This window comes from Pseudorasbora parva, chromosome 13 (assembly GCF_024679245.1).
Source record: "Pseudorasbora parva isolate DD20220531a chromosome 13, ASM2467924v1, whole genome shotgun sequence".
NCBI classification, from domain to species: Eukaryota; Metazoa; Chordata; class Actinopteri; order Cypriniformes; family Gobionidae; genus Pseudorasbora; species Pseudorasbora parva.
This window is the reverse complement of record NC_090184.1, coordinates 13,978,014-14,050,102: the sequence shown is the minus strand read 5'-3', so window position 1 is coordinate 14,050,102 and position 72,089 is coordinate 13,978,014. Positions and strand designations below refer to the sequence as shown.

The following is a 72,089-nucleotide window of genomic DNA, read 5'->3' as shown; positions in this document are numbered from 1 at the left end:
TCCCATAGAAACGGAACAAGAAAGATATTATGATCATGACTCAAGAGCAGACGGTATTCACAAGCTCTTCGTTCTGACAAGTATGATACATTCTTCCACAAAGTCCACAGGCCACAAAGTCACAAAAATCTTGGTGAAGAAGAAAAAGAAAATTATTAGTTAATGGGCTACTATGGTGGTCCTTTGCTTGACAAGCCATAGCATAATGAAAGACTGTCACGACAGCAAAGTTTAGTTGTTTATATCAATACCAGTATAACATGTCATGCTTCGATACAACAAAATCAAATATTCCTTAGTGCTACAGAACATACTAAAATGGGTCAAATTAAAATATTGAAATTAAGTTAAATTTAAATCAAATCAAGTTAATAATTCAATTACATTAAAAGTGAAATTAAATGTTAAAATGAATCCAAATCAAGTTGCACTTAAAAGTGAACTCAAATGATAAATTAAAGCCAAATTAAGTTACACTTAAAGATGAATACTAAGGGTTCAAGGTTCAATAAAACTTCTTAAATAAACAACTTTGCTCACCACAATAGATGCAATCTCAATCCTGAGTGCAGGTTTCTCCTTCAAGCTTTGTAGACACTAAGAACAGGATTGCATAGATTCATACATTGCCATGAATTCAGATCATCTAAACGGTCTCAATAGCAATGATAGGCAGTGGTTAAAATGCAGTGACTCTTTTTGTAGAGGAAGTGGTAAGAGACCAAGTTTTTGGTAAAGTGTGGCTGGAATAGAGCATACGTTTTAGGCTTCAATTACAGCACAGAAAACACAGGGTAGATTTCGTCCTGAAGAGAGAAACTGGTGGTGCAGACAGACATACGCCATCATTACGACTACTATATTATCCTGTTCACTTACTTTAAATAAGAACATAGACGGCCTTTTAACTGCTACAAAACAGGCACAGCACACAGGAAATGTGGTAAGAGACACAGACAACCAGCAACAAGATACCACATTGTGTGCACAAACAACTGAAGGTACTAGAAATGCGAAACACAACCGCTCTCCATCATGCCAGGCGTGATATGAGTGCAGAGAGTGACAAACGGCTGGGTTGCCCTATAGGTGTATATATTATGCCTATAACTGCAGACTCATTAAAGATGCAGTCACTTCACAGTTAAGTGGAAATGCAAGCTCATGCAAAGAAGTGTCTCGCCTTCAGAAGTTCAAGTTTGACTTGTGAATTCATACAGAATCAATGAGAAACTAAATTGACCTTGTTTGACCTGTTTATTTAAAAAAAAAATGAGGATTTTATTTCTGATTTATTACAAAACTACGGAAGCCCTGAACGGCCATGGATAATATTTTTTTTTCTGTCTTGTTATGTCGTGATCACAAGTTAATTATCTTGTGATCTCAAGATAACAAAAGTTGTTTTCTCGTGATCACGAGTTCATATTTTCTAAGTTACACAACTGCGCCATGAGGTGGCAGTATAGAACCAATTAACTGATGGGGTGCGGTATAGCCTATCCACCTTGTGTTGTACTGGTCCAGATTGAACGCGTTGAACGCCTTTCGTGATCACTATAATTTGTGCAGTACTGTGTGCATTAGGCAATTAATATAACTGAATGGTCTAATGTGATTAGTTTGCTATAATAGCGTTTGGTGCGTTACTAAACTTACTGTTAAACTCATTTTAATTTCACTATTCTATTTGCACCTTTTTGTGCATTAAAATGCCATTTTAATCAGCAGCCTAAATAACCGTTAGTTTGCCACATTGTGTCACTCAATGTATCGCCTAAATGTGATGTATAGCCCATGTAAAGATGCATTGCAGCCTAATTTAATTCAGTGATACTGTGCAATTAAAACGATTGTATTTTGTACGAGACTGTATTAACTGGATTAAACGTTTGTTTGTATTTAGAAATATGGAGTAGGCTACTGCACCGCTTTTGGAATAAAGGCTAGAAGGAAGGATACTAATAACAAACAAATTATGTAATGTTATTTCAAACGAATGAGGAAAATAAAATGGGCTGAATCGAAACTAAACGATTTTTAGAATAGAACAGAATAATCTGCCATCCTTCTGAAGGCCCCCCCCCCCCTTCTCTTTTGATCATTTAAACATGTTAATTACACAAATAAAATGTTTATTAAGTGAAGCAAAGATTTTGCTGAAAGATCCAGCGCACGGTTTATTATCCATTGATCAGATGCCCGTGAAAGTTGTGTTCGTTGCTACAGCAACAGTAGACTCTGGGTGCAGTGCAGTATTTCAGAATGAAACTCGTGATCACGAGAAAACAACTTTTGTTATCTCGAGATCACGAGAAAATTATGTCGTTATCACAAGAAAACAACTTTTGTTATCTTGAGATCACAAGATAATTAACTTGTGATCACGGCATAAGACAGGAAAAAAAATATTATCCATGGCCGTTCAGGGCTTCCGTACAAAACAGCCCTAGAGGGTAACATCATATCCTGCACTGAAAACTAACATTTAAAATTAGTTTTTTTGACTAGTAGTCAAATTAAGTTATGCGTATTTAGAACTGACATTTTAAGTAATCTGAATTGTTTAATTGTTATGAGTTTTATGAACTCGTTTCTTTTCATTTAGACAAACTTAAATTTAACTGAAACGGGGTTGGGATTTCTATTTCCCAGCATACTTTGCCATGACACTCAAAAGTGACAGTAAATGTGTGTGTGTGTGTGTGTGTGTGTGTGTGTGTGTGTGTGTGTGTGTGTGTGTGTGTGTGTGTAAGATTAATGTTAAGTGGGAGATATATTAGCGTTTCATGTTTTATGCTCATTTAGGAGAGTTTCTGTTATGTTGTTTTTTTCTAGGCTTACCATAATAGTGAGCATGAACTTAGTTTGAGAACAGATAAATGTTAAATGTTTTATATTGCTGTACTCATTCAGCAAGTGCTATGCTATGCTAATGCCATCAAAGCAGTGTGTCAATCAATCAATCAATCAACTTTATTTATATAGCGCTTTTACAATCACGATTGTGTCAAAGCAGCTTCACAGTGTCAAACAGGATAATATTGCGACAAAATTAGATTTGGCTGTACAGTCGTACTGGAGAAAACAGTGATGTTATCAGCTTATTTTAATTTATCATATAGCGACAATGTTGGCAGATCAGTATTATAGTTTATAGAATTAAATAAGACCTAATTCATTAAACATGAATGAACAATAAAAGAAATGTAGACATCAGTACACACTTTTTCAAGTTCAAGTCTACCAACATTACATTAATCTAACTCTCCTGACTGCTTTGTCTGACAAAAATAGCAGATTCGGGCGATGTGATTGGTCAGATCGCATGTCCATCAAACTTGCAGCAAAGGGTGAATTAGCAAGGTAGCACTTATTGAATTAGCTAGCCAAGTTTACACAATTCAAAATATTTAAGTTGAGATTACATTTTTAAAGGCAAGGTTTAAAGACACATTTGTGCCTGCAAGAGCACCTCCTTGTGAGATAATCTTCTCTGCACATAAAAGAAAAGATATGAAATTGAGTCTCTTTGAGCAACAACAGATCATATCAGAATGTGCCATTTCCTTTACATTTGAACACATGGTGCAAAGTCTTGCTAAACCAAAGAGAGAACATACATTTTGCATATGCTAAAAAAACATCTAACTATATATAAAAAACACTGTTTTCGAAGAAAAGAAAAAGCTCTGTTTGCTGGCCACTATGAGACAACCATGAGAATATGGAACTGCGTGGAATTGTTGTTTTGTATGGGATGCTATTTTGTGGTCCAGTGGACTATCAAAACCATAAGTGGTACTGCACTACTCGCCTTGGTGGTCTCTGTAGACGGCTGATTTATTGTACAGCTGACAGGGTTTTAGTGCAGAGACTGAGTGCAATTATAAGACATGTTTGTGGATGTTATGTCTTCCACAGTCTATTAGCACTGGGTATATCTGCATAGAATGCATCATTCTCAAAGAAAGAGGCTCACTGGTTGGAATTGAGCCCAATTCCTGGAGATGTCTGTCTAGTTCTGACTCACCCAAAATATAGGCCTGGTTTTACAGACGGGGCTTAGATTAATCCAGGATTAGGCTTTAGTTGAATTAGGACATTTAAGTAGCTTTTATAAACATGCCTTAGAGAAAAAAAAACATTACTGGTGTGCATCTTGGCACAATTCAATGGCAATGACATTTTAAGATATGTCAGAGCACGTTTCTTTAAGTTAAAAGAGCACAAAAGTTTTCAAGTCTTGCCAATTTTAGCATTCAAGCGCAAGCCACAAAAGAGTGCGCTGTGAGAGAAGTTGTGCACGCAAACTGCTCATCCAAAGCGCATCTCAGACAACATATGAATAAATCAATTCTAATTGATTGTATTGTATTGTAAGCAAATTAATAAATAAATTAATGAATAAATAAATAATGCAAATGAATAAACAGATAAATAAATGTGATAATAGGAAAATAAATAACAGAATAAATGACTTGATAAAATAAATGATTCATTTTTAATCAAATTCAATTTTGTATTATCTTTCCCTTCATTTATTATTTTCTGCTTTTATAAAAAAAATGTTTAAACAAAAATATATATTTACTTTAATTTATATTTATTTTTACATTTATGCATTCATTTATTTTTTTACATTTATTTATTCCCACATGTAAACATTTTTACATTTATTTATTTATTCATTCATTTATTTTTACTTTTCCATGTGCAACATGGAAATGAGGAGGGTGGTCCTTGTGTAGCTTCAGCACATCATTGGTGGAGACTGATGGTGGACCATCAGATGTGCACAGATTTTGAATATGCTAGGAAATAGTTTAGAGTGTCTATCAATTATAACATTTCAGTCTGTACTTCCACATTCATATCGGAATATAACCCTCCTATAACATCAATAAGCACATCTCATCTAATTTTAACAACAGTCATTTGATTCGTTGTTTTCGACCTCATTCACGCAACTCTCTAACGTTATTTGTGAAACGTTCGCCACGCTATATACACATGCAAGAGCTGTTACAACAACCTTTCAAGATCAAAATTTGGGCGAGTCAGATGGCACTACAATAAGTACCATTGAAACTTATCTCTCAATGGGTCAAACTACTGGAAACATTAATAAGCTTAGCTTAGCTCAGCTGTTCTGACGATTCTGTGCATGGGTCTCCACCAATGATGCGCTGAAGCTACACAAAGACCTCATTTCCATGTTGCAGACGGAAAAGTTGAAATAAATGAATCAATAAATAAATACATGTAATAATAAATACATGTTGGAATAAATATGTGTAAAAATAAATGAATGCATAAAATATAAAAAAAACATAAAAATACATATTAAAATTAATTAAATAAATAAAAGTAAAAATTTGTAATAAAAAAATGAAATCATAAATAATAATAAAATACAATAAATTAAACGGTTAGTTCACCCAAAAATGAAATTTATGTCATTAATTACTTGCGTATGCTAGTGTCCACTATACTGTCCATGTCCAGAAAGGGAATAAAAACATCATCAAAGTAGTCCATATGTGACATCAGTTGGTTAATTAGAATCTCAATCCTCAAATAAAGATTCAAACGGTAATGATTCAGCTGATTGATTCATGATTCAGATCGCCAATGTCACGTGATTTCAGCAGCTTTACATGCGATCCGAATCATGAATCAATAAGCTGATTCATAACTGTTTTAATCTTAAACTGTGTTCTGAAGATGAACGGAGGTCTCACAGGTGTGGAACAACATTAGGGTGAGTCATTAATGACAAATTTCATTTTTGGGTGGACTAACCCTTTAAGGGAAAGATAATACAACATTTAATTTGATTAAAAATGATTTATTTATTTTTGTTTATTTTATTTAAAAGTCGTTTATTCTGTTATTTATTTTCCTATTATCACATTTATTTATTTATCTGTTTCTTCATAAGTGTATATTTATTCATTCATTCATTTATTTATTTTTCATTTCTGCAGGTTTGGTCCTCCATACACGTGCAACATTTCAGCTGTAAATAAATGATAAATGTTAGATAGATGTTCATTACCTGTCTAACGATGAATGTTTATGCTGAAATAAAATAATGGTTTCTATTTTTAAAGCATCTGTTGGTATGTTTAGCGAGTTCAAAGTGCTCAAAGTGATTTGGGGGGGGGGTGAACTGCTGTTTCATGCATACTGAGCTTTTTACACTGTTAAAGACAGTGAGACAGTGTTAAAGACATAGCATAGATTCCCATCCTAAACATGGACAAAGTTTCAAAAAATAAGTTGGACGTTTGATGAAGTATTTCTGTGTCAAAAATACTCCTTCCGGTTTCTCACAAGTTTCGGAGAGTTTTTTTCGAGTATGGGTCGGCTTGACGTCAACAGGACGGAATGTCCTTGTATGGGCCGTACGGGCTCTTCTCCCGGAAGGGTGCTAGCCAGTAAACGCAGGTCGTAGAAGCAAACATACCGAGATGATCGTGCTAAATTTCAGCCACTGTCAGAAAATGATCGCAAGTCTGTGACAACGGCCATCTTTGAACCTGTCAATACGACACAGGACCACCGCTTAGAAGCCACGACCACAGTAACCGCTACAATCTTTCGTCTGGGACAGCCCAGGGATGACCGAGAAGAATTGCACAGGTGGAGACAAAAGAGAGGTACAAAAGCACTTCCAATGGGTTTGGTCATTGCATTGACATGTGAATACAGAAACATGCCTGGCTTTTCCCCCATTCATTCAAAAGTACTGCTCAGTCATCATTCACATTCAACGCCCAGCTGCAAAACTGCTTTCTGCTCACTTTAAACCTGCAGAGAGCTGTGTTATAGCAACAATACATGAGCAGCTGGTAGAAACTGGTGCAAAAATGTTTTAATATATAAAACTTCTGATAAGTCAGACATCTATAATCATTTCTGAGGCTGACCAATGCATGTTTGGACTTTGTTGATGCCTTCACGTGTTACGCTGTAACCCTTCACATTATTCTGCATAACTGAATCCAAAATATTCCACACTGTCCTGGGGTAAAACCTCAACCAGCATACAAGAAAATCCACAGCATGCATACCCTCAAAATAGTGCAAACAACTGTGTACATACACTAGTTTCTCATCACAGTCTATTAAAGAAATGAGGTCTCAAAACCAAATGAGCTGCCTGACAATCATCATAGGCAAATCAAATGAAATGTTCCCACTAAATGCAGTGCGTAATGACATACAGAATCTCTTAAAGGGATAGTTCACCCAAAAATGAAAATTAGCCCATGATTTTACTCACCCCCTCAATCCATCCTTGTATATGGCATCAGAATTATATAAAAACATGTCCTGGCTCTTACAAGCTTTATAATGGCAGTGAATGGCCTTTTTTTTTTCTAAAAACACATCGCTTAGCTTCATAAGGCCTTTATTAACCCCCTGGAACCATATGGATTACTTTTATGATGGATGGATGCACTTTTATGGACTTCAAAACAGCAATAGCCATTGACTGCCATTATAAAACTTGCATTAGCCAGGACTTTTCTCTGATTGTATGTCTAAAAGAAGAATGTCATATACTGTACACCTAGGATGACTTGAGTAAATCATGGGCTAATTTTCATTTTTGGGTGAACTATCTCTTTAATGTACATCATGCCAAATACTTTTTCTGGTCTCTCTTCACTACCGTTTAAATTCTGTGTCTATTATAACATGACATGCTTTTAAGCTTTAGATGGAACAACATCTGGTTATATTCTAAACTCAACTCCTCCTCAGTCATGTTTAAAGTGCAAGAGTGTCCCGAGGTTTTTCACAATCCATTAGGACCTCCACCTCCATCAACATGTTTAAAACCCACAGTGTCTCATTTGTTCTCTTTGGTCTTTGTGAGTGCATAATGTGCAGAGATTGCACCGTTTGAAACCTTTACTATTTTTTTTTTTTAATCTATTTCTTAAATTTGTCTATGAATCTCCTTAAAGTACAGTAGTCTGTTCTACTTTTGAAGTTTAAAAAGATATATATCTGCTTTAAAAAATAAACCGTAAAGTATCCCACTGGAACCTGAGTGATGCTTTAAGTGATGGAGAACTACATGCTCATACTCCTCTGAATGAAGCTGTAGTGTTACAGCTGGTGTATAGATTTACATGGCACATATAAGACGCATTTCATCACTTAAACAAGCTGAAACGCTCATTTTGTCGACAACGTCGGAGTACAATAGTCCGGCTTTTCAGTGAAAGCTCCGGATGCAGTAACGTTAGAGCAGTTGGGTCGCGGCAGTAACAGTGAAAGACGAGGATGCTATGTTTCTCACCTGAAGTAGCCTACGCAAACAATTTTATAAATATGTACACAACCTACACACAGCATATTTCTGATAAACTTATAATATAGGGTGAAAAAACAAGCGCTTACCTGGTAAAGAGTTGGCGCGCGGTGAGGAGTGTAATCACAACGTTGAGTTTGACACCTGTGCGGATGACGTCAAAACCACGCACGCGTCCTGTGTGAGCGCGGAGAATCGCAGCCCTTCTTCTGCAAAGTCACTCTGTCAGTTTCCTAATGCAGATCTGATTGAGACACTTTCAGCGCGTCAGTTTTAGGTTGTGCGCTCCATGTGACCAAATTCCCACACCGCCCAGTTTTTTTCAAACTTTTCCCAAGAATGTTTCCGCTGTAGTGTTGATGGAGCATCATGCGCGCGGTCCTCGCTCTCATGCCACGTGTTGCTGTCAAAATAAAGGCTGGGGTGGGCACGCGGGTGGCACGCGGGGCGTGTCGAGTAGGTGGGGTGAAACAGAAATATGATTTTGAAAAGCCATTATTATAAGACTCCGTTCTATTGCGCCACCTGCTGGTGAAGATAAATAAAGGGGACATATTCTTTATTCTCTGAAATGCAATGAACTGATAGCTTAAACACATTTAGATTGAAGATTCTAAAGTCTCTTTATACCACCGCTTCGAACTTTTTGGTCAATACCAAAATCTTTAGATCTGCATATATAATTAAATTACTTTATACACACTGGTCAGGCATAACATTATGACCACTGACAGGTGAAGTGAATTACACTGATCATCTCTTTATTATGTCACCTGTTAGTGGGTGGGATATATTAGGCAGCAAGTGAAAAATTTGTCCTCATAATTTATGTGCTAGAAGCAGGAAAAATGGGCACGCCTAAGGAATTGTGCAAGTTTGACCAGGGCTCTTGTGGGGTGTTCCCTTTCTGCAGTGGTCGGTATCTTTCAAAACTGGTCCAAGGAAGGAACAGTGGTGAACCGGCGACAGGGTCATGGGTGGCCAAGGCTCATTGATGCACGTATGGTCCGATTTAACAGACGACCTAATGTAGATCAGATTGTTCAAGAAGTTAATGCTGGTTCTGATAGAAAGGTGTCAAAATACACAGTGCATCGCAGTTTGTTGCGTGCAGAGCTGCATTACCGCAGACCAGCCAAGGTACGACAATGACCCCTGTGCACCGCCGAAAGCACCAACAGTGGGCACGTGAGCATCAGAACTGGACCACAGAACAATGGAAAAAGGTGGCCTGGTCTAATGAAATATATATTCTTTTACATCATGTGGATGGCAGAGTGTGTGTCCGTCACTTACCTGTGGAACACATGGCGATGCAATATGGGAAGACAAGCAGGTGGAGGCAGGGTGATGCTTTGGGCAAACCTTGGGTCCTGCCATCCATGGATGTCACTTTGACATGTACCACCTACCTAAGTATTGTTGCAGACCCCCAGATTCCCCAGATCTCAATCCAATCGAGCATCTGTGGGATATGCTGAACAAACAAGTCCAAACCATGGAGGCCCCACCTCGCAACTTACAGGACTTAAAGGATCTGCTGCTAACATCTTGGTGCCTGATACCACAGCACACCTTCAGGGGTCGAGTGGAGTCCATGCCTCGGTGGGTCAGCAGCAAAAGTGGGACCAACACAATATTAGGATTAGTGTATGTACTATGTTATTCATTTAGTTACAACAATTTGCTAATTAATTATATATATACAAAACAAAGTTAACACTAATTAAATTGCTGTAGGCCTACACATTTTATATATATATATATATATATATATATATATATATATATATATATATATATATATATATATATATATATATATATATATATATATATATATATATATATATATATATATATATATGGTCTAGAATGACTTGGTTATGGCATTATAAAAAAGGGCTGAGTATTAAGCTTTTATCAGTGCAACATCAAAAATCTATCACAATCTATTATAAAAACATGCTGTTTTAAAAAAGATGTATTATAATTATTATTCTGTTTTGTAACATGAACATGCTTTATTTTTTCATTCGGCATCCCTAAATCAATCAATACAATCTCAAAACATGATAAGGTTCTGCATATGGCTTTGGAAAATGACAGACGGGCCTTTCGCTGAAAGACAGACGTCTGCCGTGATGTTCTCAGTACTAATTATTTCATTTGTTCTGTAGGTGTGTTGACTAATGAAAGACAGCTTATGAATAACAACAGAAGCATTTACTGTTTAGAGCAGGTGCTGGAAGGTATTCAGATTGGACAATGAAAAAAATGAATTAGGCCCTTAATGAAAGGAACAAGAAACCAATGTTTTTTTTTTTTTTTCATTTTATTTGATCGTTTTATCAAAAAATCTGTGAGTACCTTACATACTGCAATACATTGTGTGTCAATAAAAATATATTATCTTTTTTCCCATTATTTCGATAACTGTACGATAATTCAACAAACTGTACAACAAAATGCAATCAGCTACTTCAGTTCCCAGAAAATTTAAAACAGACAAAATGAGTTAATGATGGAATTCAAAGGAATAGAATGAACACCGGCATCTTCAACAACCATTTTTACAGCTAACATAAACCCACAGTAAAAAAAACATCCTCCAGCTCCTGTCATAAAACCTGTGCACATGTCCTTTGACATGATAAACACAAGCCGACTTAATGTTAAAGTGTCAGTTTCAACTTGTAAAATCACGAGAGCTCATGATTGACATATACAGTTTCCTTAGTTTTTGCTTTAAGCATGAATCAAACTAAATGGGTAAGAATTATGCCAAAAACAAGAAAAACATCACCATATATAAAAACTCAATACAAGATAATCTTTGAAGTTTTATCTTATACAATTTTGCTCCTCAAGTACAGTGAATTAGCCTACTCTTGATTTTAATGTTTAGATATTTTTACTGGAAACGAGAAGTTTTTGCACTGTGAATGAGTATACCTGCAAATCATGGTGTTCATCTGAGCAAGATTAAAGGCCTGTTCACACCAAGAACGATAATAAAAAATATATTAGTGTCCACCCCAGCGGATATTGTCTTTCTGTATATATGAATTACAATCTGCTGGTTTTGTCACCTACCCCTTTAAATGCTCTGGCTCTTTAAAGCAGGATGGATTCTGATTGGCTGTCGATGTTTTATCGTTCATCAGCTAAAAAATAAAAAAATCCAAAAGTAATTCCAAAGCCATCGTTTCACTGTGCCGTTACCGTTGAAGTTGTGATGTTAGAACTAACTAAATCTTTATCGTTAGGGTCATTCACACTAAGCACGATAACTATAAAGATAACGATACAAATATGGTTCTAAAATTTGTATTTTAAGGAATTCTCAATATTAAGGAATAGCAGAGTTCATAACGATAACAGCACAGAGAAACAACATAGTTCTAGCCTGGATGCCAGCAGAATTCAGCCCCGCCCACAAAATTTGAGTTCGGAATTTCAGTCTGGATATGATCCATTGTGGAGTAACTATGCCCGAACAGGAGCTGTTAGGACCAATTAAGTTGTCAGGGCGGGCTTTATACGATGATGAACAGATGATCAACAGTAACGACGCCAAAGAGCACTTGGGTTGAATTCATTCTAATCCATTCTAACTTGTTCGTATATGCATTCACCTTTACTGTTTCTCTCAAAAATGATGATCGTGTTGTCTAGTACTACGTGTATCCTTAAATTATTTTTACAACACCGGCAAAGATCCTTTACACTCATATTCTTCTACTTCTTCCAGCGTGGGTGCAGTTGAGTTCTATTGACAACTTTGCGTCGCTGCATTGCTCTGATTGGTTGTAGGTCTTTCCTGGTTCGGTTGAAACACACCCCATAATCACAGCCCAATGGAGCAGTATCAGACTCTTATTCTGACTAGAATTGAGTATGACCACGTCAGGCTAATATAGCTCAGAATCATTTTCAGAGCAATTTTATCCAGGGCTGCGTTCAGTCCTGACAAAACGTCGCAGAAACACCATGTTCTGTTGACACAAGAGTTGCAACTATTGCATCTGAGAAGGCCTTTATTTGAGCCTAATGAAATCGGTATGAATATGCTAAAAAAAAACTATTACGACAAACATGTCTTCTATTATCTTCAACTGTTGCGTATATCGAGCTGCAGTGGACTAGCCTAGAAATCTAGACGCACCCTAGCGGCAGCAAATCTAATTTGCAGCGAGTGTCATCTAGCAACTCTCCATAGACTTGAAAGCTGTAAAAAACAAACTCTGGTCAGGCCAATCACATCGTGTATAGAGTCGGTGGGCGGGCTTAACAATGACGGCAGAGTTGCGTGCTACTTGTAAACAAAGAAGCTGGAGTCTTTTGAATCGGCTTTGCCCGAAACTCTGGAAGACTTGGAGCTTTTCTCTGAGAAAGGAACAAAGAACGACACTGACGTCATTCTTAAGTGAAGATGTGTTCTGTGTTTTGCCGACCGGATACGGTGAAAATGTAATAATTAACAAGCTCCGCTTCACATTGCTCTGATTGGTGGTAGTGCTATCCAATTGCGTGCAGAGGGAGTTTGAAAGACAACTGTTATCCCGCCCCTTGGATTGAGCCCTGTCAATGGAGAGTTCCCAGACCCAATATCTTGAAGTGGGTCTGGCTTGTCAGGCTAGCAGCAAACACATTTGTAAACAACTTTACTTGGACCCATTGTGCGAGCTGTCTCTTTAATACAACGTATTAAAAACGTATCTCAAACCACGTTGCACACCGTTTACAGGAAACACGTCGACGTTCAACCCGGAAACCATAGCAAAACGTTGCACACCAGGTTGAGCTTGAACGTGCCCATCTGATGAACGATAAAATCATTGACAGCCTATTAGAATCCATCCAGCTGTAACGAGCCTGATTATTTAAAATGACAGACAAGCACGCGCTTAAAATAAAGAGAAGGATATAGTCAGCTGGTGTGGACCATAGACTTTAAAAAATTATGGATGTAGTGTCCGTGACTTCAACCGTAGGTTTCTGAAGAGCATTTTTGAAGCCTAAAGTCGGCCATTGCAAACTTGGCAGCCCGTCACCTCGCGTCACTCCCGGATAACTGAAAATGGGCAAAGAAGCGGGAAGTGGGTGGAGCTGAGATGACTAACAGACAGCAGACAAACGGCTAGTAGTGACAGCAGTGGCAATCCACCTGTCACTCAAGTGGCCACGCCCTTAATTATGCAGAACTTTAAGGCTAAATATAATTTAAACTAATTAATTATAAAAAAATTCACCCCCCTCAGTTGTCATGAAGGGCAAAATTAGCGGTATAGACCAAAACCACAATTTGTACCAGGCTACAAACATGTTTTTTTTCTGATGTAAAGTTGGGCATTTAAACATGGGGCTCACTATTTTCAATTGAATATGGTTTTAGATAGGCCTATGGATTTAAATAGTTTATAGAAGTCAGAAACCATGTTTATTCTAGTTTGGATGAAACCACCAATGGTTTTTCAATGGTTCTCCAGACTTTCCATGTCCAAAAGCTTAAGATAATGTTGCATGCTGGGTTTGTTACACAATAAATGCGAGCCTAATACAGACAGTTCAAACATTTGGAGGCCATTGCATTAAGCGATTACAAACACTTGAAAATGATTGTAAAGATTGCGTTTGTGTTTAAAATATGATGTGGCGGTCAGCTAAGCCAGCAAGTAAATGACACCTGTGATGATCTGTGTGTTTTTTAACCATGTCTTAGATCCAGATCCTCAGGAAATGTAGTGTTCTTAGGCAATGTTGCTACAAATCTGAAATCAAAATGGAGGTTAAACTTTAAAAAGACATTAAAATTGAGAAAGATAATGCCAATAGTGTTGTAGTGGAAGAATATCAATACATTTTATGATCTTCAAACCATAATTCAGAGTGGATTCATCACAAATACACACGTGTGAGTGATCATACTGTGACAAACCCATCTGTGTCCAACATCTGTAAGAGTTCATATGGGAACACGGGTGCCGTAGTAATAAGGTGAGGAGTGCACATGCTTGGTGGAGGATGAAGGAAGAGTTTTTAAGTATATACAGTATGTGTGTGTAAAGCAGGGCAGTTGTTTTGTATATATAGTGTACAGAGACAGTACAGACAGAATGTATGTTGCATTGATTAGTGGTTGAGCCTGTAGTGTCAGTGAAAAAGAATCTGCCAGGAAGAATGGGTGGAAGCTCTTAAACTGGTGCCACATAGTTGCCAGGGAATGTTCCAAAAGCGTGGGTCCTTTCAGACGTACCTGACAGGGAGAGAACATAAATGTCATTTAAGCAAGAAAAGACATGACACAAATTATCTACTGCTTTGCTAACACACACACACACACACACACACACACACACACACACACACACACACACACACACACACACAAAAGGCTGTTCATTATGACCTCCACTGCCCTTAAAGGGATAGTTCACCCCCAAAATTTGTCATTCATTATTCACCCTCATGTTGTTCCAAACCCATAATACTTATGTTCATCTTCGGAAAACAAATGAAGACATTTTGGTGAAATCTGAGAGCTTTCTGTACTCTCCATTGACAGCTACCACTTTGACGCTTCAAAAAGTTAATAAAAAGATTGTAAAAGCTAATCCACATGAATTTAGCAGTTTAGACTAAACCTGATTGCATTATATGGTAAACAGATTGAATTTAGGCTTTTATTATATAAAGATTCATCAACTTGCACATCAGTTGTGATAAACGGAAGCTCATGTTTGCTTGACATGTGAGAACCAATGAGAACCCATTCTTGGTTATTCAGCACGTTTGAGCTTCATCAAGAACCAATGAGGTTCATTCTCGTGTTAAGTAGCACGTTTGAGCTTCAGCAAGAACCAATGAGGTTCATTCTCGTGTTAAGTAGCACGTTTGAGCTTCAGCAAGAACCAATGAGGTTCATTCTCGTGTTAAGTAGCACGTTTGAGCTTCAGCAAGAACCAATGAGGTTCATTCTCGTGTTAAGTAGCACGTTTGAGCTTCATCAAGAACCAATGAGGTTCATTCTCATGTTACGCAGCAGATTTGAGCTTCAGCAAGAACCAATAGGTTTCAATGGCATAAGCGAGTCAGTGACTTTCAAAACTTTACATAATCATACTGGCCTCAAACATTTAATGCTTTTGGACTGTACATTCTGAGAAATTGTACACATAGTTGAGCATTTCTGACATTTCTGTTATTTTATTTTATTATTTGAACATGTTTTTTTCCACAACAGTATTTCTATTCTTCATAATAATATTCTATATATTACTGTTTAATATTCTATATCGCCTATATCAGATTTAGATGCACCTACAATTCTGTACTACTACATAAACAAATATCAATGCAAAAATTATAATCTACGCAAAATTATAACTAATATATAATTATCGAATATAACTGATCTATAATATGATCCATAATTGATATAATACAAATGTATTATGCATCCTTAGAAACTCTGATTAGTCTCTTTCCCTGTAAAACAGTGGGCCGTTCTTGGCCAGAATAAGCTGTAAAGTGGAGCAGACTTTATGCTAATAGTGTATGTACAGTTTTCTTAAAGGACGATTACCTACAAACCAGCCGTCATCACACTTCTCTATGACCTGAACGATGTCTCCTTCTCTCAACTCCAGCTCGTCTTTATTCTGGGGTTTATAGTTGTAAACCGCTTTATATCTGAATGTAAAGACAAAGAGTGAATGAAAAAGAATAGCAAAAGGTAAAATCAGTACAAAATGGCTGGATATACCCTGAATAGTTATGTACGGTATAACAGTTCACCCAAAAATGAGCATCCTGTCCTGTTATACTCAGCTTCATGTTGTCTTAAACCTTATGACTTTCTTTCACAGCATGATGAGTAAAGAAAGACGAGATTTTCAGTGATTAGTAGTAGTAGTGACTAATGTACTCACAATTTTCGTGAATAACCCATGTTCACAGGAGACTGTGATTTGGAGGGAATCTTAACCTGTGCGTTGGGCTGTGGAGATTGTGTTCTGGTCCCATCCTAAAAATGATTGTTAAAATTGAGTTTAGTTTAGTTTTGCTTTGTTTTTGTTTTTTCAAATTGCTTAATTATTCATGCCCATTCACTGCCACATTCGTCCTTGAATATGTGTCTATATTGTAACTATACTATTGTAACTTTTTTTCACTTTTAGTCTTTGGTTGACTTGATTGTGTGCATAATATAATTTAATGAAATTAAATTATATTATGGGGGGGGGGGTCATTATTTTTATTACTATATTTACCTCTAATACACATAAGCAAATTCTTCCAATTATTTTAATGGAATACAAAATAACTGTCCATTACATGCAAAAACTTGTTAAAACAGCTCAAAACGTTTCACATTGGGTGTCTCTGTCAACCTCTTCATTATGTAATAAAACATGATATTTCCTGACTCTTGCCACTAGATGGCCTTATAACTATTTGAAAGGGTTGTTCTGCATTGTAAATGTGTTCAAATCAAACCACTTTTATATCTGTGCATTGTGACTGATATATTTTTATTTTAAAATACATTAATTTTAATGGGAATTCCTAGGTGTGTGTGTGTGTGTGTGTGTGTGTGTGTATATGTATATGTTTATGCATGTGGCTGTGTGTTTTGCACTGAGGATGTTCTATAGTCTCATGCCTTCGTTTGTGTGTGTGTTTATTCTGGATTGTGCCAGATTGTTTATATGTTTTGACGAATTTAAAAAAATTCCTATTACCCCCCACTTCCCATTCATTCCTATAGGGGTCAAATTGACCCACGGGGGGAACGATTAAACTCCTAAAACTCCTCGAATCCATGAAAATGGTGTATTCCAAGTTCAGGTGTGACAAATCTCCTAAGGTCTTGGGCCAATATGATAAACACACAATGAACACACCCTTTTTTTATTAAAAGAAAATGAATTTCGGGTCAAAATTACCAGAAGAGGGACAATACAAAAGCTTTTCCCCTTGTCGAAAGCAAAAATTCTATGAAATGCACGTCATATTTTGTGAGAAAATTTGACATTCTAGAGGAAAGTGGGAACTGTTTTGGAATCAGCAAGGGTTCCTTACAGTGAAATCGGCAATTTGTGCTGCCATGTTTCTACAGTGGCCCTAAAAGGACAAACTGCTCTATAGAGCGCTAGCTACTCTCTGCTCTCTAAAACGACGTCATCTTCGTCCTGTGTCGGCCACCGTAGATTCTCTATTTGCTTCGAAAGGGAGGGGTGAGCGGTAGGCAGTTGCAATCCGCAACCTCTCCGCTAGACGTCGCTGAAATTGACACACTGCACTTTTAATCAATGATTCATCTGTACTTGCGTGAGATGTCTGCTGTTAAAGGGATACTTCACCGCTTTTTTATATAACACTATGTTATACCCTTAACTAAGATGAGTTGGCACACACCTCTCTTGTCTGAGTGCATGCACTTAATCGCTCTGACGCGCGGTGACTTTCTGATAGCATTTAGCCTAGCCCACTAAGCCCAGTTCATTACCACTTTAGGTACCAAACAGAGATCAAGTTAGAAGCGACCAAACACCTCCACGTTTTCCCTATTTAAATACAGTTACACGAATAGTTGAACGATCAAGTATGGTGACAAAATAAAACGTGGCGCTTTTCTAAGCGGATTAAAAAGGAGAACTATAATGTATGGCGGAATAGCACTTCTGAGAGTTCTTCGACTCGGCGCAGTAAAAAGTCTCAGCTGAAACATCCTCCCTCACATTGTTATTTTGGGGTCGGGGAAATGAAGGGAGGGGTGTGTTCGTTTGGGTGATGATTTAAAATATCAACAGTGTTTCTCAGAAATTGAGTCCAATAACAAACTTGTAGCCAATCAGGTAAGGGCCGTGTCTACTATTGTTTTGTTTTCTTAACAATTAAGATGCTGCATGTGTTTATCCAGTCTAATCGAAGTGTTTGTCTCCCCCCCGACTTTCCCAACAAAAATCCTGCCCTGGAATGTTTTGAAAACTCAAATGAGTTTTATGCATGTTTTTTCACGTGCATTTGATACGCACTTTATGGCGTATTATTATATGTATAAAAACCACCCACCCCACCACCCCCAACCTACCCAAGAGCGTGTCATATACACGCCATTAAGTGCGTATCATATGCATGTGAAAAACTGCATAGCATACACACTAAAAAATGCTGGGTTAAAAACAACCCAAGTTGGGTTGAAAATGCACTAACCCAACAATTGGGTTGATTTTACCCAACGGTTGAGTTGTTTTAACCCAGCGGTTGGGTTAAATGTTGCTTAAGACAACCCAATGGCTGGGTTAAAACAACTCAGCCATTGGGTTAAAACAACCCAATTGTTGGGTTAGTGCATTTTCAACCCAACTTGGGTTGTTTTTAACCCAGCATTTTTTAGAGTGTATGCACACCAAAACTCATTTTGATTGCACACTCGTACTATTGATACGCATCACCATGTGATCGTGTTGGACATTACTGAGCTATATACATTTAAAAAAGATAGACTACACTGTAAAAAAAATATTTAAAAAATAAGTTACTTAGTTGCCTTAATATTTTGAGTTGATACAATGAAGGGCATTTGTTTATTAAATAGAAACTCACATTATTATTGTACCTGAACCACATAAAAAATGTGATAAGTCATGAAAATAGCACAATTTGGCATGTTTCACTGCGTCAACACAAATAAATCACACAGAATTACCCAATATGCTTACAAAATCTTTTAATAATATGTGAATAAAGTATGTCAGTTCTCAAAAATGTTAATTGTATTTTTTATTTCAATGAACTCAAGGCAACTTCAAATTTTAAGTTACTAGGTAACTTATTTTTAAATAATTTTGAGTTATTTGAGTTTGAGTTAATACACTGTAAAAAAAAAATTGGTTGGTTTTTGTTGGTTTATCTTAAAAAAGTAAGTAACCTGGTTGCCTTAAAATTGTGAGTTTTTTTAAATTAAAACTTTGAGTTGATACAATGAAGGAAATTTGTTTCATAAATAGAAACTCAAAATATTATTGTATCTGAACCACATAAAAAAAACCTGATAAATCATGAAAATAGCACTATTTGGCATGTTTCACTGCCTCATCACAAATAAAACACACACAATTACCCAATATGCTTACAAAATCTTTTAACAATTTCAGTGAACTCAATTTTAAGGCAACCAGGTAACTTTTTTTCTAAATAATTTTTTACAGTGTACAATTAACATTTTTTAAAAATCGACAACCTTTATTAAAATATTATTAAAAGATTTTGTAAGCATATTGGGTAATCATTGTGTGTTTTATTTGTGTTGACGCAGTGAAACATGCCAAATTGTGCTATTTTAATGATTTATCAAATGTGGTTCAGATACAATAATATTGTGAGTTTCTATTTATTAAACCAATTCCCTTCATTGTATCAACTAAAAAAATTTATTTCAATAAACTCAAAATTGTAAGGCCACCAGGTTACTTACTTTTTTAAGTTAAACCAACAATATTTTTTACAATGTATTAAAATAGTTGGGAAATCCGTCATTTTGTCAAGCGACATCTTTATTTCAAACGACCAGATCGACCGCGACCCGAATATCATAAAAAATATTTTTGGATGCCTCGTAACCACAGGCACCGGCTCATTTTGGATCAACCCGCGCATCACTGTAGTGTACCAATGTATTGTACATTTGCCAAATTACAAAATATTCACACAATAAAAAATCTTTGGCTATATAGGGCCTGGCTGATACATAAAATCATACAAGTAAATACATGTAGTGTTGTTACTCTGCACAGACCTGTGTGATGTACGGAGGGTGCGAGCTGGTGTTCGCTGGCAGTCCCGGGCCCTGCGGAGATGTCAGCACATGATTGGAGGGTGACACAGGTGATCTGGTGTCCTTTTCCAGTGGGTTGTGAGGGTGCAGCAATCCAGTCCAGTTGTTGTTGAGTGGGTTGGATGGAGTGGGGCCAGGCGAGAACAAAAAGTGGTTTGATGGTTTTGGAGACGTGGGCTGTGCATGTGACAGAGGGGAGCGTGATTGGCTGGAGTGTTTGTGAGGTGAAAGCTGGGGTTCAGGGGAGCGTGATAAAGGAGACAGGGGGGAGTGCTGTGGCCGGCCAGGACTGAGGGGCTCTGGGGTAGGAGTGGGAGAAGATGGAAAGTCATCACTGCTTTTAGTGCGAGGCATTTTGTTGACCTGGACGTAGCTGATAGGGAAGATTCCACTTCGGGTGGTGCCAGCAATACGACCCTCCAGCCAGTGATCATCAACACGCCTGGTGACAGAGATCACCTCGCCCTGAGACACAAGAGAAAAGAAAGCTGTAAAAGCTGTTTGGATGTAAAATGCCATTGCTTATTTCACAGTTTAGAATACTTGACTCTGATTGGTCATTCTGTGGTTGGATGCTTGCGTATAATGGTGAAACTATAATTTACTATGAAAAGACTTGAAGTCACAAAAACACTTAACATGCCTAAACATGACATGATTAAGATTCATTACTCTAATTACCAAACTTAAGCCTTAAAGCAGTGGTGAGCCTGTTTGACTCCAATGCTCCCCACAGTCCACAACATTATTCAAAAGACGTGTGTGTGTGTGTGTGTGTGTGTGTGTGTGTGTGTGTGTGTGTGTGTGTGTGTGTGTGTGTGTGTGTGTGTGTGTGTGTGTGTGTGTGTGTGTGTGTGTGTGTGTGTGTGTGTGTGTGTGTGTATAATTAATTATAATTGTGTGTGTGTAAATAATTACACTGTAAAAAAAAGTTGTTGGTTTAACTTAAAAAAGTAAGTAACCTGGTTACCTTAAAATTTTGAGTATATTGAAACTAAAAATATGAGTTGATACAAAGAAAGGAAATTATTTAATAAATAGAAACTCAAAATATTATTGTATCTGAATCACTTAAAAATGTGATATATCATGAAAATAACACAATTTGGGATGTTTTACTGCTTCATTACAAATGAAACACACAATTACCCAATATGCTTACAAAATATTATAATAATATTTGAATAAAGGTTGTTGATTCTCAAAAATGTTCCTTGTATTAACTAAAAAAAAATATTTCAATTAACGAAACATTTTATGGCAACCATTTTACCTAATTTTTTATTTTTTTTTATTTTTTGCAGTGTAGGCTCTTTTATATTCAGGTTTTTCAAGACAGCGGGAATCCTTGTTGGTTAAGGGGGTTAATTAAAGAAATACATTTTTCTAGTTGTTTTTATTTTAATGCTTGTTTTGTCATCTTGAGGTCACAGTGGAATGTATGACCCCTACTGGGCCCCGGAGCACTGTTTAAGAACCTCTGCCTTAAAGGGATAGTTCACAGTAATTAAAATGGTCAGCATTTACACACCCTCATGTCTCCAAACCTGTACGGGCAGGGTGAACTATCCCTTTAACGTCTAGCAATGGGGATTTTGATTAATTACAGTGATTCAAGTTGATTCAAATACAGATCTGTTCATGACTGAAACACCATTAAAGCACTTAAAGCATGGCAGCTACACAATTATTATTACTTGAGTTATCAACGCAACTTGCGAAATTAGTGGTAAGTGAACACAAGAGCATGACTAAAGGCAAGGAAATGTTATAAAATGTTTATACATTTCAAACCAGCTGCAAATTCTTTATTAAAAAGGTTTCCATAGCTCACTAAAATAAAAAGTCCACCCAAAAATGGGTAAAAAATTACGCTATGATTAATTTACCCTCAAGCCATCCTAGGTGTATGTGGCATTCTTTCAGACGAATACAATTGGAGTTATATAAAAAAAATCCTGGCTAATCCAAGCTTTATAATGGCATTCCAAAATTTGAAATCAAAAAAGTGCATCCATCCATTATAAAAGTAATCCGCACAGCTCCAGGGGTTAATAAAGACCCATATTTAAAACTTTATTAAGTCAAATATCTAGCTTCCGTCAGAATGCGTTCCATATTCAACTTACGAAGAAAGCTAATTTTGGGGTCTATCTCTTTAACTATCCCTAGAGTTAAATATTTAATGATAATGAACTATACATAATAAATTAAATGTAGTGTATGTTAGGGATATATATATATATACACACACACACACACACACACACACACACACATATATATATATATATATATATATATATATATATATATATATATATATATATATATATATATATATATATATATATATATATATATATATATATATATATATATATATATATATATATATATACCTAACATACATATCTAGCTTCCGCCAGATTGCCTTCCATATATATATGGCACCTTTCTGAAGGATAGTTCCACAGGCAGATCGGCATTGAAGTTGAACAGGGCAATGGCCTCTCCATACTCCAACACCTGGATGGTTGGAGACTTTATTGGAGTGGGCTTCTCCGTTGGAGGAATAATCTGGAAAGAAAAGATAGAAAGGGATGTTAATGACAAAAGATGACGACGGGCAGCGTTTCATTTGCATACACATGAATTGACTGCACTTACACTATTACTGTACTATATACTTTATAGCTGACTTGAACTCATTTCATAAGTGATGAACTTTATGCAGTTATGGAACTGAACTGAATCAAGACTGAACTGACTTTGACTAATGACTTTTTTGAGCTGCTTTCCATCACTGATCATTATTTTCCTGTTTATCACTGTAAAGTCTGTACTAATAAAGCACTATATAAATAAAAGTGACTTGACTTCATATACCTCCACATAGCTGGTGGGAAAGATTCCCACTCTCCCATGATGTTCTCCTTCATACCAGTTGGCATCCACCTGCCGGTGTATGTACACAACGTCACCTTTTTGTATGGTCAGCTCCCTATGAATGAGTCATAGAGAAGAATAATGGATTAGGGAAGATGGAGGGTGTGTGATTATAAAAGTGGTAAAACATTATTAAAAGGGTAGTGAAAATTAGCCCATGATTTACTCACCCTCAATCCATCCTTGGTGTTTATGACATTCTTTTTTCAGGTGAATACAATCAGATTTATATTAAAAACGAATCGAAGCTTTATAATGGCAGTGAATGGCAGCCCATAAAAGTGCATCCATCCATTTAAAAAAAATAATCCACACAGCTCTGGGGGGTTATTAAAGGCTTTCTGAAGTTAACTGAAGGGTGTGGATTTTTGTAAGAAAAATATTCATATTTAACACGATATAAAATAAAATATCTAGCTTCCGCCAGATTGCCTTCCATATTCAACTTATGAAAAAAGCGTAATGGGTGCGACAATGACGTCCTAAGCATTTTAAAATGCGAGCGGCATTACACTTTCTGTGTGAGTTGAGTACGGAAGGCATTCCGTCAGAAGATAGATATTTGACTTTATAACATGTAAAATATGGATATTTATCTTACACAAACCCATCAATTCACTTCAGAAGGCCTTTATTAACCCCCGGAGCTGTGTGGATTACTTTTATAATAGATGGATGCACTTTCAAATTTTGGGCTGCCATTCACTGCCATTATAAAGTTTGGATTAGCCAGGACATTGGATTGAAGGTGAGTAAATTATAGGACCATTTAAATTTTTGGGTGAACTATCCCTTTGACACTAGAACCGCCAGGTCTAACCGCTGTATACCTAACACCGCCAGTGGGTAACATTTACCCATGCAGATGATTATAGTTTTGATACGGATAAATAATGTAATATTATAAAAATGATTATTTGAAGTCATCAACTCTGTTTTTGTCGTTGTTTTATGTTATTTTAAGCAGGCTATAATAATCACTTTTTGGTGAATATAGGCTAAATCAGCATGCAATGACAACGTAGAAGTAGAAGGAAATAAATACATATTTGGGTGGTGTAATACTATTATAAATTGTCATAATCACACATTAAGATTACCCTAAATAATTAATACCCTAATAGATAATAAAGAGCAATAATAATTCACTGCGATGCATATGACTTACGATGTATGAAAGACAAATTACAAATTAAAGAGCATAGTTTCACCTAATTAATTATTCATTTGTTTAGTTATATAATTTATAATTTAAATAAGACAACAACACCAACAAACTTATATCATGAAAATTGTTTTATTCATTAAATTATAGATCGGAAATATTGTTTTTCAGGAAATGGGCAGACTTGAATGAGTAGCAACTGAGTATCAAACAACACACTAAAAAAAATTGCAAAACAACATATTATAATTAAATCTAGAATGGGAACATTTATAAATAGGTTGAAACATCTACATTTGATCATGCGTTGTGTGACAGTCTACAGTAAGCCCACACTTTGCTCCAATAAAGGAATTATAAAGGGGTTTATTTGACCCGCTGGCACTTATAGGTATAAATGCCTCGTTTTTTTTATTCAGGTTTTATCTATAAAAAAAAATTTAAAAAAAAAAATAACAACAGGGATTGTATATAACACCATTTTAGTAAAAGTCAATGACTTGGATATTTTATTGAAACATTGAAAAAACTGTGGCGGTTCTAGTGGTAAATGCATTATACTGAATAACAAATTAGATAACTTTTTTATTTTTAGTAGCATGTGCACTTTTTTTCTTTTTTGCACTTCTGACTTTCCTGTATCCTTCTATTTTGAATAATGACTTCTGTGTTGTGTCTTCTGTTTCTACTTACTTTGGTGACTGTGCTTGGAAATTAAATTTGGCTCGGGCTGCTTTCATCTGTGTAGGAAAAACATGCGTCAAATATGTATTTTCCATCCAATCTTAAAGGAAAGAGAACAAATACTGTACCTTTCTCTCTTCTTTCTTAGGTGGGAAATCCATGTCTGAGGGTGCGCGACCTGTAGAGGGAAGAGACGACCAGATATCAGCTCATATTACTCTAAAATCAATAGCAGAATTGTGTTAATCATGTGTGTTTGCTATTGTGCTTCTTCAACTTTAAGCACTTTTTTACGCCCGACTTTTTTCCGATGGTGAAGAATGTCGTGATCATGTGAAGTATCTCTAATTAATTAATCTTGTCTGCTGCAAATAAATGGATTAAACACCATAACCTAGGGCCTCTGTGCACATGGGCTGTTAAAGCTCTTTTTGTAGCCGGATACCTCACTGTCATATTTAGTTGTGTAATCCAAACATTAGAGGAGTTATGAGGAGTTTCCACAGAGGGGTTTTATCTTTGATCAGTAAATCTCCTGTCAGAGATGCTGATCTAGAATAATCTGGAATGTCTGATCATTTGTTTAAGGACATTCTTTTCATTAACATTTCAAAACATGTAAGTTGTCACAGTTTAGGGACCGTAAGTTGTATTTGTTTGTTTGTTTATTTTGAAGAAATTAATGCAAGAATACATTCAATTGATCAATGACAGTAATACAAATTATAATGTTACACAAGTCTTCTATTCCAAATAAATACTGTTCTTTTCAACAAAGAATCCTGAAAATCTATCACCGTTTCCATAAAAATACTGTATTAAGCAGCACAACTGTTTTCAACAGTGATTATAATAATAACAAATATTTCTTGAACAGCAAATCAGAATGATGCTGAGTAATGATGCTGAAAATTCAGCTGTTATTTTAAATTGTAATAATATTTATGTCATGACAACTCATGTCATGAGTGTTTGGCATGGTAATGGACAGTGTTACTTTAGGAATGTTACATAAAAAAATAATATATTACAATATTACGTTACTCCCTTAAAAAGTAACTAATTATGTTACTTGATCACTTTTATGAAAAGTAATGTTATGTTACTTTTGAGTTATATTTTCTCACCTGGGCTGGGCTTGTTATATACAGTATACACACACACACACACACACACACACACAGAGAACAAAACTATAAATGTAACACTTTGTTTTTGTCCCCATTTTTCATGAGCAGAACTTAAAGATCTAAGACTTTTTTCTATGTACACAAAAGGCCTATTTCTCTCAAAAATTGTTCACAAATCTGTCTAAATCTGTGTTAGTGAGCACTTCTCCTTTGCAGAGATAATCCATCCACCTCACAGGTGTGGCATATCACAACGCTCTAAAGACTGTAACATAATCCACAAGAACAGAGAAAGAAATTCTCGCTCCCAGGACTACGAGAACAAAATGACATTGTTTTGTTCTCGCAGCCCTGGTTTGGGAGTTCTCGCAGCTTGTTCTCAACACATCGCATGAGCAGAACTTTTTTCTTGCGGGTGTCTGAGAACTATTGTGTGATTGGTCAGACATTTAAAGTGGGCGGGGTTAATATGGAGAAACGCAGATGATCGGCACCTGCTTTTCTTGCAGAGTATGTTCCAAGCTTAAGGCCCCATTTACACTGCATGGTTCAAGTGACCCAATTCCGATTTCTTTCCTCTTGTGTGGCACAGATTGGATATGACGTGAACGTGTAAGCTGGAAAAAACGCATGAATTACGATATCCGCAGTTCGGATTCAGGCCTTACTCATATGTAATAAATCCAATATGATTCGGATACGTGCATTTGCGTCTAACATGCAAGCGGCCGAATCGGATATTCCCCAGTAAATGCGTGTCGTACATCACTGAAAAAAGAAACGGCGAATGACGTCCCCATGTGGACATAAACGGCTCTCGTCTTTTTTTCTCCACCTTACGAGAGAAATGGTTAGCTGACCTTTAAAGATGTGTGGAAAAGTGCGGAAAGTAAAACACTGAATAATCATTTAGTCTGTGTCCATTGCATATCATGCAGTTTTACTTCTTTTTCCGGTTTAGAACGTCTGTTTCGCCAGTGGACAGTGTAAATGCAAGTATCGGATACAAAGACTTTTAAAAGATGATGTAAGCGGGTCGTCAAAAAATATATAGTCACCAAATCGGAATAGTGCACCAAGACCTGCAGTATAAATGCGGCCTAAAATGTGCAGTTTTACTGTATTGAGTTGTCAGGGCGGGTCTGAAAACCAGTCAGTATATAAATAACAAAAATGTTATTTTGGGGCAAATGTAAAGGCCAATAATGTACAATGATCATCATGTTTACACACAATCTGCACTCACTCCTGGATTCTCTCAACATGGGGACTGGAGAGGTGTCTAATAAATGGGAAAACAGTAACTTGTGTAACTTACTTGAAAAAGTAAATCAGATATTTTGTTGTAAATTTAAAAGTAATGCATTACTTTGCTAGCTTGAAAAAGCAAAATGATTACGTAACTCGAGTTGTAATGCGTTACCCCCCAACACTAGTAACGGATATGACAATGTTAATTTGTTTTGGCATAATAGATCTTATAGCTTGCTGATGCTGTTAGTTATTGCTGCTGCTGCTGCTGCTGCAGAGGAAGTACGGGACTTGCTACCGCCAACACATACACGACACACACTGCTGTGAGCAAGTAAGACATGCTGCTGTTGTACATGAATTACACAGCAGATCTATCCAGGTGGAACTGGGGGAGGTGGAGGGTTTCTGAAAACGTGCCTAAAACTGTTACAGCAAATGCTAAAAGTTGAGCAGTGAGCTTATTGGCTACTGATACAGCAGGAACCAATCAGATATGCCCTATAGAGAATTATGTAATTTCAAGCAGATTGAGTTAAGGACTTCTAAGCCTGCACCATTTAGAGTTTCATGACAGAACTTTGTATTTCACAATATTTTTTAGTGTATTTTTTTTAGTATCAAATACAGTTTGCCAGCTCGAGAGCTCCCCTTTATGGCTGAAATGTGCCTACTTGAGCAATTTTGCCGAGCTCACAATGATGCGAGATCCGCAGCAGACTTCTCCAGCGGTCAAAGCGGCATTACATCATTAAAATACACCGATTCAGAAGAAGTTTGCGAGGGCTTAGGGTTCCATTTGGGACAGGGCCTTTGAAGATTTAATCAAAATTCACTTGTGCCGAATCATTAAAACATTTTTTTGCTCAAGACCATTTCAATAAGCCTCCAGCTCCACACATGTTAATGTGTTTAAAGTGGCAGACTCTTTCTGCATTAATCTCCAGGTAAAACAACTGGATAAATCTAATCTGCAATCAAGACCTCCATCCTGCTCCTTGATGCACACTTCCTGTCCTGATGAATAGTGATTGACTTCATTTGTTTTCCTCATTTCACAAAAAAAAACTTTACTTTGTATTAATTGTGCAAAGCAACCGTGGGGAATGAGAGGAGAGGAAAGAATTGGCAAGGAAAAGAAGGAAATAGGAAATAGAGGACAGGAGGGGATAGGAAGATAACTGTTTCTTACCATCAGCATGCATGTAGCTTGCTGTTGTGCCCTGCTTTACAGCAGAGCAAGGGATTATGGGATGGCTGGAAAACAAAAACAAAACGATCATGTGACTCATCTATCCCATATAAATGAAGAACACTGAAGTCAAAAACAGCAAGAGAAAGTTCACATCTGAGATAATCACTTAAAAATAATTATTAGTTACTAGTAAGGAAGAAAAATAATTCTTTCATGATAAAGAAAAAGAATAATCTCAGGAGCCTTCAGATGAAAAATGTCTCAAAATGTCTTCAAATTTGCCACACCAGACACCAAAATCTGCGACAAAATGAACATGAACTCCAACATGTCATCAACAACTTTCAAGACCAAACTATTTAAACTATTCAAGTTCATTTTACAGCTTTGTATTGAACAATTCATAAACAAATGAAGACGAACACTGATACACAAATGAACAACACAGATCTCAGTCTCCTGAGCTTTGAGCAATAAACCTTCCTCCGAGTTACATGGGAGACTCCAGGAAGACAGGAAGAATTCCATAAAACACAACAGATGGTCTGTCTCAGCTATGAGGATCCAGTCTGAATTATGGGAATATTTATGAACATGTGACAGACCTGAGAGATTGGTTTCTGCTGCTCTAAACATCTTTAAAATATAATACTGTGCAAGACAATATTGTACATATAAAATATTTCTTGAATTATATTATTTGAATCCCATTTAGTCCTCATTTAAGGTTTTGTTCCTTTTAAGTAAATGTGCCCTTTTAACAATATTTATTTATATTACTGATGTTTAGTTTGTTTTCTTGTGGTGACGAATGTTTGACAATGTACTGTATAATGTGTATTACATCAAATATTATGTTAATGAAATGGCAGCATACCATTTCTTGAACACAACAGCCAGTTACAGGTTTCTGGCCCCAAGGTTATTAATCTTTCCAGAAAAAGGAAAGCTGTAAAACTGTCCTCACTCTGTATCCTTTTTGTAGCAGCAGGGGCATTTATGGCATTTTGAGGGTGGGGAGGTAGTCAGCAGGGGGCCGAAGGGGGCAGAAAACATCAACATGCCACAGAAAAACAGAGGGAGAACTCAAGAATGTGTCAGATCCAGTGAGATACGGGCCCCTGGCGAGCAAATACTGAACCTAAAGGTGTCAGAATGGGCATGAACATCTGAAGTACAGGCCTGGAAGGACCAAACTTTGCCTTTTATAGCTCTGCTGTGTCAAAGCTCATAAAGAGGGGGATAACTGCGCGTGGAGCAGCGACGCGGGCAGAACAGTTGCGGAGACGCAGACATCTAAACTGTGTCTATTACAGTCTGAGAGCCAATGCTGTACTGACAGGATCAACAACTTCAAGCATGTGAGTAAAGACTGAGACATCCTCAATTTGACCACACAAACACATGTACAGGCACACAAAGAGCTCAGCATGGGGTCAGGTATGTGGGCTGCCGGCCAAAGAGTCAACAATTAACCAATCAAACGAGGAGACAGGCCGGGCATGTCATATGACCTTAATAAGAGAGTGAAAACAAGAGAGATTCTACATGTGTCACATTGTATTATAATTAATTAGATTGACATTCCAAAGATGAAACTGATGGATTTTTTTTAACTTCTGGCCTTGTCAAAGACCTGTTCACATACTTTAATATTGCAATATAATGTCACATATAAGACATATACAGAGAAACTGTGATGCAGGATGAATATTACAATATTACATTATTAAATATATTATATTAAATATATATTAAATTAATGACATTATATGATATACTTCGAACATTGCTCATATTTACATGACTTAAAAGCCATTTAAAGCTATGTAACCTATATAAAACTATTTACAATTACTATAGTCTAAGTCTGACCTTCTGCTAAAAAGTGCATTTTTATTAAAAACTATGTTTAAAAAGTTTCTTTATGAGATTTTGTTACATTTGGCTGACTTCTAGGAACAGTTTTTCCCCAAATTTGAATTATGTAAGTAAACTCAGAGACTTACCTGTTTTCTTGTCGGTTCTCTTCTGTTTTTGTGGCTCCTGTGTTGGCTCTAGCTCCCTGAAAGTAGAGACCACAGCTTCATTCACCTCTATCACATGAACTCTCCTAAAGACACAGTTCAACAGGAGTGTTTGGGAGCAGCTCGAAAGCAATCTCAAGAGGCGGTGACCATTCCTGCACAGAGAGCTGCACTGCTCCCCTGGGTCCTATACTCCGCGGATTTAGGATTGCACTGTAAATCTGAATCAGATGGAACTGGTGATGTAGTCAGATAAGATTTCAACAATTTGTAATTCACAAGCACATAGGGAGTCGTAAAGCCTTAAAGAATTAAAGGTGTAGTTTTCGTTGAGCCAAAAGCGAATTTTAGATGAAAGAAATTGTTGAAATTTAAGCCAAAAAATGTAATGTAATGTAATGTAATTAATAATATAATATAATATAATATAATATAATATAATATAATATAATATAATATAATATAATATAATATAATATAATATAATATAATGTAATATAATATAATATAATATAATATAATATAATATAATAGTTGTTTAAAAAATACATTTTAATAAAAATATATATATACTTAAGTGTATTAGTAATGTCTAATATATGTCTTTTTTTAAGGTTTTTTTTTCATGTATTTTTTATTTTATTTCTGTGTGTTTGAAATGAAATGAAGGACAGGTGATGACAGAATTTCTATTTTTGGGTAAACTGTCTCTTTAAGAATCGCAGAAAGAGAGTCATGGCAAGAAAAAGGATCAGATAAACACGACTGGGATTAAAAAGAGCAGACATTGTGCAGGCTGGCGTGATTCAAACGGAAGATCAGCGGTGGGCGGCTTCAGACTTTGGCTGTTCAGCATGACAGGAAGTGACAGAGAAGATCAGCATGCACAGCTGTCAGATAAGGGCCTACATCCAGCGACCTGAAGCATGCTGACAGGAAGGTAACGGCAGCGGCCAGAAACTGAGAAAAAACCTTTGACTTTTTTTTTTTTGGCACAACAAGCACGAGATTAAGACTAATACCTTTTCTGAAGGGTGCGGGAATTTTAAAGAAATCAGTGAGGTCATAATGGATGACTAAAGTCTGGCTGGAAGTCCAAAGGATTTAAAAACCATTTAGAGAGATTGTTACAGCACGCCAAATACAATTTCTCAAATTATTTCTGTCTTATCTAACTGAAGTGTCTGTGTTTCTTTGATACTCACTCTCTAAAACTTTGAGAAAAGTATTTGTTTTATATTGACATGAAAAGGCCACAAACCACAAGAAGTTGAACTGAAATTTAAATAGGAATGACAGTAAGAATGTTTGGTTGTACTTTGTAGAATAAATATATATATACAGCTCCGGAAAAATGGATTTCTAAATGTTAAGTGGTCTCTTAAATTTTTCCAGAGCTGTATATACCAATAACATTATGACCACCTTCCTAATATTGAGTTTGTCCCCTGTTTGCTGCCAAAACAGCCCTGACTCGTCGAGGCATGGACTCGGTAGACTCGGACTAGACCCGGTAGGTGTGCTCTGGTATCTGGCACCAATATGTTAGCAGCAGATCGTTTAAGTCCTGTAAGTTGCGAGGTGGGGCCTCCGTGGCTTGTTTGTTCAGCACATCCCAGAGATGCTCAATCGGACTGAGATCTGGGGAATTTGGAGGCTGAGTCAACACCTCAAACCCGTTGTTGTGCTCCTCAAACCATTCCTGAACAACGTTTGCTTTGTGGCAGGGCACATTATCCTGCTGAAAGCCACCAGGGAATACTGTTTCCATGAAATGGTGTACATGATCTGCAACAATGCTTAGGTAGTTGGTACCTGTCCCAAAGTAGCATCCACATGGATGGCAGGACCCAAGGTTTCCCAGCAGAACATTGCCAAAAGCATCACACTGCCTCCGCCAGCTTGAATTCTTCCAAAAGTGCATCCTGGTGCCATGTGTTCCACAGGTAAATGCACCCGTGATGTAAAAGTGATGTAAAACGATCCATCAGACCAGACCACCATCTTCCATTGTCCTATCCATGGTCCCCTGATGGGCACCCTGATGGGCAACCTGACTGGTCTGCGATTATGCTCAATAAACTGTGATGCACTGTGTATTCTGACACCTTTCAATCAGAACCAGCATTAAAGGGGGGGTGAAATGCTGTTTCATGTATACTGAGCTTTTTACACCTTTAAAGACTTGGATTCCCATCCTAAACATAGACAAAGTTTCAAAAACTAATGTTGGACGTTTGATGGAGTATTTCTGTGTTAAAAATACTCCTTCCGGTTTCTCACAAGTTTCGGCGAGTTTTTTTCGAGTATGGGTCTACTTGACGTTAAATAGAGCGGAAGGTCCTTGTATGGACCGTATGGGCTCTTCTCCCGGTAGGGTGCGCGCGCGCGTGACTAGAGGGAGAGAGAGGAAATGCACGCTGTAAACAGTCTCTCAGGTGCAGATCCAGTCGTCCGTGAACACTTATGACGCGCCGCGCTCCACTTTATTCCTATGGGTGACGTCGAGCGACTTCAACGCTTCAGCACAGCATTCCGGGAAGGCAGCGCTGCATTTGAACCGATTTGAACGCAGAAATGACGGGAAGCTTCAAGGCATCGCTTCAGTCGCGTCGCAAAGTGGATTTCCACGGTCACTGCTGTCACAGGACTTCACCAAATCATACCAAAGAAGTGTGTTTTTGACAGAGCGGTCCTGCTTTGGAAGATGCCGGTGAGTAAATCAACTTCAAATGTCTCTGCTATTGGCTACCATCGCATGAGTAAACATCAGTAAACAATACGATCGCGTGCTTCGTCATTCAAATGCGCTAACGGTTACTCCATTGTTGTTCTGTATAACGTTACACTATTCTTACTCTGACGTGCAAAACCGTTTTGCTTGCTACCTCTAAGGTCTAGTCACATACAATAGTCCATAAACCGAATCATGTCCTCATAAACTGCACACAAAGGCCCCTAAATACAGTACATACCACAGAGACGGACATCCTGATGTTGCCGTTTCTCCTGTTCAATTTATTTCAGCCTCAGATTTGATTGTGGATCATTATCTGTATTAGCTGAGATAGATGGGTTTCTCCACGCTTGAGGACGTCACCGCTTTGCGCGCTTGTCATTCTTTAGCTCCGCCCACACGATACGCCTCCAGGCGCTCGGTTTTTTCCGGAAAGACTCGGTACAGCCCATATTTCTTTTATAAATATGATAAAACTAAAGACTTTTCAGAGATATGAAGGATGCAATACTACTCTATAGGTACTCAAGATTGACATGAGATTGACTGAAACTGAGTGTTTCACCCCCCCTTTAACTTCTTGAGCAATTTAAACGTCAGTAGCTTGTCTTGTTTGATCGGACCACTAGGGCCAGCATTCGCTCCCCACATGAATCAATGGCCCAATGGACATGACCCTGTCACCGGTTCACCACTGTTCCTTCCTTGGACCATTTTTGATAGATACTGACCACTGCAGACCGGGAACACCCCACAAGAGCTGCAGTTTTGGAGATGTTCTAACCCAGTCGTCTAGCCATCACAATTTGGCCCTTGTCAAACTTGCTCAAATCCCTACACTTGCCCATTTTTCCTGCTTCTAACACATCTACTTTGAGGACAAAATGTTCACTTGCTGCCCTAATATATCCCAGCCAGTAACCATGCCGTGATGAACAGATAATCAGTGTTATTTGCTTCACCTGTCATAATATTATCCCTTCTCTGTGTTTATATATATAAACACAGATCAGGGATAACATTATGACCAGTGAAGTAAAGAACACAGTTTTTTTTTTTCTACAATATTCTAAAGTACAGACAAACAATCTTCCTGTCATATAGGCTCTATATATTATATACATTATATATATATATATATATATATATATATATATATATATATATATATATATATATATATATATATATATATATATATATATATATAGTGGAATCTGTAGAATCTGTAGAATGGAGAGTCAGTACCTCACCCCTGCCTCGCCGCTGCTGCTTCTGTGACAGTTTCCTCTCCAGGCCACGAATGTCTGAGTCCAGCTCCGCCTCAAAGCGGTTCAGCTCCGACACCAATGTCGCCTGGACAACAGCATGACAACCAGTTGACATATAGCATAGGTATTTTTATGTAAAACTATTGGTGTGGTATTTATATTTTATGTAAAACTATTGGTGAAACACACAAATCTAAATGTAATCTGACTGAGACTTCATGCAATTTCATGTTAATGGAGCTTTGATAGTGTAAAAATCCCAAGGTATTTGGAATTTCCTAAAACACACCATAATAAATGGCAAAAGAGAGTGTCTACTAGTATTTGCAGAAGAGAATGGCAGAAAAGGAATAGCCTTTATTTATTCGGATTATGCTGAGTACACAGGAATATTCCAACAGCATGAAAATATCTTCATCAGAATAAAGACTTAACCAGATCATAGAACTTTAATAAGAAGATAATGTGCACCTTATTAACAGTATTACGTTTATAATAGAAAAATGTATGGTTGGTATTCAATATTAATATGATAATAACATACAGATTGTTCGAAAGCAAGACTGATGTCTGATGTAGAAGTATACAACTGCAGACACTCACCTCTATGGATGGAGACTGGGACTGAGGTTTCACCGGGGTGTGATATGAAGGCAGCTGTGACTCAGACCTCAGAGACTGAAACAAATCAAAAACAAACTGAGACTACAACATCATACAATGCAATTAAGCCACATTTAGGCAAATAATAAATAATGGTTACCTAAAGAGCAGAATGTATATTAATGGCAGCTAACAAGCTTACTGAAGCCAAGTCAGACATCCAGAACATATTAAGATATGATAAGTTATGTGTCAACAAAGCAAAGCTGTCTTTAGATGAGATGATAGCTGTCACATTAAGGCAAATGAGGGAAAACAGAATGAAAAGAAGCAACAGCACTTGACAACCTAAAAAGAGTGGTGCTTATAAAATCACACAGGCGGTTAACAGGTTTAATACGAATCACAAGACAGCCCTCCTTCACACAGCTCCACAACTGGAGATGAAACAATAGATTCTTTTATTCTCTTATTCACACAGAGCCAGACGTAAAGTCAGTCATAAACAATCAGGAGTCCTGACAAACATCTTAATCTGAGAATTTTCTGAGAAATTATGTTAACTAATAATCCAAATTCGCTCATGGCCCCCGAATGACACCACTTTATAGGACTCTGTGATGTCAGAACCAAAGGAGAAAATCGGATTCATTATTACTGTTGGTATAAGTGTTTAAATATTTCTTACATTTGAATAACTGAACACCTTCTGAGCCTAATATGTTGTTGTTAATATTACTCCTCGTTGTTGTTATACACAAGCTTTTCTCATGTAATGTCTCATTGATTTAACAAAGTAAATAACATTACAGAATTGTATTATCCAACACTGTAAGAAAAAAAAGCTACATTTTTTTCTGATTCTTATTGAAATCTTGTTTCTGTCCCAAACAGAAATGCGATTCTTTTTCGTCCCCCATTGGCAGATCATTTTGCTTGTTGCATCACTACATTTAGATTTTTAGATTAGATAAATTAATCTTGATTAAATGTTTTTATATTTGGACTGAAAATAAGAAACAAATACCGAATAAGAGCATGTTTTCAGTGTAGTCAAATATTTTGATCATTTAAAAAAATAGGCCTCTGTAATGTGTCTTTGTTGACTATATTCTAAATAAACTACAAAAAATATAGATTTCCTTTGTCCTGTTGCTTAGCTCTCAGTCACATACCAGAGGCTCATTCATTATGCAGCTCATTATGCGGGTCTTTTGTCTCTTTTAGGTGTCATACTCATATATATTCATGGTCGTTCATGCCTCTTTGCGTATGGCCTTTGTAAAGAAAAAGTGTCTTAGAAAATTGAAATCAATGTATTGTATTATGTGAATTAGCTGGCTCAATGATTCTCACATCAGTTTGAAGCAAAAACTCTAGGCAACCACATCCATTAGTCTAAAGTATATTGGCTGCATATCTATTGTGTTTTGAGGCCTTAATTTTGAAACAATTTCTTAGTTTTTTCAAAACCCATGCAGAAACATTATTCTCTCAAAAAAGTACAAGCATCTACATACGTGTTGCTCACATATTATGGTAGCACAGTTTGTGGTGAATATCATGTAATTACACTTTGCCATGAATGTGTTTATAAGATACAGGAAAAAGCACAAATGTCAGAGCATGTCAAAACTTCTAAAGGGCCCCAAAACAGCTCAGACTCCTGAGGGTTAAAGGGGCAACTTTGTACTCTATCTACCCTATAGTACCCCCTTAGAGTAGTAACCTTTACTTTCAAAGGGTAAGGCTACTATGAACCTATGAACCTTTTTAAGTAAAGTTACAAAGATGTCCATTTAAGAATACTACCCCAATAAAAACTGTTGTACCGCTAAATGTAACATTTTTGCAAATTTTTCTGAGATTGAAGTAATGTAATCAAGTGCAGATTTTTAAATGTACTTTCATTTGTCCTTAATACCTTAATACAGTAACAAATTACTTTGTAACCAGCTATAATGTTATATTATCCGGACATTAAAAAAAGAGTTATATATTGTACATTTATACCGATCCACAATCTGAATTCTGACTTATGATGCAGCCTGGATCTTAAGCCCCATTTCCACCAAAATTACCCGGAAAAATTTGTACCAGGAACTTTTTTTACAGGAACTTTTCTCCCCCCAGACCTGCAACTGTCTGCGTTTCCACCGCAATCTAAAGTTCTAAATCGAAATCTAAATGTAGGACTGCGTGCGAATGCTCCTCCAAGTCAGTGATCATCTTTGCGCGATACTATCCACGTTTACAAGCACACTTTTTTACATGGTGAAAAATAGACTGTAAAAAAATTAATAATGAGTATGGAAGAGATTTAAGCTGTGCTGCTTTTGCTGTTTATGTATAGGTTTACTAAAGAGGTAATTAAAAAAGGATAGAAAAGAGCACTAGCATATTCAGAAAGCTTGTAAAGCTAGATTTAAAATAACAATGTATATTATTATCAGCTATTACGGGCATTGAACGTGAGATGCCTGAGATGAACGCGCGCCATCAGACAGAGAGCAAGACTGATATTTACTGAACGCAGACCGAACCTCGCAAAAAAAATGCCGGTTGAAATAAAATGCTAAACCAATCAGCATGTTCAGCGCCTAAGTCCCGCCCTCGAAAGTTCATGAACTATGAAAAAGTACTACCTCGCGAGCAGGGCCGTTTGGAGGGGGAAATATTTATCCGGAACTTCATTTAGACCCTGGTTCCTGCAGTCAAAACACACCCGAGTACCACCCCAAAGTTCCTGGTTCCTGGGTAAAGTTCCTGCGGTGGAAACGCGGCTTTAATCCCACTGTGTTCGTTTATAGACTGAGCCTGGTTTCTCCCAAGGGTTTTTTTTTCTCCATTCTGTCACCCGACGGTGTTTAGGTTCCTTGCCACTGTTGCCTCTGGCTTTCTTAGTTGGGGATAATTAATATTCAACAATATTTAACTGCGATGAGAACTGAACTGAGCTGGATGATGTGATAATTTTTTGTGATTTTTTCTTCTCATTTTAGAATGAGTAAAGCTTATTGTTTTTAGGATGACAAAAAATAAAAAAATACTTTTAAGGCTGATTACATTTTTTAGGCTGCTCTACCTCAGCGGTCAAACAGTGTTCGTCAGTGTCATAATGATTGAGATGGCCAATCATATCAAAGAAGGCGGGTCTTACTGTCAATCTGATACTGTCACAATGCATAGATTGTGAAAAGATGTAGAGGCAAGTATTAGACAACTGTTTTATGATAGAAATGTTCAGCTATCAGTAACATGTCCAGTAACATTAAATGTCCAGTAACAGACTATCTAGTGATGCAAACTACTCGACTTTTTGCCGAATATGACGGCAAGGCAAACAAAATGTTTGCTGTATTTTCTACATTAGACATATGAATAAGATTGAAATTGTGCACATTTTACAATCAAATATTATTTGCAAATAGTTTAAATTGATTAGCCTGCTTTATTAGTATACAATTAGACCTAGAACATATTTTACCATTCATATTTATTTATTCCATTAAATACCTTTAACCCTTTAATTATTCAATTCCTTTATTAATTATTATTATTATTATTACTTATAATAATATAAATGATACCCCCCTTCCCCTAAGCACAAAATTGAAACTCTGCCTATGATATGGTAGCAATATATCATGCAAATCGAATTAATAAGTAAAGCTAATTCATCTAGTTAGCATCAATGTGTATGCTTGACTTAAGAGAAAGTAGCAAAAAAGTTATATTTAATATGAAAACATTATCCTATTTCCTGGGCTCTGTATTCTGTAACTATTTAGCCAGACAGAAGCATGATGTGTTTTACAGTATTTGTGCCCAATGCAGTTGTTAAAGCATTCTTTTTTTTAATTAGACTGTATTAATCTCGTACTGAATAAAAGTGTGAAAAATCTATGAACTCATTTAGCCTTGTAAATTAGAAAATAGTAAATTACAGAGGTTACACTTCATTTTAAAGTGCCATTGTTACAGTTTAACTGTATATTTAAGAACTGATTAATATTAATTAACAACATGTATTTTAGGATTAGAATTAGGGTTTGGTTTAGGGTTAGTTGCATGTAATTATGACAAATGAAAAATTTAGATCAGTCACTAGAACATTTTCAATTGGAGACATTAATTTATTTTCATCATCTCCTCGCCCAAATTCTGCCCAGCAAGACGGGCACAACTACTGTACTTTCCTCATCACCTTCTCATTCACTCAATCTTTTATGGCATGCCACCAATTTTAAAGTGTGGGTGTTGAATTTATTTCCAAAATGCCAAATTCAAGCATGTTTTCTTAATCATTAGAAAATTGATGGCTGCCTTAACAGAGATAAACTGTCAATATTGTTCAGTCAAATCCACTCGCATATACTAATGGAAAGTAACAAATAGGCATTCAACAGACACAATAATGCTTTGGACCACTGACAAACAAAAAAATCTGGATACTTTTTGGCTCAGACTTTTTCCTATAAATCAATCTAATACACAGACCCCACCAGTCTTTTTGCATGTTTAAGTGACAATACTTCTTGTTAAAATGAATAAAGAGGTTGCCAGATGTTCAGCTGATGGTGGATGACAGCTGTCTCTTACCTTGTTTCGATCTTCTACTGCTTCTCCCTTTCCAGGCTCAAAGTCAAAAATACTCTTCGGTTCTGGGTGCTTCCCTGTATCGCCCAGATCAGCCCTGTTACAAAACCACATACACACAAACACAAAGACAGGCCACTTTACTAAGCAATCATTGTTGGTTCTTGCAGCAACAGATCCTAACCTGCCCAGTGTCTCTGTAACTTCTCTAACTCTCTCTCTCACCAGTCGGGCAGGGCTCCGTGCGGGGTGAGCGTGAAGGGGTCTGAGCGCCTGTCCTGCTGGACAGAGTCTGGGGGAGGAGATGGCGACAGTTTCCCTGTAGGCATTAAAAACACATATCAATGAAAGCTTATAGAAGTTCCACACTTTTATCCAATATGAGAATGCTGTCTTTATCCGAATACATCAAACAGAATGCTTTAACATTGTCATTAAACAGAAAATAACTGTAAAACACGTACAGTAATTATAGCACAATTTATGCTTCTGTCTGGTCGAGTAGTTACAGAATACAGAGCCCAGGAAATAAAGATAGTTTTCATATAAAATATAAATATTTTGCTACTTACTTTCTGTCCAGTCAAGCTCAGGCTCTACATGAATAAAACATATAAAACTAAATTAGAATAAATGACACTTAGTATTTCGCTTATATTAGATATTTAGCTAGTATTTAGCCAATATTAGAATTTTTTTAAATGTATCAATATTATCTTATATTAAATTTGATATTAAATAGTAAAGGCTTATCTGTCCTATTTCTGCATTTAAATCAGATTTGCTGTCATTTAGCACTCAAATGTTTTAATTATTTAATAACCATCTAATCTTTAGCTTTAATATTTTATTTCAAATGTATTTAGACAAAATAGTATAGAATTGTATACACTACCGTTAAAAACATTGGGTTCTGAAAGTTTTTTGGTCACGATTTATTTAAGGTGGTATATTATCAAGTACTAATATGAATTAACATGTACTTATAATAGGGTTTGGCTTGGTTAGTTGCATTTAATTATGCATAATTTACTGTTATTACTATAGTTAGTACAGTTCGTACATGCTATGGGAAAAGAAATTGTCAAAACTGAGTATCTATAATAAAAATATTTATAATTCAGCATAGCTGCTTGTAACAGTGATAATAAGAAATGTTTTTGAGCACCAAATTGAGCACCAAATCAGCATATTAAAATGATTTATAAAGAAATATATGACACTGAATACTAGAGTCACAGGAATAAATGTAATTTTTAAATTGTATAAATAAATAGATATAAATTAATAGAAAACTATAAAACTATTTTAATCCAAATTGTTTTAACAATATTATAGTTTTACTGTATTTTTGGATCAAATAAATGCAGCATCATAAAAGAAATGCATTTTATCAAATAAAATCACCTATACTTGGTGAACTGAAAACATTAAAAAACATTAATAATTTTTTTTATTGATCCTTAACCTTTTGAACTGCAGCATAGACTGTTTAGTATATAATTTTAACATAAATGTGTATCAATAATATAATACCAATATCAATAATACCTATAACCAATGAATGCATGAAACTAAAAAAACATGTTTTATCTGTATTAAACTTCATATGTGTCGATGCATCTTTATAGTCATTAGCTAAAATAATATCAATATCTAAGGGGTGAATGTAGAGGCATTAGCTTTGAGCGATATGTGCTGGTTAGCACAGAGCAATCCATGAACTATTACCACTATCACAACAAGACAGATTGTCTGTATAATAACTGTACTGTAAGTCTCTTTGGATAAAAGTGTCATTTAAATCAACTACTCACTGAACAATTTAAAGACCAGATACCATGTAAGCTTACCATATGACAGCTTGCTATTAACGTCTTTCTCTCTATAAGCTCAATAAGTCTGAGTCAAACAAGGTGTCTATGGAAACAAATTGAGCACGCTGTGTTAACACTGCATTACGCTATTCATAATTACCCAACATCAGGCGCTGTTCCAGTTATTAAACTGCAACAGCAAACCTCTGTACATTAATCAAGCTCAGGACTCTGGCCAAATATCCTAGAGGGGTTTTGTGGAGTTTTGTAACAGTAATTAGTGGTAAAGCACTGCCTAAATTTCAGCGGGAGTTCGTGTTACAGCAATACTCCACACTTCTGATGCTCTTCTTTTGCTGTTGTCCTAAAACCAGTTTAATTTGTTATTTACAATTATAGTTCCTGCTCTTGAAAGTTTGAAATCGATATCTTCTAACTCAGAAGTTTCACTGATGAAGGAGAGACACAGCACGGTGATCCCATCATGCTCAGTAAAGCCTATCTGGTTCCACTTTCAAAGGGTCAATTGTGCACTTTCTCATTGAGCTCCACATGTGGTGAAAGGTTAAACAATGTTCAAGAAATGAGGTCTAACATTTCTAAGCCAGAGTTTGGCTTTATTCTTTCTGGACCATGCAAAATGTGACAGACAACAACAGAAAGGAATTTACTCATTGTTTCAGAAAGCGAGCGAGAGAGTGAGAGACAGCACATACCCTCTGGTTTCTTGTGGATTTGTTTGAACATGCTCCTATACCAGTCCTTAGGCTTGTTTACGCTCTGGTGAATGAGAAAAATGCATTCTTCAAAATAAAAACAAAACATAATGACATAAACTCTGTACAAAATATTTGTAATTTTATATTTGTAATATTTTTGGAATTGTTTACAAGTAAAATGTATCAACAGAATAAAAAAGCTCAACAAATTATTCAAATAAATTCTAAAAATCAAATACTTGAATGTTAAAATAAAGGGCCCTATCATACACCCGGCACAATGCGGCGGCAGGCACAACGCAATTGTTTTTTGCTACTTTTAGCCTGACGTAGTTATCATTTTCACATCCGAATTCACTTTTGTTTAAAGAGCAAATGTCCTCACAGCCTCTGTTCGTCCAACGGGCCTGCTGGTCTGAAAACCAGGTGTGTTTAGATGCATTGTTGACATGTTGCTTTGAGGCAACTAAACAAAACACACCCATGACTCATTAAGAGTCACCCTTTTGCACCCTTAAATTTACCTGCACCATATGCTTCAGACCATGCGCTTGGATTGTTAAAATAGGGCCTAAATATTATTTTAGATTGTGCTTTTCAAGAACATTAGTCTTTTTTAAGGATGTTCCAACTGACTGAAGGTGTGAAGCATGAATGCATTCTGGGATAGCAGTGGTTCAGAGGGAGTGTTTTGGGAGCGAGACTCACCGATCGGGATGCGATTGGCATGCCTGTCTCATCTACAGGACCAATTCCGGAGAACTTTATTAAGCGCTCCTCTCGGGTGGCAGAAGTCCTGGGCAATGTGGCAGAACCTCCACTCTGAATTCCACCATTGGATAATCCAGCTAAAAGGGTTGAGAGATGACAAATTAAATACATGTGAAATTGCATAGCATCTATTTTATTTGCATTTTCAAATGTTCCAATTTCTTCTAATTCTAGGACAGAAACCTATTCTTATATTTACAAACCCGATTCCAAAAAAGTTGAGACACTTTACAAATTGTAAGTAAAAAAGAAATGCAATAATTTACAAATCTCATAAACTTATATTTTATTCACAATAGAATATAGATAATAACATATCAAATGTTAAAAAAGTGAGACATTTTGAAATGTCATGACAAATATTGGCTCATTTTGGATTACTTAAGAGCTAAACATTCCAACAAAGTTGGGACAGGTTGCAATAAGAGGCCTCAAAAGTTAAATGTACATATAAAGAACAGCTAGAGGACCAATTTGCAACTTATTAGGTCAATTGGCAACATGATTGGTATAAAAAGAGCCTCTCAGAGTGGCAGTGTCTCTCAGAAGTCAAGATGGGCAGAGGATCACTAATTCCCCCAATGCTGCGGCAAAAAATTGTTGAGCAATATCAGAAAGGAGTTTCTCAGAGAACAATTGCAACGGGTTTGAAGTTATCATCACCTACAGTGCATAATATCATCCAAAGATTCAGAGAATCTGGAACAATCTCTGTGCGTAAGGGTCAAGACCTGAAAACCATATTGGATGCCTGTGATTTTCGAGCCCCTAGACGGCACTGTAATGCCGGATTTAATGCTTGCATTAAAGGAATGCTACTGTAATGGAAATCAGTGTTGGTGAACACAATCCACTGTGCCATTTGCCTTTGCCGGCTAAAACTCTATAGGTCAAAAAAGAAGCCATATCTAAACATGACCCAGAAGTGCAGGTGTTTTCCCTGGGCAAAGGCTCATTTAAAATGGACTGTGGCAAAGTGGAAAACTGTTCTGTGGTCAGACGAATCAAAATTTGAAGTTCTTTTTGGAAAACTGGGACGCCATGGCATCCGGACTAAAGAGGATAAGGACAACCCAAGTTGTTATCAATGCTCAGTTCAGAAGCCTGCATCTCTGATGGTATGGGGTTGCATGAGTGCGTGTGTGTGGCATTGGCAGCTTACACATCTGGAAAGGCACCATCAATCCTGAAAGGTATATATCCAAATTCTAGAACAACATTTGCTCCCATCCAGATGCTGTCTATTTCAGGGAAGACCTTGCATTTTCCAACATGACAATGCCAGACCACATACTGCATCAATTACAACATTATGAAGGATAACTGAAGGGTACTGAAATGGCCAGCCTGCAGTCCAGATCTTTTCCTCATAGAAACATTTGATGCATCATAAAGAGGAAGAAGCGATAAAGAAGACCTAAGACAGTTGAGCAACTAGAAGCCTGTATTAGACAAGAATGGGACAACATTCCTATTCCTAAACTTGAGCAACTTGTCTCCTCAGTCCCCAGATGTTTGCAGACTGCTATAAAAAGAAGAGGGGTGCCACACAGTGGTAAACATTGCCTTGTCCTAACTTTTTTGAGATGTGTTGATGCCATGAAATTTAAAATCAACTTATTTTCCCCTTAAAATTATACATTTTCTCAGTTTAAACATTTGATATGTCATCTATGTTGTTTTCTGAATACAAAATTTACATTTGAAACTTCCGAATCAATTGCATTCTGTTTTTATTCCCAATTTGTACAGTGTCCCAACTTTTTTGGAATCGGGTTTGTACTTATTATCACCACAGATAAGATACCCATAATAATTATTTAAATTCAGTCAAATTACACAACAATTAATCAAATGTTTTGACTGTTTGAGAGGAATTAAGGAATTAAAAAATTAAGTCTTGTAGTCATGTGTTGATTTACCATTTGTCTGAGTCGTTCCATAGTAGGATCCGAAACTGTGTGATGGAAATCCACCTCCATTGACCTCTGCAACCTGATGAAACATCAGTGCACAGTCAGAGATACAGTATATGACCATACAATTTGTATTAACAGTAAATTAAAGATAATGCATGTAAATGGGAAATATTTTTTCAGTAACTTTAGTTAAAGTGAATCAAAAATATTTCAACACTTAAACATTTCTGAATTCCATTGCATTATAAAATATCAAATTAAATAAAAAAGTGCAAACAAATGCTTGTGCTATCTTTAAAACTGTAAAAAGGATTAAAATACTGTCTCTTAACAGTCATTTTAAATGAACGCCACAAGGGGGCAGAACCATACAAATGATGTGCCTGAAAACATTCATTCTTAGTCAGTGTGTGACAAAATCAAAGCAATGATATTTTGGTTTAGGTTAGACTTTATTTCTTTAGGTTACACTTTATATGAATGTGTCATTGTTGCAGTGTAATTATACAATTAAGTACTAAGTAAAAGTAATTAACTACATGTCCTTACTATATAATTATGGTTAGGGTTAAGGTTTGGTTTAGGGCTAGTTGCATGTAACTATGCATAATTGACAGTTATTATATACAGTACATGGGAAATGTGTAACACTGTTAAATAAAGTGTTACCTTCATTTACTTTACTATAATATTGATACTTGTTTATTTTTATATTTTCAGTTTACATTTTAGTTTAATTGTGTCATGTGCTTTGTCATTTTTATTAATTTCCTTTTAAAATGTTTCTATTTAACGTGAATTTATTTAAATTTTTGTTTTATTCATTTTAGTACTCCAACTTATTTCAGTTGAATGCTAAGAAAATATTTTACATTTTCATTTAAGATTTTTAAGTTAAAATTTTCTTTATAGTTTTTATATTTCATTTTATTTCAATTAACCAAAAAATTATAATATGGTAATGGACTGCATTTATATAGCGCTTTTAACAGACCCTATGGCCATCCAAAGCGCTTTACATTTTTGCCTCACATTCACCCATTCATACACCTACGGCGATGTCAGCCATGTAAGGCGCCATCCAGCTCGTCGGAAGCAGCTGGGGGGGAGCACCCTGTCTTGCTCAAGGACACCTCGACACTTGGTCAGGTGGAACTGGGGATAGAACCACCAACCTTTCGGTTTGTAGACAAGCTACATGAACCACTGAGCCACTGCCGCCCCAAATATGCTTTAGTTAAGAATAACAACGCTGTGGCAAAGCAAGTCAACCAGGGCCAATAGGTTACTGGCATAATGTGGAAAGGTTTAGTGATAATTGGACGGAATAGAGTTGAAAATAAAGTTAATATAAAGTTGAACAAAGTAGAAAATGTGAGAAAGTATTATTATTTGGTATGTCTCTTCGAAACAAGAGCATCTATAAACCCAATAATCAATGTCAGATATTACTTTTTAAAACCTTTTTAAATTTATCTCAGACTTTTGTATCCCAGTGTATATGAATAGTAATATTATCCCAACACACATATGGAATAATGTCTGCAACAGTAATGTGTTACGGATGTCCTCTTGCCTTGTGCTGAGCAGACGAAGGCGAACTGTTGTGGAACGGACTCAACGGAGGTGTAGGAAGACCAGGAGAGATTACAACTACTTCCTGGGTCATATCCGGAGTCCTGTAGTGCTGTCTTGATCCGCTGCCGGGAAGAGCCTCATCTGAGAAAATGATCCGCGAGCCATTAAGATGATCATACACCTCCACACTTTTCTGAGAGAAAAACAGAGATTTTATTTCATTACCTAGAATTTAGCCCAAAACACAGGATTGTTTGGGATGTTCTATCGCAAAACATATGCCATAAACACCTTTTTTGGGCATTTTTAGGTTCGGTCTTAATGACAGTGTGAACGCTAAGTGAACTAAATGGACTAAATGTATCTTTTATGGGTCCAGACCAAAAGAACCAAGAGAACTACAAGTGTGAACAAACCCTAGTTGTCTGAAAGCATTACATTCATTTCACATTTAAGTATATTCTTTTAATGCATACTGTATTAGTTCCATAATAACTTTTTAGAAGTATCCTAATGTGTACTTTTTTTTCCGGAAGGGTAGTGATGCATATTTGGTCAAAATAGCTAATAATTTTAAGATGCTAGTGTAGCAATAGTCAAATCTTTTTGAGTTTAATATTGAGAGGTATTTTCGCTGCTTAAGAACTGGTTTAACGAGTTACCTAATTACCCAAATTTAATTTGTGAAACTTTTATTGCGATTTCCGTTTTCGGCTAATCGAAACCAAAGATTTTGGTTGTGTTGTGTTGTGTTAGTGCTGACAGATATTTATTGATGGATTAAGGACCACCACCTTCAACTCAACCTTGTGAAGACAGCTTGTGATCTCAGACAACCCAACACTTCATCACAACTTTTCTATTTAGCTAGGTTCATCAACCATAACTCCATCCAGGACAGACAAGAACCATAAAATTGTGATGATTGGTAAACTTCACAGAGCACATTGCTTGAACTGTTGGGTACTGCAGATTTGCCTTATACAACATTATGAAGATGAGGCCCTTCCTGATCAGAACATGCTACACAGATCCTTGTCCAAACCCTTGTTCTATCCAGATTGGACTATTGTAATGCTCTCTTGGCAGGCATTCCAGCATACACTATCAAACCTCTTCACCTTGTCAATGCCAAACGTCACAACTCTCCTCATAAAATTGTGCTGGTTGCCAATTGCGGCTCACAATACATTCAAAGCACTGATGTTTGCCTACGGAACAAGCACTGGCTCTGAACTCATTACTTCAGACCTCCATAAGTTTGCGCTCTGCAAGTGAATGACATCCCAAAGAGGCACAATCACTTTCACTGACCTTTACCTTGACTGTTCCAAGCTGGTGGAATGACCTGCCTAACTAAAACCTGAGCTGCTGGGTCTTCAATCTCCCTAAGGTATGGTTCTAGCCCCCAACGGTCATTGTGAGGTGTCACCAGAGTGGAGATAACAGGTTAGGTTAGCATTTCTGGGTAAGTTTTGCATTCCCAAAAGTCTGCCTGACCTTCTTTCCTCTCCCTCTCGACTCGAACCCCACCATCCCTCACATTCTGCTCTCTCTTTGACCTGAATAATGCTCCCGTTCTCTGTTTGAACTCTAGGGGTCATGGGAAGATCCCCGTGTTCTCACAGATGGTGAAACTGTATATTGTTAAATCATGGAGATGCCTTTGTGAGCTGGGGGAACAGGGACTGGGGCTTTTTCATGGAAATCCAAGTCTAGTCCATAAATAGCTCTCTCTTTCTCTCCTCCTGTCATTGTGTAAGGGGTTGTTTGTAACGTTTCATTCTTTTCTGTGTTTCCAGGGCATCTTTCGTGGTGATGCTGAACGACCCAGGAGCTGCCAGGGATCATAAGTAGGTAGGTCCAATGTACTTCACATTAACATGAGAGAAATACAGAGAACAAACTCCGGATTTCAACCGATGCTTTGAAAGTTTGCCTTACCTGAGACTGCATGTCATCAGCAGGGATCCTAGTCAGCAATCTCTCAGATCTTAGACTTGTAACCTGAAAAAAAAAAAACACAAAAAAATATTTTATTCCTTGATAATGCAGCCATCATGTAGACACTTTCACTCAAATACATATTGTGAAGAAGCACCGTTTTGGGAGGGAAAACTTTTAATAAAAAATCATGAGGACTTTTTTATTTCAATTTTATTAAATCAGTTTTGACAACAGCATTTAATAACTGTGGTAATTTTCTAACTGTCCCGTTCACAGCTATTTACATAAAATACTCACATCGCTGCCAATATTGCCAACTACATTCAAAGTAGCTCAAAAAGTTGCTAATGATGTCATGCAATATTTAGTAAATGCATGACATCATTGTGTTGTATTTGCATTCTGTCGGCTTGCTTCTCTTCTGCTACTGTGATCACATGCTGTATTATATATGTTTGAGTCTCTCAGTTGTCCTCAAAGCAAAAAGATGGATCTCAAAATCATACACTCACTGATGGAAAGGGTTCAAAAATAGGCAAAAGTGTGTGGCAGTTTAACTGCATTACACACAAAAAACAGCAGTGGATCATCCAAGTAAGAAACAGGGGTAAACTTTTGAACAAGGTCACTTTTAGAAATTCAGCTTTTTTGTGTTTGTGTGTGTTGTGTACTATATTTACTACATAAAAAAATAATGTGTGTTTTGTATGATCCCTCTTATTATGTTAAAATGATTCATATTTTAACCTATTTTGCAAATGGTGTGTAAACTTTTGAGCAAGACACTATTACATGCATACATACATAAATTACAGAATTGTTAAGTTGGCAAATCTGACAATAGCCATGAATAGATCTCGTGACTAAATATAAACACCAAGGATGGCAACGTCCATAATACTAACAATTTTCATCACAGTTGTCACAACCCAAGTTTAATCAAGGTGTAAAATCATCTGTCAAATCTTAGTTAACTGAAAGGAGCTTTATGACCGCTTAAACTGCAGGACCATTTTTGGGGGATTTCCGCCTGGATTTGGCCTACCCAAATTGAAAAGCTTCCCATATACAGTGGTCTAAGTTCAAAATTTTGGTGTCATTTTACAGGAAACCCTTTGAAGTTGCAAAAAACACTGCTAAAAGTCATAAACATGTAAGTATATGGTGTCTAAGCTGTAATAACCCCACAAAAAAGTAGGTGCGTTATTATTTTTTTATTATTTTTTTAATATAAATTCATTTTTGAAAGTGTGTAACTCTTTCTGTGAGCTCTAGGAACCTGCAGACAGTTTGGGCTGTTTCTACTAAATTCCAGAAAATAGTGGGAAAAAATAAGTTTGTCTGTGTCATGTTGTATGTAAGATTTATTCAAATAGGACTGAAGGGATGACACCCCCCCCCCCCCCCCCCCACACACACACACACCCCACCACCATACAGTGATATAAATGCAATATTCCAGTGTCATTACATTAATTATATATGCTGGAAACAGCCCAAACTGTCTGCAGGGTCCTAGAGCACACAGGGCCTGAGTTACACTCTTTCACAAATGTATTTATTAAAAAACAATCAAAAAGTGACTAATTTTTGGGGGGGTTATAACAGCTGGACAACCAATACTTACATGTTTATGACTTTTAGCAGTGTTTTATGTAACTTCAAAAGTTTTCTTATAAAATAACACTAACATTTTGAACCTAGAACACTGTATGTGTGTATGGGAGGCTTTTCAATTTGGGTAGGCCAAATCCAGGCGGAAATGGTATCAGAGTAATTTAGTGTATACATCACTTTGTGTAAAACAAATGCCAAAGTGATGCATATCTCCAGAAAGTAGAGACTAAGCTTTCAAATGGTATGACATCATAGCTCCTCCACAGACATTTAAAATGGAAAGTATATACATGACAATGTCATTCCCGACCATGTACAGGGTCCACAGAGTTTAAGTGGATAATTTAGAAGTAAGTGAGACAGAATACAAAACTGACAGGGCTAAGGCTTTGAGATTGCACACAGCTACAGCTCAATTCTCCATCTCTGGAAATTCCCAAAACCACACTTTAATGTTTTATGAAGGCAGTGACGGTTCTACATTGAATTACACCCTGGGCGAGACCCCGTTCAAGCCCCCCAGTGAAAGCATGAACCCCACTTATAGCAAACTTATAGTTATAAAGATGTATTTATTCATTAATTAATTTTATATTGGAATTTAAATATGAAGCCCAAATTAACCTTGCCTATGAAATAAAGGCACTTGTTAAAGGTTTATTTATGAATTTTTGTTTTATTCTATTTACATATTTTAGTGAAAATACAGTGACAAATGAATGACTTAATGACTTGGATCATTTTCAAATTAAAATAAAATAAAATGTTTCTGAATAATCAGTTGCAGAACCAGATGTAAAACCAGCTGTAATGGGACACCGCAGTTTGATATGTGCTATTCATCGTTTTGAGCAAAGGAGGACAGACACAATATAAACAGTTAACTGGAATAATTCACCATTTTCTCACATCACACACATTCATGAATTCAATTAAAATTTGTATGTTTTGCACTCTTAAAGCCCATTCACACCAAGGATGTGTGAACTATAGCAATAACAATAAAGATCTATTATCTTATATATACTTTTAAATATAAAAGAGTCTAAACCACAATGACACAGTGAAACGATAATGTGGGAATCACTTTCAGAATTATTTTGTTTTCCAGCTGATGAATGAATGCATCCTGCTTTAAAGAGCTTGAACATTTAAAGCAGCAGATGACAAAACTGCAGTGTGTGTTATTAATTAAGAGTATGATATCATGTGTTGGTTGGGATTCTAATAGTCATTGTATAGTTCTCCTCATATTCATTGTTCCAGGCCTTTACTGCCATGGCTGTCTGGATGGAATTTGTGATGATTTTGTTGTATTCACACTCTGTGCTCAATGTACCATCATTTAACCCCAGTTCTTACAATTCTTAGTGTTCGTTTCCCTGCTACAGCACATTTTCAGTATTTTTTTGTCTGATAATAATTAAATGTGAAAAATCACAGGACTTTGAAACCAATGATGTGGACATTCCTGCCCTGTTGCTGTGGCAACTGAATAACTAAACAATGACCAGGGGTCAAACTTTCCAACAAGCCATAACCGTGTGAAAAAAAACAACAACGAGAAGACCCATCAAAATAATTGGTGTAAACATCTTCACAAACAAGTGAACCAACAATGTTTAAACAAACGAAATTGATTCAAATAAAAAAAATGTGCTGCTCTACAAAAAGTAGTGTTTATAAACCACAAAAAAGTAGTCATGGCAACCAGTGAGCAGTCCCACATTACATGTTTTACATGACTTTAGCTTTCCATTTGACATCAACGTTTCCCGCTCTGAGAGCAAACCCCTAAACCTAGCACTCCTAGAGATGTGTTTTCCATGTGAGATGATTAACTATGAACAGGAGACCACAATGACTGCCGCCAGTTTCCAGAATGTTGTATCCTCTGCTATGAACACTGGGCTTTTCACACAGGAGATTATATGTTGGGTTATTCTCTTTCTCTCTCTTGGTCTCTCGTTCTCTTGGCCCAGATGACTCACCAGTCTTGAATGAGCTCCATTACATAACAGAGAAAACAACAATTGAGAGTGGGTTTATGTATGTGTGCTTCACAATGATTTCTCAGTATGTGAGGGTCCCACAATGGGGGTGTGTTTATTTGCATGAGCGGCGCCACTTATTAACATACATCGATTTGCATGTACCGTATCAATTACTAAGAATGAACTCTGGGATATAAGTAAAACATGTTATATTTGAAAGAAACAGTTCACTCAAAAATGTGTTGGTTTTTTTGCCTTAAACTTTGCGATCACACACAAAACTTGCGTTCCCCCAAGAAACGTTGTGTTTCCTTGCAAAATGTTTGTGTTCCCCTGAGGAACTTTGCATTTTCTTGCAAATGTTTTGCATTCCCAGAGGAACTTTGAGATTCTTCGTAATGAAAAGTGCGTTATAAATAAAATCTATTATTATTATTAACTTTGCGTTCTCTCTCAAATGTTTTGCATTCCCAGAGGAACTTTGCGTTCCCTCTCAAATGTTTTGCATTCCCAGAGGAACTTTGCGTTCTCTCTCAAATGTTTTGCATTCCCAGAGGAACTTTGCATTCCCTCTCAAATGTTCTGCGTTCCAGAGGAACTTTGCGTTCTCTCTCAAATGTTTTGCGTTCCCAGAGGAACTTTGCGTTCTCTCTCAAATGTTTTGCATTCCCAGAGGAACTTTGCGTTCCCTCCCAATTGTTTTGCGTTCCCAGAGGAACTTTGCGTTCCCTCTCAAATGTTTTGCATTCCCAGAGGAACTTTGCGTTCTCTCTCAAATGTTTTGCGTTCCCAGAGGAACTTTGCGTTCTCTCTCAAATGTTTTGCATTCCCAGAGGAACTTTGCGTTCCCTCCCAATTGTTTTGCGTTCCCAGAGGAACTTTGCGTTCTCTCTCAAATGTTTTGCGTTCCCAGAGGAACTTTGCGTTCTCTCTCAAATGTTTTGCATTCCCAGAGGAACTTTGCGTTCCCTCCCAATTGTTTTGCATTCCCAGAGGAACTTTGCGTTCTCTCTCAAATGTTTTGCATTCCCAGAGGAACTTTGCGTTCCCTCTTAAATGTTTTGCATTCCCAGAGGAACTTTGCATTCCCTCCCAAATGTTTTGCGTTCCCAGAGGAACTTTGCATTCCCTCTCAAATGTTTTGCGTTCCCAGAGGAACTTTGCATTCCCTCTCAAATGTTTTGCGTTCCCAGAGGAACTTTGCATTCTCTCTCAAATGTTTTGCATTCCCAGAGGAACTTTGCATTCTCTCTCAAATGTTTTGCATTCCCAGAGGAACTTTGCATTCTCTCTCAAATGTTTTGCGTTCACAAGGAACTTTGCATTTCCTGAGGATCTTTGTGTTCTTTCGCAAATGTTTTGTGTTCCCAAGAAACTTTACATTCTATTAGAAATGTTTTGTGTTCCCAAGGAACTTTACACTCCCTCACAAATGTTTTGTGTTCGCAAGGAACTTTACACTCTCTGACAAATGTTTTGTGTTCCCAAGAAACTTTACGTTCTCTTGCAAATGTTTTGCGTTTCCCGAGGAACTTTACGCTCTCTGACAAATGTTTTGCGTTTCCCGAGGAACTTTACGCTCTCTGACAAATGTTTTGCATTCCCCGAGGAACTTTACGCTCTCTGACAAATGTTTTGCGTTCCCCGGGGAACTTTACGCTCTCTGACAAATGTTTTGCATTCCTGAGCGTTCCCCGAGGAACTTTACGCTCTCTGACAAATGTTTTGCGTTCCTCAAGGAACTTTACGCTCTCTGACAAATGTTTTGCGTTCCTCAAGGAACTTTACGCTCTCTGACAAATGTTTTGCGTTTCCCGAGGAACTTTAAGCTCTCTGACAAATGTTTTGCGTTCCCCGGGGAACTTTACACTCTCTGACAAATGTTTTGCATTCCCCGAGGAACTTTACGCTCTCTGACAAATGTTTTGCGTTCCCCGAGGAACTTTACGCTCTCTGACAAATGTTTTGCATTCCCCGGGGAACTTTACACTCTCTGACAAATGTTTTGCATTCCCCTAGGAACTTTACGCTCTCTGACAAATGTTTTGCATTCCCCGAGGAACTTTACGCTCTCTGACAAATGTTTTGCATTCCCCGAGGAACTTTACGCTCACTGACAAATGTTTTGCATTCCCCGAGGAACTTTACGCTCTCTGACAAATGTTTTGCGTTTCCCGAGGAACTTTAGGCTCTCTGACAAATGTTTTGCGTTTCCCGAGGAACTTTACGCTCTCTGACAAATGTTTTGCATTCCCCGAGGAACTTTACGCTCTCTGACAAATGTTTTGCGTTTCCCGAGGAACTTTACGCTCTCTCTCTGACAAATGTTTTGCATTCCCCGAGGAACTTTACGCTCTCTGACAAATGTTTTGCATTCCCCGAGGAACTTTACGCTCTCTGACAAATTTTTTGCGTTCCCCGAGGAACTTTACGCTCTCTGACAAATGTTTTGCATTCCTCAAGGAACTTTACGCTCTCTGACAAATGTTTTGCATTCCCCGAGGAACTTTACGCTCTCTGACAAATGTTTTGCGTTTCCCGAGGAACTTTACGCTCTCTGACAAATGTTTTGCGTTCCCAGAGGAACTTTAAAAGTTTTGTTAAAATCGTTGAAATCTCTTTTTTTCATTACCATGTCCCTTTAGGGGCTCCGTACCCTCACCAGTTTTCACAAGTGACAATATTTTTCAGCGTAGTGCAATATTTTTGTGAGTAAACACAAATACTGAGCCAACTCAAAGTTTTGCAAGTAAACGCAAAGAATCTTGGAGGAATGCAACATTTTTTGTGAGTGAAAATTTTCTCGGAAAATGGAGGAAAAAAAATTGAACGTATGTAAAAGCACTGCAATACAATTCCTCCCATCACCATGTCTGCAGTGTTTCATAATTTTTTACAAGAAGAACACAAACATTTTGCAAATTAATGCTACATTTCAGTGGGAGTTTTGAAAGCAAAGTAAGAGCACTGTAATACAATTATTCCCATTTCATATTTCCCAAACCTTTGACGCTCAACAAACACTTTTATATGTTGTCTGTTTCACACACAAAGCTATAATATGACTTCAGAAGACTTTTCTAAAGCATTTTTTTTTTTGTTTGGTTACATCCATCCTCATTCACTTTTATTGTATAGAAAAGAACAGGCAGAACATTCTGCTAAACTTCTCAATTTGTGTTATCCAGTAAAAGGAATGTGAGGGGGGAAATAAAACATAAGACATTTTGAAAACTAAATAAATTATCATAAAAGCAAAATAGCTTTCCTAGCAGATGCCAAATACCCTGTATAGCAGTGTCTCAATTCCCCTTGCATGAGGTCATGTGACGCCCACAAGGATCACAGCTTTGACATGTCAAAATATTACAAACAAATCATTCATGTTCATTCTCTTCAGCAGTCAATGTTGTAGTTCAGTTTTTAGTTTGTAAAAGGGTAAAATATTTCAGTTCTTTGAATTAAACACTAAGGCCATTCATTCATATTTTAGAATAAAGATAAGGAAGCCCAACCTTTCACCTGTTTTTGCACTTAAAAATATGAAAAGCTTTTGTTGCAGACTGGCATGCTTTAGGAAGTCATACATCAAGAGTTATTTAGTCAAGATAAAAGAAAGAATCATGATATTCAATAGCCAATTCAGAAACGGTCCACCGGAGAGGGGAGGAGTGTTGATTAATTGCGCTGTATGTCTCCACATGTATGGAGGAAACAAAGAGATTCATGTGTGTGTGGGTGTGTGTGCAATTATACATGTGTATGAACCTGTCAGTAAACTACATCCTGCACATAATACCACTCTAAACTAGGGATGGGTCAGAGTGGTCACTTTTTTATTGAGATTGACTAGTTTTGGATTCTTTCTTTATTATTTATTTGTTAAAGTTTCTTTAGTACTTTTTATTTTTAATTGTAATTGTAATATATATATATGTGTGTGTGTGTTATTTTTGCTTTATCTTTTTTTTGGTAGGTTTTTAAACACAAGAATGTGTCTAAAGCTTTCCCCAAAACAAACATCCGCTCTGATTCAGGTAAACCAAAAACCAGACTATTTATACAGGGCTTCCTGAAGACCAATTAGTCAAATAGTTGTTCAGTCAGCTTACTGAGTAATCCATTTTGAAACCATACGGTGTAAAAAGGTGGAATTCTTAAACAAAGTTTTCACCCTGCCATGCAAGTTAAAGAGACTGTAGACTGGACAGCAATGCTGTTGGCTCCTTAGACCATTATTACCTAAATGAGCACTCTGAGAGAGAAAGAGGCTGACTTGTTGCTTCACTGCCTTATCAGGCAATGATATTGTAGGCAGCATTTGCGCACAAAATTACCTCACAAAACTAATTTCAAACAGACTTCCGAGGCAGTGTAACAATTTAATCATCTGAATAGAGACAAAATAGAGCGAGCTTTGATGATAACCAAGACAGTATTTAATTACTACAGTAGTAATTTCAGACACAGCCAGAGAGAGAGAGAGAGAAAGAGAGAGAGAAAGAGAGAGAGAGAGAAATATAAATATAATACTAGGAGAGGGACAGAGAGCCGCACTGGCTGCGAGATACGTGTGTGCGTGTCACAGCCTGAGAGACATCAGGTGAGTGTGTGTGTAATGTGTGTAATGCACCACAGTGACCCCCAGTATGTGATTGTGTGTATATATGTTAAAACACTGTGGTATCAAATGTTCTAATTTGTTACACCGGTTATTTAAGTTCAAGTTATGTTATACTGTGTTGTAATATTTTCTTTATTATTACCATCAATTATTATTATTTATGTTAATGTGTATTATTATTTATGTAATTCATTTTGGCAATATTGTATGTCATGCCAATAAAGCAATCTTGAATTGAATTGAGAGAGAGAGAGAGAGAGAGAGAGAGAGAGAGAGAGAGAGAGAGAGAGAGAGAGAGAGAGAGAGAGAGAGAGAGAGAGAGACAGAGAGAGAGAGGCAGAGAGAGAGAGAGACAGAGAGAGAGAGACAGAGAGAGAGAGAGAGAGAGAGAGAGAGAGAGACAGAGAGAGAGAGAGAGAGAGAGAGAGAGATGAGAGAAAGTTCCTCTGGGAGTGCATAGCACCCTTACAACATTCTCTCAGGAAGCGTTAGATGCCTCCTGAAACACAACCTAATACGGTCACGTCTCTCACAGATATCCGTTGGTGAAATATGTTCGGATTCCTCCTAAGAACATGATGAGCATTAAAGTTGTTTGTTTTGAACGCTCCAAGCAATTTTTTTTAGATTACAAAATTTAAACAAGCATCTGCAATGCATAAACGCTACATTCTTCTGACTGCAGGCTAGCAGGCCCGAGTTAACCTTTGTTTTCATCTGGGACACACTGCGCTGGATGGTGTATACATCTTAAAAATGTAAATTACATTAGAAGTATGGGTCTATCTTAATCACTGATCTGGGACTAGCTTTCCCAGAATATTCATCTTCATCAATATTAAAGCCATCTGATTTTAGATATCAATTCAATAGATTGGACCTACTTGTACTTGTGTACACTAGCAATCAAAATGTTGGGGTTGGTAAGATTTTTAGAAATCTTTTAATATTATAAATGTCTTTACTGTGATTTTTGATTAAATTAATACATCCTTGCTAAATAAAAATATTATATATATATATATATATATATATATATATATATATATATATATATATATATATATATATATATATATATATATATATATATAGTGAAACCCAAACTTTTGAACAGTGAACACACAATTCTGAATTGTTTTTGCTTGGAACAGCCAGTATGAACTGAGGAAGTGGGAGGTATATTAGGATGATGTGGAGAAGTGGGCTGAGGAATGTCCCTGTGGAGGACTCTGTAAACTTGGCAATGACATCAGACACGCTTCCCACAACTTTGAGGTCACTGGCACAAGATGGGACCACTGGCCTGGCCTGCAATATCGTTCTTTGAAGCTCCACATTGCACCATGTGTTTGTCACCTGCACAATGTTTAGGGATGATCTAAACAAAGTTTTGACATTCAAAGTCTTTAAAACTTTTATCTAGTTTAGAACATGGATAAAACAGATACCACTTATAGACAGGAAGGGACCGTCATATTGGTATAATAGGTGGCCTTAACTATGTAGTAACTTTGTAATTAATCATTTGATACAATGCACTTATTGTGGACAAACATGTTTTTACATTGTATTTACATTTTTAAAAATACCTGCATGTAATTACATCTGTATTTAATTTCTGTAGTTGCATTTGTAATAACACTTTTGACACTTCCCTTCAACCTAACCCTACCCTTAAACTGACCCACAAACCACACCTGTCCCTAACTCTACCCCTTTCCCACCTCAATATCAGCAAAAGTTTTTTGCAATACAATATGAACACAATAAGCACATTGTACTTCTTTTTAAATGTAAGTACAGAGTAGTTAAGGCCACCTAATATAAAGTGGGGCCGCAATGGGTTGCACAGTAAAGTGGATCCAGGTAGAACATAAACACCAGTGACTTCTATGAAAACTGTACATCAGCCAGCCAATTACAATAAAGCTTCTGATTTTAGAAAGCTTGTAGTGTATGCACCAGACGGTCTTGTTAATGTCCAGTTAATAGGATAGTTCATGCAACAACAAAAAATTCTCTCACCCTTATTTCATTCCAAACCTGTTCGAACAGGGCCTAAAATTAACCCTCGCCAAATGCGAGTAAAAAATCTGTTAGCAAGTATGTGAAACGGTGTCAATCATCAGTTGTCCGGTAACCTTTTATTGAAATATTCAAGCACATGAAGAGAGTAGGGGAAGGGAACTCGTTACCGAAGCACACGCCCAGAAATCTGCGAATCAGACAGCACGCAAACACAGAATTGAGCTCTCTTTCACATCTTCTTGCACTTGAACAGACATATTCAAGCAAAATAATGTCAAAAGGCCCGTTCTGGAAAGTATCCTCATAATCCTTGTCAGTTACGTCTTAGGGTAGGGGCACACCAATAGCGCTGATGAAAGCCACCTGTGTTGTGTTGAACTTGAGCACACTGAAAAAACTACAGCCATCTGTCAACTAGCATGCGCATTCTGCTCCTCCGTCCAAATGAGACAACTATCAATTTCTGCAGATATATTCATCATTTTAAAAAGGGAAACTGACACTGCAGCCTGCAGATTTACAAACCGTGAACCAAGCAGTGCGTGCTTACCATTTTGAATATCAATCATGCTGATCTTTCTTTATTCAACTCCGCTCGTGTTGTTATGAACATTCACAAAATAACCAGAGGGCGTCCGACTAGAGGCAATGGTATGGAATACACCGGAAAAAAATAAGACGGGCAACGTTCAAAAAAGGCCCAACGTTGCCCAATTGCCGGTTGTCAGCTCGGAGTGTCCTGGGCTTTAAGTGAAGGCAAACAGTTGAGAAAGAAAACCCATGTGTATCAATATATTGGATCCGTGCAGCTCTTAAAGTGACAGCAGCCGAAATATTCCTCCTACTGTCTGTGTCCTAATCAAATAACAGAAGACAAAGAACAATTACTCACTCTGCAAAATTTAGTTGTAGGCCTTGGCCCTGCGTATGACTTGCTTTCTTCTGTGGAACACAAAAGCCCATGCTGTCTGTAATTAATGTTTGTTACCTATGTTTTTCATGTTGTATTGTAAATGTAGTGCGATTTGGAACTGCAATCACTCCACAAATGTCCAATGCCCATCTATGTATAAACTGCTTGTTATTTACTGTTATTGTGAAGCGTCCTTGAGCTTGGGAAAGGCGCTATATAAATGAAACGTATTATTATTATATTATTATTAAAAGAAGATGTCTCTTTTTGTCTATCCAATGAAAGTCAATGGGGTCCAATTTTGTAATGGACCTTATTAACTTTCTTTAAATTAACAAAAAATAGCTTAAACATTCTTCAGAATATCTTCTGTGTTCTGCAAAGAACATGCTTTTAAATGGCATGAGGTTAAATATCTCTTTTAGGCTGCGACTACTCTTGAGTACTCTACTCTTGAGATAGACCAACGTTTTGCTCTCAGGTTAAAGTTTGGCCAGTTTCATGGGAAAAGCACATCTAAAAATGTCAAAACCTATTACTCTGCTCTTAATTTAGGTCTTATCTGCGTTTCATCTTGTTTAATAGGAACCGACATGCAGGAAATCTGTCACACGTAAATGAAAAATCATTAACATTTAATCAGGTTTCTGCTTTTTATGAGCCACTAAGAGTTCCGGCACCAACATTATTACGGCCTTTTGCTCCAAGCAGCGAACATGCATACCATCTGTGAGGAGTAACAAGTTTGATTAGGACACAAACTCTGCTTAATGAATGTCTGCTAGACTGCAGGGGTCAGTAAGTTAATTACTGCGGTCAAATCATTTGCACATGTTGATGATAAATCAAGCCGCAGTGATGCTCTATGTGGGAGTGTTGCTTTAGTCAGATTGTTTTTAATAAAACCGTATAACCACAAGCTCCATTCATTGTATAATTGCATTATAATTCGTTTTGATCAATGAGATGGTCTAGCCCGCATTAGTCCTGCTAGGCAATGTTATATTTATTCATACGCTGTTTAATATCAAGCAACACATTCAAGATGTTCATACTGACCTATGACAAGCTCTGACAGAAAAGTATCCATTCGCATTCCTCTGTCTGTAGTCAATTCTAGAGCACATATTCCCAATGACATCATGGCTGGATCGTTCCCTGTGTCGCATTCGCCTTCAGGTGGTTTTATTTTGGGAGATAACAATTTAACAGCCTAATCATAGTATCACGTCCTTCTTTCATGGTCTTTCTTTTATATTCTTTTTAAATAGTTTGAAAACCATTCACATGCTCAAACTCTGCGGGAATCCAAGACTTTCAGGAAATAAGTAGAAAAGTGAAATCATGTTTTCCACAGGAAACTTTATAGGGATAGTTCACACAAATATGAAACTTATGTCATCATTTACTCATCCGTATGTTGTTCCAAAGCGTATGACTTTCGTTCTTCCATGAAACCTAAAAAGTGAATTTATGAAGAATATCCTGGAGGCTTTTTTTTTCAATATAATAAAAGTGAATGAGAATGGGGGCCATCAACCCTCAAAATGGCCATAAAAGAACTAGTTCATATGGCTTATGCGTTATATATCAAGTCCTCTAGTGGAAGACGATTTCTCTAGAAAGGTAGTAGCAATGTCAGATTCGATATACAAATCATTCTTTTGAGTTTGATCTTTTGAAATTTACCAACTCACTGGATGGGAAGATTATAAGTGCATAACATGCTAAACTAAAGTTTGACTTCATCTAGACCGCATTTATGAGGCTTTTATGATGCTTTTGAGTTGTTTTTGAAGCTTCGGTCCCCATTAATTGTAACTGCATGTCCTTTTTTAGAGACAGAAACCTTGAACAACATAAAGAGGATGAGTAAATGATGACATTTTTGGTTGAAGTAATCATTTAAATCGTACGTCACCAGTTTCCTGGTATATGTATTTCAAGTCTCTTGTATGAGGGAGTGACCTAAGGAACATTTATGATTATGAACGAGCTCCACCCGTCTACTCAGCAGTTCCAGTGACTTCAGTAGGGAAGGATTGCACTACAATTTAAACAAATGTGAACAGCTCTTACATAATACTGAGTCACATGTACAGCGGGTATGGTACGTTTTTACAGACGCTCTTTGGCCATCAGTTGGTGTATTTAAACTACATGTTTTTTTTAATTATTTATCTATTATTTATTCTAGATATTATGAGATTTTGGAACTAAATTGTAGGAGTAGGGCATTGTATTGTAGACACATCATTCCTCAAAGATAATGACTGTTAGTGCAAAGGTGCTCCTGACAGCTGTGATGTGACAGTTTGTTTTAGCATGCACGAGCACATGTACACAAGATAGCATTTGATAAGATAAAGGCAATCTGTAATTAATATATATAGTGATACCGTGTGTGTTTAAAGCTACTTGTTTCTATGAACCAGAATATCTGGTTAACATCTGCTTTTATTTCATTTTCGCGTTAAAATATCTAAATGTAAATATCCCTTTGAAAAAGTGCAACATTTTTAAGTGTATTGTAGTGAACTTCAAATCCTATAAATATATTTTAAAAACTGTACATGCAGATGTCACGTTTGATCTGTGTTTGAGTTAGTTTTCACTGTTTCTAGATCAGTTTCCTTTGTCTGTGATCTTTTTTTTGCCATGGTTTTTAATTTGCCCTTCCGCAGTCCTTACAACCCACTCGGTGTCTGAAATCACTTACTCTTTTTCATTCACGTTTTTTTTTTTTTTTTGCTGCTAGTTTCAGCCCTAACGCAGTTATCATTTTCATGTCCAGCCCCACTTTGTTTAAATTGCAAATGCACTCATCCCTATCTGTTCACACATGGGCATGCTGGTATGAAAACATGCACAAAAATGCTGGATTAAAAACAACCCAAGTTGGGTTAAAAATGGACAAACCCAGAAATTGAGTTGTTTTAATCGGTCCATTCACTGGGTTCAAACAACCCAATTTCTGATTTTGTCCATTTTCAACCTAATTTGGGTTGTTTTTAACCCAGCATTTTTTTAGAGTGTGGTGTGTTCAGGTATATTGTTTGCACATTGCTATCTTGAGGTAACTTAAATAAACTGCGCCGCAGTATTGTTTGTGTTATTTAAAGGGCGCGTTAGTAATATGTCCCTATAGGTGTGTGCACAACGCGTATACACTCTGCTTATTACACACACATTTTCAAATATAAAAAAAAAAAGGATTCCTCTCTGGAGAAGCATTCAGGCTTTCCGTTCACAAATTCCGCCATGCAAATATAGCGAATCCACCATGGTGCAAGTGCAACTGGCTTTTAAAGGGAATGGGAGATGAGACTCTGATTGGTTTATTGCACATTACATCCAAAACACACCCACGAGTCATTAAGAAACTAGGTAAAGAACCCTTTTGGACCATGGACCATTTTTCATCGTTAAACTAGCAAAAGTGTATTCGGACAGAAGAGCACCTGCGCCATACGCTTTAGATCATACACTCAGATCGTTAAAATAGGACCCTGAGAGCGTCGGAAGGGCTGCCACTTTTGTATAGTTTGTCCTTGTTGTCAATCATTTGGAGCTTAGCACACTGGCAGCTCCAGTGAATAGATTTATCCTGAAATCTGTCATGGAAACTATGCATAAACCTTAATCAAACAACTTAATAATCAATTAAAATAGAATTCATGCCTGTATGATATTACGCTGTATCCACATTGGACCAACGCTTTGGAAAATGTCCGATTTTTTGTTCTCCCCAAACCAGTTCACCAGAAATCCTGCTTTGAAGCTAATATCATTATGGTTACAGTGACGGGTTTAGGGATCAGTGTTTGGTGTGGGAAATCAGTACTGTGATTGACATGCCCAATAAAATTGGGCGGAGTTTCTGCTGAACTGGTTGAGGGGGTGGAATCACGCTTGGAAAATGGATAGACGAATGATTCCACTGCAGGCGCTGGAAATTCACTCAACTGTGCACAACTCTCCCAGTACATTGTGGGTATTCTCTAGCCGTTGAGCGTACATTAGTTGTTGTGGTGCATTGTGGGATTAAATGAGTGTACTCAAATATGTCCACTATGGTTTCGGCAAAAAAGTCTGAGTGGACAAATGGATGTACTCTCAAATAATGGCCAATTTAAGGGTAGAAGGGGCATTTTTGGCCTTTGTCTGATCTCGTCTTTTGCCCCCATGTCCCAAGAACCAGTATTTTGAGTTTGTTTTATTAAAGAAAGCTGCTTGTAATTGGATCCAGCTCTTTATTTTTCTCTTTGCTGCCTCAACAATGTTGATAACAGATAATTGCATATTAATTCAATAAAGAATGTACACTTAAACAAAAACTTAAATGCTTATATAATGCAGTGAAGCATGTTGAACGTGCCAGCCACTGGCATTATTGCCAGTGAGGGAATGGAATGGTGATTCATTTGTCTTGTTGACAGCAGTTTGGATCTTTATATCATTGTCCAAAGATCAAAGGTCGAAAGAGGCAGAGGTCAGTTTGAGGCTAAATATTCTGCTTTTCAGGACAAATTTAAATATGCATAGACCTTTTATCAAAAGCCATAATAGCCAAGCCGAAGATAGAACTGTACTGACCAGATTTCATTGTTTCTATGTCAAAACGCAGAGAAAAAGTTTGTCAAATTTGTCGGCGGTTGACCTTGATAACAATAGCAAGCTCATACTTCGGTGTGAGAAAACCCCTCACTGAAACCCTGTTCATGTGAGGGTAATGCACACTGAAAAGGGTTTAACATAGATTTGATTCAAGAATTAAACTAGCTGACCACCTTATTGTTCTCGTGGGAAAGATACCAAAGTAGGGGTCACATTGAGTATGTAGACATTTATTGCTTCTTAAGAGCCTTCAAAGGTGTCCATTCAATCATTAACAGACTCACAGGATAACAGAGTCATTGGATCCATGTGTTTAACTACAGTTCATAGTCAGCACGAAATAAACATTTTGTTTAACTGAGAGCGGTGTCTCAGCTCAGTACATTTTTTGACCATTTTGGTGAGTCCCAACTGTCTAAATATGAGCGCTTGCACACTATTCCCCAGCGAGCGATCAAATGAACTCTACCCTGCATCTCCATTTATTTTCACAACGGCATCTGGAAAATGTCCTGAGCGTGGGCGGGTTTGTTTGTTGCACTGGAGAAGATGATTATTCAATCATGTAGTTTATACAAATATATCTACTTTCATGATGAGTAATTAACTGTGCCTTTTAATTCGGTGTGCACATTTACACTAGATTCACATCCATTATATAATTAATATTTTATACACATCTACATCCTATATTCACTGGCCCCACTACTTGGACACACAGACTACACACATGTCTGTATTATATAGGAAAACACCTATTGCAAGTTAAAGGACAACTCTGGTGAGAAATTCACAGATGGTTACCGAGTAGATCGTTCTCTGGGATGCGTTTTCATGAAAATCGAATGTAAAGAGTTTTAACTCTAAAAACAGATTATCTTATAACACTTGTCAATGGGGCACAGGGTAAGTGAAAAACCACTAACAAGGCTCAAAACAGCCTCACACTAACACGGTAGCATGATGAGGGTCCCTACATGCAAACCGAAGCATTGAGAACTTTGTAAGTATACAAACACTTTAATAAGAAGATAAAGACAGTACATTACACGTTTACGGACAGGCGCCATCTTGGAAAACAAGACGAGTCGAGCCACGAATGCTGTGCTAAGTGATGAACTGTGACTTGGAATTTCACATGGTCCGTTGTTTCCGGAAGAAACAACTAAACGCAACAGAGAAAATAAATAAATAAAAATGAAAATGTCCATGTAATTAGATTTCATAAACTTAATTCCCATCAACCAGCTCACTTAGCACAGCATTCGTGGCTCGACTCGTCGAGACTGTTTTCCAAGATGGCACCTGTCCATAAATGCGTAATGCGTCTTTAAAAAGTATCTTCTTATTAAACTGTTTGTACACTTACAAAGTTCTCAGTGCTTCGGCTTGCATGTAGGGACCCTCATGTTAGTGTGCGGCTATTTTAAACCTTGTTAGTGGTATTAACTAGCGATTTAATTTCACTTACCCTGTGACCCCCCATAGACAAGCGTTATAAGCTAATCTGTTTTTAGAGTTAAAACTCTTTACATTCGATTTTCATGAAAACGCATCCCAGAGAACGATCTACTCGCTGACCATCTGTTAATTACCCCTAGGTTCATATCTCACCGGAGTTGTCCTTTAATTCTATAGAAAACTCTGAAAGCATTTGCTGATAATATTTTGCAACACAATGAAATTCATATAATTTACTTGTGGCTTAAGCATCCAGGTTTTTTTTTTTTTTTTTTTTTTTTTGTGGCCACTGCATATAGAATAGGCTATAGCAACAAAAAGAGATTATTCGCTTAATTGTGAACGAAAAACGTATTTTATTTCAAGTATTTCATGTATTTTGTATTAATCCTCATATAGATTATCAGTAATCCTCTCCATTGCCTGATAACTTCTGAATGAATCTTTTACCTCTTTGTTTATCAAATGAAGGTAAATGTCTGAGAGCACTTTTCTGCAGAGGTGTGTGTGCGTGTGTGTGTGCGTGTGTGTGTGTGTGTGTGTGTGTGTGTGTGTGTGTGTGTGTGTGTGTGTGTGTGTGTGTGTGTGTGTGTGTGTGTGTGTGTGTGTGTGTGTGTGTGTAGATAAAAGAGAGTAGGTAGACAAAGCATAGCATGACGTGAGACTGAGTCAAAAGATTCAACATCATGACTAGATCATATCATTTAATCGAGTCTGACTGGACGATATGAGTGAGATCTTGGGTAAAAGCAATTACGCGACATAAACAATAAAGTGAATTCGTACCTATCGTAGCCAAAACTTTGGTCCTAAGATTACGATCGTTTTGCTCAATATGACCCTTAATCCTTGTCTTGGATCATGTAGAGCTCTTTGAAGCTCCACTGAAACTGCAATTTGTACCTTCGACCCCATTGTAGTCCACTATATGGAGAAAACCCTTACTAAAAAACTTTAATTTGCTTAATGTGCTAAACTTAAGTAAAATTTGGGTTTAGCAGACAGAAACAGAACATTTTAAAGAAATATTTAAAGTGAAAAAGTGTAATTTCTGTGCAAAACATAATTGCTTTCTACAATACTTTTCAAACAGCTTTTTGGACACTTCTGCCAATGGTCAAACAAACGGATGCCCTTCCCCAAATTCACTTCATTGGCCAAGCTGTTGCTCTGCCAAGCTGTTGCTCTGCCAAGCTGTTGCTCTGCCAAGCTGTTGCTCTGCCAAGCTGTTTGGATGCTCACGCGAACAATATTTAGATCACACAGAAATGTCCAAACAAACAGTCCCTAATGAAACCCACGCCACAGATGTGTCACCGTTGGTTGCAGCAGAGATGAATCAGTGCAGCAGTCTTTATTCACAAAAAAACTCAAAACTTCACGAAACGCACAAACTGGAAAAAAAACAACCAATTAAACACAACGTGAACCAGACAATGAATGGAAATATACAAAGGGTTTAAATAGACAGCAAACAAGAGGGGCTAATAGACGATGCCATCATCCATTGCCGATGGCTGACAGACATCACAATGTTGAGCCAATGTTGACACAGACACACACACCACCGCAAATAATGAAGTTGTTTCCAATAACAATCTCAAAACAGTCCAATGAACACAATTTAAACACTAAAGATTTTATTGTGCAAAAAAACAGCAGTTTCTAGATATTTTACACAAACTAAACCAATGATATTCAAATGGCAGACCTCTGCATCTTTCCATCCGGACTGCGAGACCATTTTCCTGTTTCTTGAAGGGAGCAAAGCGTCAAAACAGCGGTGTGGATCACAACACAAGCACTCAGGATCGTTTGTTGTAATGATATTTCAGCACTATATCCTCTAGTAGTTTAATCTAAAGCCAAATGTGCTTATTTCAAGCCCTTTCAGCTCAGTGCGCATTCTCTCTTTCTCCAGACGTGCTTAACGCTAAAGCGCGACCTCCCGATGTCGATGTTTCACTGTTGACATGGTCTGATGCTAATTTGCTAGACATCGCCCAACAAGCCTGGGAAAACCCGGACAACTTCCGGCAAATGTAGATTTGCTCTGCAAGTAGTCTGGCAAAGAGCCCATTTCTAATCCGTTGTAAATGCAGCACGAATCAGAAACGTTGGGACAGGCTTTACACGATGACGACAGCGTAGCGACGGTGAAGCAGATTTTGTACATTACAAAGATGGATGCCGCTGTGGAACATCACTCGTTCGATTCAGCTATCGCGTCTGTTTTAAGCGATTTAAACTTTTCCTTTACTTTAAAACCCGAGCAAAGACAAACTCTCGGCTACCAGATGTGGATTACACCAGCTACTTTGATGAGGAGGATGGGGAGTGTGTGATCATGTGCTAACACCACACAGCCACTCTGGATCTGACCTTTCTGAGCTTATTTCCTCACACTAGATCTGTAGTCATGTAAACATTTTAAATAATTGTAAATAAATAAAAAACTAGTGTAACTATGCTCAACTCTGAAAATGTTCTGAAATGACAATTTTCCAAAGACTCATCGATATTATTTTATTTTCAAAATATTGCACATCGCGTTCTAATCGCAATACAAATGCCTTACAACGGGGGCAAATGCAATCGGAGCTCGATGTTTTCTGTTCGACCGTCAATTCGAGATGGTTCAGCCGGTCTGAGATGCTATTAGGTTTTCCAAATTTTGCAAAAAAGTTGATGGAGTGGCGGTGGACACCGGCTATTATCATATTTCTTTTACAACAACGGCAAAAGTCGTCGTCAGAAGCCATTGCAACATCTTCCTCGAAATCACAAACAGAGAATTGCTGTCTCAGATCTCCATCGTTCTGCATACGTCATTATCATCAACATCATCAAAGCAGTAACCATAGGAACAAACAGGGATAGAACGGAGGAGAACAGACTAGAAAACTAACGAACAGAACAGATAAGCAGATACAAAACCTGACAAATTGAGGGATATTGTGGGGAAAAAAAGATTTCTTAAGCTACACTTTTCAAGAGAGTTAGCATAGAAATGGCTTACTCATAGTTGTCTCTATGCTGAAAGTATTCTAGAATTAAAAATAACAAAAACAGCAGAACAAACCAAACATCTGCCTGTGTTTGATTGCTAACTTTTCTCCTCTAACTCTTTTACAGGTCTGTTGCTCTTGGCTTCTTGATGAATGCAAGTGGACACCATACAAGGATTTGCCGTGCGCCTGTTTACAATCTCCCGTTATTACATGATGCACACATTAATCAACAGCAGGTCCAACTGATCACCATGTATGGTCGTCCATCGCTTGACTCAGGGGGATGGTTCCAACAAACAATTTGATAGTGATGAGTCAAAATGGGCTCCTCCACATGGACTCTGTTCACCATCCAAAATCAACTACACTCTACAAAGCGTGGAGACTGTGAAACACCTGTTTGGACCTGTTGAAGACGATTCTAATCAGCATGACGTCTTTCCGTAAAGAAAATGTCATTTTTTGTACCCTTATGTAGGCTGGGAAATGCCCTATACTATGAGGGTCTCCATAATATGTCATGCTTATGTAATGGGAACTAAAGCACACACTCACGCTATACACATGAGAATATCCTCAGAGAGATCAGTGTGTGTTGCTTAGGTCGTTCTCATGGACCTGACAGCTTCAGAGGTGAGAAGGGAGACCTTTCCCTCCGTGCTTTTGTCAATGGACCACGCACTAATGGAGCTGACACTGAAGTCTGCATTAATTTGCCTTACAACGGTGAGAAACACCCATAGACTTGTAAAAGTGCTGGACATATTCAATGAGATTAAGCTGTCAGAGGAGCTCTCTGGGAAAATATCTTTAACTAACAGAAACTATAGCATGGGAATATTTGAAGTCAAAGTAGTCTGACCTCCAGTACATTTATTTCAGTCTTGATATTAGCTTTATATCTTGATGTATTATATCATATATCTCTAAGGTCGAGTCAACACATACATATGCACAATTTATTTGCACCGCAATATGTTGGTTATTTGAGATTTTTCGGTATCAGTTGATATTGGATATTCAATTGTACATTATCATTTCTCCTATATTTTACATTACATTTAGTGGTTTCTATTTCATGCCAACATAAAAGTTAATTGTTAAAACACTGATAATTAAAAAATACTGTTAAATTTAATCTTGAGATCTCGTGATAATCCATTTAATAGATTATTGTGATGCTAAGTTAATTTAAAATGTATTAACATTTTAGTTTTTAGTGTTTTATTTTTAATTTACACAAAATATTATAGAACTTTAATATCACCCTTTTTTAATAGTATATCAGTATTGTCCAGTCTTTTACAATTACATAACATAAACCAATTAAAATTCTAATTTATTACATCAAACAGAATGAATGTGCAAAAATATCTCACTTTAAATTGTCAAGAGACAAACTCTGTACACGAATAGAATGAAATTAGGGTCAAACTACTATAATCAAATGTCAAACAAATCACTCCACTCTTAGCAGTCAAATTCATTACAGGCAAAACAACTGTCTCGATAACGTCCAGCTAGCCTACTTGAAACCAAATTACTTTCGACAGCTACACAGAAATATCACTGTAAACGGAGACAGGACTTCGTATTTTGGCTTTTCTGCCGCATTTCTGCTCTTTTCCACTGCTTTGAAAACTCTCACCAAAGACCCTTTAATCCTTCAAAGAGAGTTAAGAATCAACTTCAGAAGTAATGCGGTCAACCAGTTTAACACAACCCTGCCAAAGCTTGGCCAAAAAGAACTGCAGGAAGAAATGAGTTTACATTATCATTGTACTGTTTTACACTCACGCAACAGGCTGATGGCTGTCAGATGGGAAAAAAAATCAACTCACCGGTTTGCGTGGGTGTGTATGCGTGTGACAGCACTGCCACGCACAGATTTCCCAGGATGACAAACACAATTCCCAAAGTGCTGGTTGGTCTGCTTTGTAGAAAATAACCTTTCAGGTCCAACCTGCTCTTTCTGTACTTTCTCTCTCTTTTTGTCTGCGTTCACGGTCAGTCCCTCTTTCTCTCTCTCTCTCTCCCTCGCTGGTTTTTGCTCCCGTCTACTTAACCTCTGTTAAGTCCCTCTCACATACTGACACACACATGCTCTCTCTCTCTCTCTCTCTCTCTCTCTCTCTCTCTCTCTCTCTCTCTCTCTCTCTCTCTCTCTCTCTCTCTCTCTCTCTCTCTCTCTCTCTCTCTCTCTCCACCAGGACTTCCTGGTTGACAAGGGTTGCTATGGTAACATACAGACTGTGTGCAGAGGCCTGGCTCGCTTTTGGCTGCCTTCACTAAAGAGCATTTGAATAGGCAGTCAGCCTTTTGTGGCCATAAGGTGATATTTCACAGCACGGGGTTAAAGACTGGCGAATTCAAAGACCAAACCACATCCACCTCCTGACGTTTCTCCTCTCATTTCACTCTATTCTGTCCTTTCTGTGCTCCCACCCCACTGTTTTTCTACGAGCCACTGCTTGTGTGTGTCTGGCCATACATGGCCAACCAGAGGAGCACAGAAATGACTCAGTGAAAACAATAAACTGAGGAAGAGGACTTGAATTGAGAAACATGCCCTTAGATACGTCAAGAAAGTGTAAGATTCAGTGCAGGAGTCTCAAACTACTGTGAAACTTAGCTTGTGAAAAAGTAGGTCTACACTGAAATGTATTGAGTGTACACTCGTAGCGCACTTCAAATCTTATAAGGACATTTTAATAAAAACTGAAAGATGGATCCATATTTAAAGAGGTCCTTGATTATGATTTCAACTTTTTAACTTTAGTTAGTGTGCAATGTTGCTGTTTGAGCATAAACAACATCTGCAAAGTTACGATGCTCAAAGTTCAATGCAAAGGGAGGTACGCTATATTGCCAGAAGTTTTGGGACGTCTGCACTTGATAACATCCCATTTAACCCGTAGGGCTCGTAGGCGTTGACCCACCATTTCCAGCTATAACAGCTTCAACTCTTCTGGGAAGGCTTTCCGCAGGGTTTTCTTCTAGAAGCGCATTTGTGAGGTCAGGCACTGATGTTGGACAAGAAGTCTCCACTCTTATTCATCCCAAAAGTCAAGTTCCTCCAAACCAAATTCGCTCATCCATGTTTTTAAGGACCTTGCTTTGTGCACTGGTGTGAAGTCATGTTGGAACAGGAAGAGGCCATACCCAAACTGTTCCCACAAAATTGGGAGCATGAAATTGTCTAAAATGTATTGGTATGCTGAAGCATTGAGAGTTCCTTTCAATGGAACTAAGTGGTCAAGCCCAACCCCTGAAAAACATCCC

At 37.2% G+C, this 72,089-nt stretch overlaps 2 protein-coding genes across 4 annotated transcripts in view; both read right to left on the bottom strand.

The window, feature by feature from the left end:
- Positions 1-8,707, bottom strand: part of pdlim2 (PDZ and LIM domain 2 (mystique)) — a 102,821-nt gene extending 94,114 nt beyond the window's left edge. Inside the window, exon 1 of the mRNA XM_067414641.1 lies at positions 8,422-8,707. The gene's annotated coding sequence lies outside the window, so the exon portion shown is untranslated. The remainder of the gene's footprint in view (positions 1-8,421) is intronic.
- A 3,969-nt stretch (positions 8,708-12,676) lies between these two features.
- Positions 12,677-70,930, bottom strand: sorbs3 (sorbin and SH3 domain containing 3). Of its 3 annotated transcripts, XM_067413239.1 has the most exons (22): positions 70,649-70,930; positions 48,537-48,599; positions 46,591-46,785; positions 45,018-45,090; positions 43,033-43,172; positions 42,322-42,385; positions 40,361-40,384; positions 40,014-40,107; positions 39,792-39,885; positions 35,190-35,264; positions 34,564-34,671; positions 30,561-30,616; positions 28,549-28,613; positions 25,104-25,153; positions 24,985-25,031; positions 23,067-23,181; positions 22,632-22,757; positions 20,541-20,642; positions 20,139-20,189; positions 16,267-16,361; positions 15,921-16,027; positions 12,677-14,591 (listed from the first exon to the last, which is right to left on the bottom strand). In XM_067413239.1, the coding sequence occupies exons 2-22, from the start codon at positions 48,546-48,548 to the stop codon at positions 14,530-14,532; spliced, it is 1,755 nt and encodes a 584-aa protein (XP_067269340.1). In that variant the 5' UTR covers positions 48,549-48,599; positions 70,649-70,930; the 3' UTR covers positions 12,677-14,529. The 3 variants fall into 3 exon arrangements, with proteins under 3 accessions (XP_067269340.1, XP_067269339.1, XP_067269338.1); XM_067413238.1 differs by having other exon boundaries at positions 12,677-14,106; positions 20,139-20,642; positions 70,649-70,926; XM_067413237.1 differs by having other exon boundaries at positions 20,139-20,642; positions 70,649-70,924.
- Positions 70,931-72,089: the final 1,159 nt, after the last annotated feature.

Coding starts and splice junctions, on each gene's coding strand:
- sorbs3 (XM_067413237.1), bottom strand. Junction 28,614..30,560: donor GAGAACCGACAAGAAAACAG/GTAAGTCTCTGA, acceptor TTTGTTTTCCAG/CCATCCCATAATCCCTTGCT. Junction 22,758..23,066: donor TTCCCACCAGCTATGTGGAG/GTATATGAAGTC, acceptor TTTTCTTTCCAG/ATTATTCCTCCAACGGAGAA.